Below are 72,089 nucleotides of genomic sequence, written 5' to 3' on the forward strand. Positions count from 1 at the left end.
TCTTGGATACAATGCATGTTCAATTAGAGAAACCTAGATCCAAGCATTAGGGTTTGTATGTGCACATAGGAATGTTCTTATGGCTCAAACCCATCAGTTCTTTACATCGACGTGTAGGTGAGAATATGCTCTACAACTCTCGTTTAGACTTCGTTGGCTAATTTTGAATTTATTTTTAATCTATTATAAATATATTACTTTTATATTATTTTTAGTAGTCGGGACAGGAAAACTCCGTTATAAATTAATAACTCCTTCATCTGACGTCCATTTCCGCCTATCTTTTTATCGTTTCACTACTATAGATGAGATCTTCGATTCTGATTTAGATTTTTCGGCTAAAAATCACTCAATCTCAAATCGAGCATTCGGGCTGCATACTGCTAAGTCGAAACTTCAGAAAAATCATAACTTCCTCATACGAAGTCAGATTTGGGCGTTCTTTTTATGCACGCTTTGGGTTTAATGTATTCTAAGACTTTTGTTTAGATCTCTAACGCTAAATATTTCTCTAGCGTAAATTCACTTTTTACGTCATTCAGCGTCGTGCCGGTTCTGTTGCGAAACCTCGACGGGTCATAACTTCTTCGTTATAACTCGGATTTCGGCGTTCTTTATATGCACGGAATCGTTGTAACATATACTAAAACTTAGTTAAGATTAATACTTCTAAATAATCTTCCATAAAAAAGTCATTTTTGACGCTTATTGTCTCTAAATTGACTAGCCTAGATCTACGGGCGTTAGAATTATCTCCCCCTTAGGATGATTAGGTCTCGGACTCATCAATGAAATAGGGCTTGTATAATGATTCCATACGTTATCTCTTCATCCTAGGTAATAACTGTAACTTCTATGTTTCCTCGAAAGAGTATCTAACTCTAGGGCTTCTCGACCGCAGACGATGCTCAATCATGTATCTGCTTTTTGTACTATGTTGGACTTTCAATCATAACCTTCGAGTTATCAAATAAGTCCTTATTGATGACTCCTTCTTCTTCTTAGGATAAGTACTTTCCTTTTATCTATTGTAACAGACCGATGGGTCATGTTATAATGACCTCTCATCGTATGATGCAATGCTTAGACTCAAGTCTCTTAGCGTCAAATTCCAGAATATAATATAGCTTCCTTCATATTCTAATGTGATATAATCACGTTTCAGTATGTAGCATTTCTATCTGCAAACTTCTTTTAACAACAAGCGCGATACCAATGATCGCATTGACTTCAATCTTCCAACTTACGTCAGATGTTACATCGAACTTGGTTCTCTGAACCCTGTAACATACTCACCGTAGTCGGACCCCAATTGGACATGACCACTAGGGTCAGAATAACAACCATCTTACTAGTCATTACCGAAAAAATGGTAATGACATACCAGAATAAAACGGAATCAATTACTAGCTTCTTGGGAACCTTGTGACTTTCCCCGATCCAAGTGTGAGTCCTGTGCTTCCGGTAGTATACGCATCTACTACCTTTCACACCTACTCATACTCATCCCAAGTATTGTCCCGCAGTCGACCAAGTCACCATACAAGAAAATCACACAATCATACAACACATCAGATAGCAAAACTAGGGTTTATATTATTTCTTGAAACGATTACACAAAGGTTCAAGTTCACCCTATACTACGCCTCTAATAGGCTACACTTCCTGATACATATTTTATATAGATATTTGAAGTCTTCATCCTTGGATCCTCGCGTTGTTTTTTGCTTCATTAAGGATCATGTGGAATGTCCTTGGCTTTGGCGGTGCTTCTAGCCTTGCTGCTTCATTTTTATGTGGGCTATCTCTAGACATGTTACCCTTGCCTCCGCATCCGTAGCACACCTTATCATTGTGTGTATAGTTCTTGGAATAGTGGCCGATCCTTCTACACTTGTAACAGGTTACCTCTTCGTTGCATGTTCCAAAGTGCTTGTTCTTGCACTTTTCACACCACTTGGGTCCATACCTTTGGTCATCTAGGTTAGACTTTACGATTTTTCCTTTATTATCAGGTCTTGAGGATCCTTCAAGCTTCCTCTTTTCTCCAACTCCATCTTTTTCCAGACCCCGTTCCTTCTATTGGGTCTCTACATTCTTAGTTGCTCGAACAGCTGCTTTCAGAGTGGTTGCCATCTTGACTGTTGGGCCAAAGTCGGCTGGCAGTCTATTTGCGAACCTCTGAATCTTGGAGAGTTCAGTTGGCACTAGGTATGGAAATAACTTCATCTTTTCGGTAAATGCGGTAGCATAATCATCAATGTTCATTTTACCTTTCTTCAGGTTCTGGAATTCATTGCTCAGATCAATCAAATCTATCTCTAAGCAGTACTGCATCTTTAACTGCTCCAAGAATGATTCCCAAGACATCCTTAGTGCTTCCCCTCGAGGCATCGTATCTACTAGTAACTTCCACCAGCTCAAGACTCCAGTCTTCAGTTGTCTAACTGCAAAGACAGTCTTTTGTTTGTTGCTACAGTCGCAACTTTTAAACACCATCTCCATTTCGGAGATCCAGTCCATAATCTCTACAGGCTTTGGGCTCCTAGAAAGACTTGGCGGTTTGGCACACAAGAAATTCTTATACATACGCCCATCCCTATTTATTTCCTTTTCCGGGTCATTCTTTTCTGCCACTGGGGGTTCTGCTTGTCCAACAGTCCCACTGTAGTTGCCTCCCTCCGAATGCCCTCCATTCACTTCGGGCTCTTCCACTTGAAGTGACAGTTCCTCACGATTATGTTGGAGTAATCGCCTTGTCTCCTCCATTTGGCGATCCAACATCATCTGCATCATCGCTTGCACCCTAGCCATCGTCATTGGCTCTGGTGTTGCTGCAACAATAGGTGCTTTCTCAATCATAGGTGGTTGATTCATGTCTTCGTTCACGTTTCCAACTCCACTTCTGGTTCTTACCATTTTGGATCTACACACCAAATATGGTGAATTCAGATCCTCAATCACGATAGATAATTAAATCATCCTTATCACTCCGAAACGTTTACATTCTAGTTCTAATATCAGAGTCGTACGCTTAGAATCCTAAACACATAAGGTTTCCAGATCCGATCGGCAACAGACCATAGATCCAAACAAATAATAGCATCAATATAGCTATAACACAAAACATTTAGCACATAAAAGCATTTTAGGCATCATTCCTAAAATAAACTAGTGCTTGTGTCAATTTAGGTGTACTACCTAACATATTTTAGACACACTCCTCACAATCATTACTTAGCATTCTAAGTTTAAGTCTAGAAATTTCCTACAAATTCCTAGTTCGCTTAAACTAATGCTCTGATACCAACTGTGACATCCCCAATTTCACGGCCAGTAAAGACCGATTTGTTTATTCTTAGTTTTATAACTCAAAGTAATCGTTTAAAGAAAATGGTTGCGGAATTTGTTCCTAAAACAAAATATGATAAGAATTTATGAAAGCATTTCTTTAAAGAAAATGTATTTACATTAAATAACAAAATCTCGGGATGTCATGTTTCGATATAGACTAAAAGCATAAATAATATAAAATAGACCTTACAACAGATATTTATAACTACGGATCTATAATCCAAAATCTCTCGTCAAGTCCACCAACTTATACTCTTGTGGCATTACCTGTAATGCAAAGAAAACTGAGTGGGTCAGGCTTGGGAGCCTGGTGAGCATATAGGGTTTTCAACCCATAATATTATATCTTATATATATATATATATATATATATATATATATATATATATATTCAATCATCAAACGATCATTCCGATTACCCATCCAATTCTCTTCCTTACTCTTAAGGGCCTACCCTAAGAGTCATCTATTCATTCACTCCGTATTTGGCACTAAGACAATAGCTGCCAGGATTCTTTATTAGGCACTAAGACAATAGCTGCCATGGTTCTTTCGTAAAGCACTAATTCCATAGCTGCTATGGTTCATTCATCGGGTACTAAATCCATAGCTACCAGTGTAGGTACTAAATCCATAGCTTCCAACGTTTATCTAACAGGTACTAAGTCCATAGCTATCATTATCCATCTGACAGTACTAAATCCATAGCTACCAAGGTTCATCTATATACAGTACTAAATCCATAGCTACCGAGGCTTATCTTTACAGTACTAAATCCATAGTTACCGAGGTTTATCTTTCGTCTCATCCTCAAACTCATCCTTCATCACACACCAACTATTTCGTCTACCCATTTTCTACCCAACATATTTGTAGAGATAAAATACATATACAGTTTAACTAATTTAAAACCTATATAAAACTTCAATTCCATGCCCATCTCAAGTAGACAAATAATATATAAACACATAACACGTATTTCATAGCAAATACTTCATATTTATGTGTTAGAAGAAAGTAACTACACACTCACCCAAACATATACTTAATACATTCAAACAATACTTATATTATACTCGTGTTTATGAAAAGGACTATACACCCACACATATAAACAACTTTATGTTATACACATAGCACATATTTCGTAGCAAACACTTAACATTTATGTGTTAGAAGAAAGTGACCACACACTCACTTAATCAGAAGATGATTGGACAGAACTACGGCTTGTAGAAGTAGTATTCTTCGGTAGATCTGGAAGATCTTCACAAAAACCGGGCTTCTCGCGGGCAGAGCTTCGGCTTGGAAACTCTTTTTTTCTCGGGATCTTCGGGCTTCGGGACTCGCTTAGGGTCTCAAGATGAACCCGGGGCTTCAGGGGTACTTCGGGATAGCTATAAAGGGTATCGGGAGTGAGAGAGAGGAGCTGGAGCAACCCAAACTCGGCTGGCCCTTCAAATATATTTATAAGGAAAAATTTGCCCTTGCCACGTCGTGGTGGCTGGGTCTTCACTGCATGCGTCATTGAAAGTGGGTCTGACAGACTCCAGAGCTCCTACCACGTCGTGGCACTTTCACCACGTCGTGGTGGCTGACAGTTTTGGGGTTTCGCGCCCGAAACTTCAGAAATTCATAACTTTCGCATACGAACTCTGTTTTCGACGTTCTTTAGATCGACGCATATGTAAGAATATGCTCTACAACTCTCGTTTAGACTCTGTTGTCTAATTTAGACTTTATTTTTAAAATATTATAAATATATTACTTTTATATTGTTTTTAGTAGGCCGGGACAGGAAAACTCCGTTATAAATTCATAACTTCTTCATCTGACGTCCGTTTCCGCCTATCTTTTTATCATTTCACTACTATAGATGAGATCTTTGATTCTCATTTAGATTGTTTCGGCTAAAAATCACTCGATCTCAAATCGAGGATTCAGGCTGCATACTGCTAAGTCGAAACTTCGAAAAAATCATAATTTCCTCATACGAAGTCAGATTTGGGCATTCTTTTAATGCACGATTTTGGTTTAACGTATTATATGACTTTTGTTTAGATCTCTAAGGCTAAATATTGCTCTAACGTAAATTCACTTTTTACGTTATTCAGCGTCGTGCGGTTCTGTCGCGAAACTTCGACGGGTCATAACTTCTTCGTTATAACTCGGATTTCGGCGTTCTTTATATGCATGGAATCTTTGTAACATATACTACAACTTAGTTAAGATTACACCTTCTAAATAATCTTCCATTAAAAAAATTCATTTTTGACGCTTATCGTCTCTAAATCGACTAGCCCGGATCTACGGGCGTTACACTATGGGTTATCAGCAACCTTGAGGACTATCAACAGTCCTAGTGGGCTAACATATTGCCCTATATATTAACAACACACCTCATAGATTATCAACAACCCTAGGTAATATCAGCAGTCACATGGACTCACAACATTGTAGGAGTTATCATTAGTTTGTTTCACATATAAAAGCTATCAACAAGTAAGACCCAACTAGTCAACATCCACATACTACCTCATAGGCAAGTACAATGAGAGGAATAAAAACTAACACACAACGGCTCACACACCGGGTATACATGTTCAATGAGACACCTAACATCAATAAAGAAGTACCCTCTTAGTTTACACCCTAAAACCCCAAAATGGACCAAGAGTCAACCATGGTCAACATCAATGGTCAAGGTCAAGGTCCACTTCATCATAGTCATACATCCCCTAGTCGCCATGTTATGGCCTCTATTTTCCATATCATGGGAATTGGGTATCAATAGCTTAATGCATTAAGTTGTTTTCCTTCAACCTCAAGAGCTCTAAAGCTCAGATCTAGTCCTTCACAAGGCCTTTATGGATAAAGTTTCCAACTTTACCCATTAAGACATCCCAATGAGTCTAGATCCCTAAAACTAGATCCTTAATGACAACTTAAAACATGGACTCAACGTTTTAAGCTCGTAATACATGGATCTCAAAACACAATCAAACTTCATATCCAGAAGATATAGTGACCAAGGGACCAATATAAGCTATAAAGTTGTAAACTTTATCTCTTCAAATCAACCAGAACTTGAACATGAACCAAGAAATAAATAAATCTTAGATCTATGAAGAGAGAACCAAAAAGGTAGAAGCTTTATACCTTCCAAAGCTCCACAAGATGCATGATATGCAAGATGTGAAGTGTTGCACTCTTCCCATTAACAAGCACACCACTCCATCTTCCAAAAATGCAAGTCAAAGCTTCAAACTTCAAGAATCACCACTAATACAATAAGATTCACTCCAAGGAGACTAAGGTTTTGTTTGAAAGGGTTGGAGGCTGAAAAGGATGCACTAATCCTTGAGATTTGGTGTTTAAATATGGAGAAAACCCAAAAACCCATAGAATTGGGCCACCACAGCTGCCACGTTGTGGCCTTCCGTGCCACGTCGTGACGACAAACTAAATACGCGATCATGCATAAGATGTTCCACATCGTGGTGCTCTAATAACCACGTCGTAACACCTAGTTTTCCCAAAAATCATATCTCTGATCCCACCAAGCCCTCTACTGATCCATTATGGTAACGGGTGTTATAGTTTACTTAACTTACGTTGACTTTCTTAAAATAGCAACGTACTTTCATCTCAACTTCATACCACTATAACTTCTAATATGAATTCCTTTTTCGACAAGCTTTATATCCACGCGTTCGTCTTTAAAAGATATATCTCTCAACTCCATTTTGCTAAACAAAAATATCCGATTTAAAACAACTTTATGCTTTATCTCACTTACTCATCTCACATGAGTTTACATCGTTCAAAATAATACATGTTACGAAAAACAGGTGTTACATCACTCTCCCTGTCTCTCCTTGGAATTGGCAAAACAATGTCGTGTGACGGTAGAAGGCATGTCTTTTGCTTATCCAAGAATCATCATAAGAATTTGTCTTTTGATTATCCAAGATGATCATTTAAGTGTATAAATGGATATATAAAAGAAGAAAAAACTTTCATTTTTACTCTACTATTTTCTTCATGGCCGAAAACACACATAAACGTTCACTTATGTTCACTCTAAATTAGTTAGAGTAAAATATCAATCTCCACCTACCTCTCTTGAACCACAAATCGGATTTTGTCTTTAAGTTTAAGGTTCTTAAACAAAAGATTGTACTAGAATACATTGGTGTTGGAAGCTTGTTGCACTAGTAGAAACCTGACTTTCAGCAACGGAATCAGCGGCGGAACTTTTCCGTAGCTAATTAGCTAAGGTTTTCCGAGGGATCAGCTACAGATTTCACAAATACCTCAACCAAATTAATTTCAGAATTTTAGTGAGGGGTTACCGAGGGCTTAGCGACAGATTGGTCTTTTTTTTCCTGCAAAAGGAATCCCTTGCTAATTTGTAGCAAATTTAAAGATCTTTAGCTAGGGAACAGCGACAGATTTCTTAGAAACAGAGGATTTTTTTCTTGGACATCGCCAATCAGTCGCTGAAAGGCCCACTCCTTTTTTTCATTCTGCGCTATTTTTTTCTTTGTTCCCTCGTTTTATTTTCATCCTCTCTAAATTTCCCCCCAAAAGCCCTAAACGCGATTTCCTCCCAAAACCCTAAACCATAGTAGTCGACTCAATTCCCTCCTCCCCTAGAAATAACCTCCACCACCATCCACCTGCATCGCCTCTCTTACGTGTATCTCCCCTCTTTGAAGTTTACTTGAAGCAACGCCAAGGAACATTATCGTTGGATTTCCTCTTGGTTCGTCTCCTTTCCTCGTCCACTCGATGTTTCCTGCCAACATAGTTCGATCTATTGGTTGCTTAAAAACTATGGTGGTTATCCCTTCCAAGATCTTGTTCTTACAAATTTGATTAACTTAGAAGGTAATTTTGAACCTTATGGATGATATGCATAATTTTAGGCCAATGTTATGTGTTAGATGATCGTACTAGCTGCAAATTGATGTTACAATTGATGAATAGTGTGTACGTAAAAGAAAACAACTAGCAATTTACTGTTTGTTGAACATAGTTGTTGAAAAGAAAAGTGGCATGTGGCTCTTTAGCAACGAACTCTGCATCATTTTTTAGCAAAGCATACTCTGCATACTTCAAAACAATAGATAAATAAATACAAAGACTTTGTTGCATGGTTGCAAATTCAAGATAGAAAGATGTAACTGGTATGTATTGTCACATGTTTCTATCCACTTATATAGTAGTCTTTTCAGGATATGGTCATCTGATCATCAGGAGGTCATTTTACCTCTGTTAATTTATTATTTGTTACAGGTAGATGCTGCTCTTATTGCAACTGGAAGAGCTCCATTCACAGAAGGGCTTGGTCTTGAGAGTGTAAGTGAACTCATCAATACATCTACAAAGATGCATTTCTTAGGGTTTAGGGTTTTAGGATATTTTTGATGATGAAAATACAGAGGGCATTATCGTCTTTTTTGATTTTTATAGGTGAATGTTCAAACACAATGTGGTTTTATTCCTGTTGATGAACGCATGAGAGTGATTGACTCAAAGGGAGAACTGGTATTGACTCAAAATTGACATCAAAATTTTAATTGGATTTTTTTAAGTTTATTTCTTTAAACATAAACTGATAAAATATTGGTCTTTTTGGGTCACTCACTTGTATTGCATTGGTGATGCTAATGGAAAGATGATGCTTGCTCATGCAGCAAGTGCCCAGGGTATTTCATTTCAGGTATCTTAATCATTACTATAGGGAAAATGACATTGTGAATTCCCTTTAATACCCTTATATATAATTGTTTTTTATTAATATAGTTGCTGAACAAGTTTCTGGAAAAGATCAGCACTTACTGACATTTATAACCAACAGGTTGTTGATTTTCTAAGATAATCATTTAGAAAAAGAAAATTTTAATTATTGTAAATCTTTTTTTGTTTCTTTTGCAGAGAGGCATTGTGAACTAGTTAAGTGGTTAGTATCTTATCTAATAAGATGCAATAAACATTAACTTGGTGATTGAATTTTGAAATATGTTTTATTTATTTATGTGATTAGTTGGGACTTTAGGCTATGAGTACAGGGTATGGAAATCCTCAGTTAGAATGTAGTGCAGCTGATGAATGTTCCAAGCTATTGGCTTATGAAGTTATTGGATTAGAAGAGAAGGTATAAATTTACTTAACTAAGTTAAAAATACAATGTCATATCTTTTTTAGATAGTATATTCATAAACAGGTGTCTTTTGTAGGCACTCAGATTGAGGTCAAATGAGCTAAAATTTGAGAGGCAACTGGAGAACATTATCTTATCTTATTCTCTTTTCTCTTAGGTTGATCAACCTTGTCACATGAAACGGGTTTGTTCTAGGGCTCTTATCTTTATTGGCGGTCAATATTTGAAGGTAATTTAAGTTTTAACATATCTTCATTGCTGATCGATATTTGAAAGTATTTTAAGTTTTAGCTTACCTAAATGATTCATATGAGAGTTCATTTCGTTCCTATAAGTTCAACTTGAACACTAAACTGTACAATATTGAGAAAGGGATCTCATCCATGGGGATCTATTTGTTTTAGGTCAAGTAAGTTTCATGTTTTGGATCCAAAGTTAATTGAATATGGTGTTAGATAATAATTATCCATAAAACTAAAGGAAACCGTTTAAACAAATAGATGGATAATGACTTGTAGGGATTGGAGTTGATTCTAGATGCAGTTAATTATAATCTTTATCATGTTGACAATAAATAGATATGGTACTAGTGGTGGTTATCCTTCTCAACAAGGAATCATTAGGGATGCTCAGGTTTCATTCTAGCCATAATCCATTAAAATGATTTTCTTTTTCTTTTTTCTTTTTTTTATTTAATTTATTCGAACTCAATCACATACATTTCAACTAGGCTTCTCCAGATCATCTCAGCCAGAGGATAGACATTGACACTTCTCAACTAGTTGCCTTTGGAAGGTCTCTTGGTGGAGCAGTTGGTGTTGTAGTTACCAAAAATAACCTTGACAAGGTATCTTATCTCCATTATAAATTTATCATTTTCATCTATTATTTTTCATATTGAGAAAAATCCAAATGCTTTTTTACATGAACTTTCACTATATCACAGGTTGCTGCATCAATACTAGAGAACACTCTTACATTATTCTTGAAACTACTAAGACCTTTAATTTACACAAAGCGTTGGATTACATGTGAATGTTGTTTATTGACTTAAGTAGTTAATTTAATGATACACATACTTAATATTACTAATAATTCTGCTCTTTTTTCTTATTAGTTCTCATGAAACGTGAGTCAAACCTGTGGGATAATTGATGAAGAAAGGAAGGGAGAGGTATATGTTGAGTTAGTATTCGCTTAATTTTCATTTTGCAAAACAGGTCATTTTTTAATTTTTTTAGAAGCTTATTCTTCCTGTGTGTAATGGTGATAGCTACAACTTTCATGCTACTGGGAGAGAAGATATAGATGTACGTATATTTTTTAGACTTTTTTTGTCAACTAGAAGGTGATCTGTTACATAAGCACTAAAATCTGTCCCACTTTACTACCCGAGTTGATCAATTTGCATCAACTCTTTTTCATTGATGCTTAAATTATGTTTAGGTAGAGGGAACCTTTCCTAATGGAACAAAGTTAATTACTGTAGATGATCCAGTATCTTGTGAAAATGGAAATCTTGAAATAGCTTTACATGGATATTTTCTTCCACTTCAGCAATCTGTACTTTCATCTTTTCAGATCCATTTTACTTATCTTGGGTGCCAAATTTGACGGATATTTGTAGAAAGTTGTAAGATTCATGGAGAACTAACCTTCGGACATAGATATATAATGCTTAATTCTGGAAGGGAAGCAGTAGTCCTTAAAGTAACTAACAATGGAGATAGACCAATACAGGTGGCTTCCTACTTTCCTTTTCACATTTTAATATTTTTCTCTTATATAATTACTTAAATAAATACTATTTTTACAGGTTGGAAGCCATTACCATTTTATCGAGGTCAATCCAAGTTTAATTTTTGATCAAAGAAAAGCATATGGCATGAGACTAAATATACCCACAAGAACAACTACTAGATTTGAGGTCAAATACTTCACCTTAAGGCACTATATGTTATGTAAATTAAAAATAAATATGCACTTAAGTTTACTTTTCCAGCCAGGGGATGCAAAATCTGTCACTCTTGTAAAAATTGGTGGCATGCAAGTAATGGAATCAATACATGCAATTGCAGACAGCCCTGTCACTGATTCCAATGTCAAAACAGTAATGGAATCAATACGTGCAAGAGGATTCGGCAATTCCAAAGATACTAGTACCAAGTTAAGATATCAAAAGTTGTTTCTTTTGGTATTTCTGTATAAACAATAATTGTGTGTGTTATTTAATTTGCAGTAATGGTATCATTATAGAAGGATCTCCACTAGCATATAAAATTTTGGTTTTGAATGTTTTTTGAATGATACTTTGGTGAACTTTGATTGTTTTGGTATTGTAATGTTTGGTTGTGTCATTATTGATGTTTTTTTGTATAATAATTTGATGATTGTAATATTTTTTTTTTTGTTTAGAATCATAATAAAAAATGATATTACATGTTTGCAACAGATCAGTGAATTAAAAAAAAAAATTAATGTATGAATTTTGCGAGGGATTAGCTATGGAAAAAAAATCATGTCTAAAGTTTGCGTCGGATCAGCGACGGAAAAAAAAATAATTATATGAATTTTGCAAGGGATTAGCTACGGAAAAAAAAAAAAAAAAACTGATCACAGAAATTTGCGACAGAATAGCGACGGAATGACTTTATCAAAATTTGTCGCCAATGTCCTGAGTAAATGTATTGAGTGACATTTAGCGACGGATATTCTGTCGCTACATTTGTCGCAAGGAAAAACCGATCTGTCGCTAAAACCCTCGCTGGGAAATTAGCCACATTTAAATTACCTATGGAGTGAATCCGTCGCTGATCCATCGCAAACAACATTTAGCGACAGAATAGCGATGGATTCGTCGTCTCTAAAACCCATGTTTCTAGTAGTGTTGGTGTACTTCTCTAAAGGACCTCTCGTTTGAGCTCTTGCCATCATCAAATGCGATTTCTAGGAGTTTTTCAAAAAACTACAAAGGTTTCTATTTCATTAAATCTCATATAGATGTTTTTATTCATAACATGTTCATGCAATTCGATCCTTGGTGAGTTTTATGTGTTATACATGTTTATTTTGTTCCGTCTCCTATCCTTTAAAGTTTTGAAAACTGTTTACAACAAGACCTAACACATAACAAATGAAGTTTTAGATCTTATAGCCAAATATGGCTGCTTATAAAGTGTCCTACACACCAATTGAAGTTTGTGGTCTTATAGCCAAATGTGGCTTTTTATGATATAATTTGAATAACCATAATATTAATACCAAAGGACAAATATACGAGGTACATTCCAAGTCCCGGTGAATTGTTTACCACTAGCTAGGACGATCCTATATATGGTCCTACTGTTGGCATTATTATCGGTGAAAATGACATCCGAGATAGGGTGTGTAAATACTTCAAATCATAGGGGTATAGGAAGAATTTTCAAAAAAAAAAAATCATTATTTATTGGTGTATAAATATATAACAGCAAGAAGAGAACTAAAGTCGGAACCTTTTAGTGGGAATAGTAGCTAGGTGTAGCCATGGGAAGGCCACCCTGCTGTGACAAGGTTGGCGTCAAGAAAGGCCCATGGACCCCTGAAGAAGACATCATTTTGGTCTCTTACATCCAAGAACATGGTCCTGGAAACTGGAGATCAGTGCCAACAAACACTGGTAAATTAATCATACGTTCTATTATACCCTTTTAGTTTTCATCACAACCATGCAACTTTGAAATGCCAATCTTTCAAACCAAATCACTTCAATATGCATGAAATGCCTCTAGAACTATCAATTTTTCTTTTTACCAAAACATTTTCAGATCTGTTACATGGAGTTTTCTAACATGGGTTCTTGGTTAATACCAAAAATTCAAAAACCTTCATGTACCTTATATATAATTAAATTTTTGTTTTTTTAAATTTTATATACTTAAATGTTAGACGATTTTGGGTTCAAAATTATTAGTTGTGTTTTACTAGCTTTAGTGGAAAAAGTGAAATGTTGCAACTAAATGTTTGATCTTGAATCAATATACAAGGTCTTTTAAGATGCAGCAAGAGTTGCAGACTAAGATGGACTAATTATCTAAGGCCTGGTATTAGAAGGGGCAATTTCACTCCACATGAAGAAGGAATGATAGTGCACCTCCAAGCATTATTGGGTAACAAGTAAGTTTACTCATCACGGGTGATGTTTCTTGCCAAAATAAGTAATAAGTTTGTTAACTTTGTCATTTGATCAACCTAGTATTAGTTGACTCTCATCAACTAAATGCTGACATGGTTTTATGTTTTTTCCTTAATATTTCAAAGAAAAAGTTCAAAAACATGCTAGTTCTTTTCATAAACCTTGCATGGCGTTTGGAATATGCAGATGGGCTGCCATAGCTTCGTATCTTCCCCAAAGAACAGATAACGATATTAAGAATTACTGGAACACTCACTTGAAAAAGAAGATCAAGAGTTTGCAAACATCCTTCGATTCTCAAATGTCGCCATCTGATACGACCACATGCACTACTGTATCTATTCCCAAGGTATCTACAGGCAAAAGCCACCAGAACACGACAATCACAAGCACCAAAAACCCTCATCAATATCCCGACATCTATGCGTCGAGCACACAAAACATCTCAAGATTGTTAGAAGGTTGGATGAGATCATCTTCATCATCGACATTAGAGGAGAAAATTGCAAAGCAAGAAAGGGGGAAAGAATGCTTCGATGGTCTAGGGGAAAGTGTCGACTTTGAATTCGAATCTGTTCTTTCATTCGATAATGGATGCTGGGATAAAATGATGGGTGGTGATTATTACCAGAAGGTTGGGCATGGCTACGACGACAAGGCTGCATGTGTTTTGCATGAGAGGAAGCTTCAGAAACAAGAAAGCTTGAGCAATCCCCCTTTGAATTTCTTTGAAAGATGGCTACTGGATGAAACCGCAAATCAACTTGAAGGAGCCCTAGAGCAGCAAGTAAACTAAGGCTTCTTTTTAGTGTTTTTAATTTTTCTTTCATATTTTTGTTGCTAAATGCTATTCACTCGTTGGTTAGTTTTTATTTTCTTTAATTCTCCTATCCAACTGTACTTAGGTGGTAGAAGAACAAATCTGCCTTAATAAACTCTTTAACTTCAAGTGCTCGTAATAAGATACTTTCAATCTAAAATCTGATATCCATATATGTTTATGTGCACACTTTGTTGAATGTTTAATATCATTTTATCAGTAATTGTGTTTTACTGAAACCCCATAAACGTTAATATACGCATGGTTTTAGTTTGATGCAACCATTATAATTTCCTATTCTAGAATTCAAGTATGATGAGTATGTTCATTGAAATGATTTAATATGAAATGAAGAGAAAGGAGGAAAATATCATATACAAATTAATGAACTATGTGGAATTTAATGTAAATGTATGTAACCGTGAAATGTTGATCACAAGTAAAGTTTAAGAAAAGGTTGGTACACGAGATTGGAGTTGAAGTGTAGGCATGTGACTCTGTGGTACCAAAGAAGCAATTAGTCACAGGTAAAGGTGAAAGCGTTATTCATGTTCTTATATAGCTTTAAATGCTTTCAAATTAATGGTAGATCCCTTTTTAGTTTTAGTTATTAGGGTGCAGGAGTGGTCACCACCAACCCACCAAAAACAGTGTTACTTCTACGCCATATCAGCTTCACACCCAACTCATTACCAACCACATAGAAAATGGTCACCACTTCAAAATATTTATCTTTTTTTTAACATTAAATTAAATAAAAAACAGAATTAATATGAACTTAGAAAATAATAATAATAATAATACAAAAGTATAGAGTGGAATTTGTACATTTTATAAACCAATTTTGAGGAAGAAAATTAGAAAAGAGGTTGTTTCTGCTTTTGACCAAAACTCAAGGGACTAAATCTGACAATTGTTGAAAATGTGTCTCCTTCCTGATCTAAAGGACGTCTCCATTCTTCCATTTCAATAAATGCAACTGTGATTTTTTTAAGGCTGTGGGGGAGAGAATGAATTTTTTTTATTTTTTTTAAAATTTATTAAGGAAAGTGATTCGTACACAACAGTTTTTTGTCATACAGAACAATTTATGCATTATAGAGTTTTACAATACAATACTTTAATGTATAAATTGTTGTGTACGGAGAAAAAGTGTTATATACGAATCAATTCTCATTTATTAACTGTAAAATGGTGCCCCAAAACGGATGAAATCAATTTCAACCAATTAAAGTCTTCGTCTTCTTCCGACTCCTCACTTACGCCGCAGCCAAAGCACCGGCCTTTAGGGCGGTGTTCACGCGTCTTGGGACCGCTAAATCAGCATTCACGCGTTTTGAGAAAGCCCCATACCGGGTAGCCTTATGATACTAGATGAGATGTGAAACCCGTGTATTACACGGGGGGATTAAAAAAGTTAAATATAAGGTGTAGACATTAACTATTTTGTAAAATAAAATTTTGAGAAATATAAATGAAATCATGAATAAGTAACTTAATTTATACTAATAAAAAATTATTATCATGTTTTAAAAAATCAGGCTAAAGATGAATATGTAAAAATTAAGTATTTTTTAAAGTAAACTTTCGAAATAAATACAATACATAAAATAAACAACAACCACCATTTATGTAATTTGTCTTAATTAATTTATACTAATAAAACTAATTAATATAAATTCATAAATGAAATTCATTAATATATTAATAGAAATAAGAATTCACAAATTGAAGGTTTACTATATAAATTAATTCATATTAATTATTACGAGGTAGCATTTAATATGTGGAAATTGTATAAAAATGAAAAAAAAATACAAAAATGAAAAGTGGAAAAAAAATGTAATTCTAAGAAAATAACATGTGTCAAATTGAATAAGAAGTTGGCATTTGGCAAAATTATATTTATTTATAGGGTAGATAATGGTTGATTAAAAAAATTTTAAATATACGGTGTAAATATTAAATATTTTTTAAAGTAAAACTTTCAATAAATACAAATGAAATGATGAATAATTAAATAATTAAATTCATGCTAATAAAAGAACCATTTACATTTTTTAAATAATTGTGTTGAATCTATATATTATAAAGAAATGATTGACATAAATAATGGTTATAAATCATAAATTTCCAAATACTTCTTATATTGTTAAGTTTACCGTCATTAGCTAAAATTAGTATTTTTAATTCATCTATGTTTTTAGCTTTGGACAATGTAACATATGAGTAAACATTAGTTGTCTAAAAAATAACCCTCACATTCGATAACGACTGTCTTTGATTGTTGTTTATTTTCATCATAAAACATACAGTCAGTGGAAATTGTCTTTTTGAAATGTGAAAAAAAAAATCCTTTTATCCGAAGGCATCAAAAATATTATTGGAATAAACGTATGGCTTCCTATCTTACTTCCGAAAATTATCTTTGCTTCTATAGCATGTTTACCCAATAGCTATAACTCATAGCCTCGTTATTTGTTGTTCATGCTTCTATTTTATGTTTCGACGTAACTTTTATCAATACAATTGTCAATATGTCGAAACATAAAAAAAATAAGAACATACATAAAAATAAGCATGAACACATAAAAAAAATTACGTCGAAACGTATACGAACTCAAATTTCTGTCCATATGTACATAAAAAAATTATAATATTAATAAACGAAAGTTCTAAATTTGCATCGAAACGTTAGCCACTTTCAGTTATACCGATGCATACATAAAGATGAACACATAAAAAATATTTTTTTTATAAACAAACAAAAAGTTATTATATGCGATGCAATTCCTACGAGGGAAGCGTATACAAAATTAAGCATAAAACATAAAAAAAAAATTATATATTGAAACCAAGACAAAGTAAAATGTAATACATTTTTTAAGTTAACAAATTAAATTTATTATATGTAATTATATTTATACGTAGAAAACGTATATAAAATTAAACATAAAAATGTAAAAAAAATTATATTGAAACATAGACAAACTTGAATATAAACCGACATCTACATAAATAAAAAACAAATAAGTTTTTTAAAGTTAATGAACGAAAGTTCTAAATTCATATCAAAACATTGATCACTTTGAATGTATACCGACACATATACAAAAATAACCACATAATAAATAGTTTTTTGGTTAACGAACGAAAATTATTAAAGAAAATCAAATTATATATATATATATATATATATATATATATATATATATATATATATATATATATATATATATATATATATATATATATATCATTGATTTTAAAAACAAAAGTTTAGAAAATAAAGGGTAAAAATAATATTTTACAAATGTCAAAATGAAAAGGTTAAAGTTCCATTTAAATAAGTAAATAGAAGTAAATAGGTAGAAAAGCCACATACTCATAAAAATAATATATAAAAGATTGCATAAATGGTCTCTATTGTTTACTTATGGTCAGAAACTCAGTCCCCTACCTAAAAACACCAAAAGTAACGGTGTAAGTAAAATTTATAAATCACAAGGACCATGCATGTTAAGATAAGTACCAATGACTGAGTTTTATGAATTTTGGTAAACTACAATGACCATTTATGTAATGTTATCTTAATTAATCTATACTAATAAAATTAATTAATATAATTTTACAAATGAAAACCTATCTATATAAATATACCTTAACTAATATATTAATACAAATAGGAATTTAAAAATGGAAGGTTACTATACATACTAATACACATTAATTAATATATTAATAAAATTAATTAACATGAAGTGACATTTAATAGATAGAATTTAAATAAAAAAGAAAATATATACAAAAATGACAAGTGGAAAAAAATATAAAACTTAAAAACTTACATGTATCAAATTCAATGACAAGTTGACATTTGACAAAAAATAAGTTTATTTATTAGGATAGATTATTATTATTATTATTATTATTATTATTATTATTATTATTATTATTATTATTTTGAACGGTTAACACACACTCAAAATCATATTCATGAAGATCACTTTTTAGTTATGCTCACATTTTCTTATACAATTGGCCTTTGGATGATATAAAGAGAACTTTACATCAACTATTGTATAATATTGTTATGATCATTGTTGCGGGGTATGACATAGTACACATTTCCTTTACAATATACCAAATATTATACAATTAACGGGCCTAGCCCAACAGTTATGTTTCACTCACGCAGGCCCAACCCGGAGGGTCTAACCCAAAGGGCCTAGCCCAACTAGCACATAAGCATACAAGCAATAGTAACGAACGCAACAAGCATAAAATGACACCTAGTCTCCTACAGTATAGTAAGATGACTCATCGGAATCAAAAAGCTAAAACAAAAATCCTCACAGACACGTAGAATCAGCTACACATGCTACCTAATGCAAACAAAGGTCAAACCTCAGTGTATTACACAAACTCCCAATATTAACTAAAAGTCAAACAAGTCAAAAAGTCAACGGTTAACCAACACCGATGACCATGCCGCGACCAACCCCTGGCTGCGTCATGGTCACTAAATGACAAAATACGACTGGGTCTTGAACCCTAACACCAAAAGGGACTAACTCGAGCAAATCTTGAACCCTAACACCAAAAGGGACCTAAATCTTGAACCCTAACACCAAAAGGGACTAAAATGTCCTAAAAGTCTTTGAATACTTTGAGTTGAGTGCAATCTATCAACTTTATGGGACCATCAGGTCAAGAAATCTTTCTTAACTCGAGCAAAGGTTCTGGAGTTGCTCAACACTCAAAGAATTGTAACATTTGTATTTCAGGTATTGTATTACATGTTTATTGAATTAAAAGAGCTGAGTCTTTTGCCTTTCTACGACATGGAGCATTATTTACCACGACGTGGTGTATTGATTTCCACGTCATGGAACCACCGTGTGCATAAAACCCTCTGTTTCGGGATTTGGGCCCTATATAAGGAATATCAGGGTAGGGTTTTGACCACCCTCAGCCTCCTCCCACATTACTCACTCTTTCACCAAGAAGCAAACTCATTTCTCTCTCTAAACTCGAAATTGAAGGCTATTCTTGAGCATTCTCCTCCAATTTTGGTATGTAACTTCATCCTACACATGATTATCTTACATCCTTTCACTCAAATCATGGATTCCTTACACAAATATCATTATATTTGTTCATAGAATCTTCAAAATCTTCAAGTATCTCCCAAGTGTTCTTGACTTGGAAACTTCTTCTCTTCATCATCAATCCTAAGAGATCACTCAAGGTGAGTTCATACCCTCACATTTTCATGTTTTCTTCAAGTTTTAGTGGGAGAATACAAGTTAAATTATCAAAAACTCAACAAAACTCAAACATCAGCTTTCCACAGAAAAATTGAGTTCCATTCACAGACTGTTTTGACCAAATTGAAATTAAAATATTTCAAAACTGTTTAATATGAAAATAGTTCAGGTTCATACCTTTAAAATGACTATTTGCACATATTCACATGATTTTTTCTACAATTTATGGCGATTTTTACAAAACTGTCTATCACTGTAGCTATGAATTCAGACCAGTCTGTGAAAATGAAAGTTTCACACCATTTAGAGATTTCTAAGAATCATAATAAAATTTATGAAGAAACCAGGCACATTTCTAAAACTCTCAGAGTTTATGGATTCAGTTTTCGACTTCGTATGATTTTTCTGTGATTTTTCCAAAACAGTGCAGAAATGGTAAAAACGAATTAACAGCTTACAACTTTCATAACACTTTTTAACATGTTGAGCAAAGTGTTAATATTTGATGACTTCATATTTTGCATGTGTTTTCTGTTGTGATACAATTATATAATAGAAAATATTCACTGAATTGTAAGAGTCCGCTATTATCACAAATATTACAAGATGAGGCATAATAGACATAGTTATGTTTTTGCTATACATTCTACTTACATGGAAAAGGTTTACTATACGTTACAAACATTTTGATAAACTATAATAGGTGTAGTTTATGTTTCATATACATTACAAACAATCATGATAAACTACTATAGGTATAGTTTATGTTTCATGTACATTATAAACAATTATGATAAACTATAGTAAGTATAGTTTATGTTTCATATACATTACAAACAATTATGTTAAACTATAATAGGTATAGTTTATGTTTCATTTACATCACACCACGAAAGGGTTCATTCCTACAAAAAGGGGTTTTCAGTTCACTTCACGTAAATCTGTTAATGAAATAAATTTGTGAGAAATTCGCTTCGCATTACTTCTAAAGTAGCGCATTAAAATTATTGTAATTGTAACCAGAGTCTCTTGTAGGGAGAGCATGATAGTTGTGTATAGATCTATATTGGGTCTGACAAACCCGCACCCAAGCTGCTTGGAACTGCTCGGCCGGCAAGCCAGGGGTGACAAGTGTCATTAACATTGTGACGCCTGAAGAATGTCGTATACAACGCCGACTGGGTCATAGCATGGTTATTATAACTCACATGGGGTATTAACAAAACATAAGATTTACGGGATTTTCTTTCAATTATATAAGTTTATGTCGATTTAAACTTGCATGAATTACTTTACATATGGAAAATACATGTACATTTTTTGTCTTGGCATTTAAGACTACGATACATTTTAAAAATGAAAATATTGGATTTTTCTGGATTAAACAATACTTTTACAAATAAAGGATTTCAACATTTCATTCAAAAGCTTATGAACTCACCAACTTAATTGTTGACACTCTTTCAAAACTACTTGTATTCTCAGGAAACCAGTAAAACAAGAAATCAGTGGCTTTTGAGGATAGGACGCTAAGGCGTCAAACATTTCATTTTTGTCAACATAATGTAATTGATTTACAAACATGTAAACTTATACTATGGTGTAACTTTTTCAATTATATTTATGTTGTTTGTGTTTGCTATGGTCACTATTATACTCGTTGTTATGATACTGTACATGACGTTCTCCACCCCCCGACGTTTCCGCCATCATTAGTTTGGGGGTCTGACAGATTGGTATCAAAGCATTGTTTATAGTGAACTTAGTATATCAAACCATATAAGATATACAAACTATAAACACAATGGGACTAAGACTCTCTGACTAAACCATTTCCATACAATTATAGTTTTTAAAAATAAAATATTTTTTATAAAAAGTATAAGTACATGCATGCATATCGGTATAGTGGCACACCTAGGTAAAATTCACGAAAAATAAAAATGGATGAGTTGTACACTAACATTATGCCTTGGGATAGGTAATCAAGTCTAGGAGGAATATAGACTGATTAACTATATTCGTCCAATAAGTGACTAGCATATGTCGGGGGATAGTTGTAGTGGACAACAAGTCTATTAACCAACCAACACTCATACAGGAACTTCAACTAGAGTCAAACAAAATGTTTAAAATACTAAAGGAATATTTTATGTTACTAAAAGTACAATATATCTAAATTCATTATGTGCCTCTTACACCCCTATTCTCGTATAGACGACATGGCGGAATTCCATCTACCTGGAGACCCTTACTTCCCCAATGAGGGAAACGCCAGATGGATCGAGGCAGAACCCGAAGAAATGATCGAAGAGCATCCTGAGGAAGACCCTGAAGAGGATCCAGAAGATGAAGAGGAAGAAGAAGAAGAAGAAGAAGAGGAGGAAGACGAAGAATAGGATCCTGAGGTATATGACCTACTCCCTGCATATGCTCCTACACGAGACTACCCGGGACCGACACCCTAATAGGGGACGAACTTGAGGTTGTAGAGCCAGGAACAAGGCCAACCCCACCCATACAGCAATGACAGAGGTTTCTATAACCTCGACAGGGGAGGCTCGGCCGACCGGGCCCTCCCTGTCATTATTCACCGCATCGCTCGCCATGATCAGCAGACTCGGGCATCCGCCAACCAAATTTTGGAGGTTGGTGCAACTGAGGAGGTCACTGCAGTCCGCCTTCAACGCTTGGACTAGGATCACGAACACACTAGGAATCACACTGAGGTCCTGCAGTGGAAAGTTTCCATCGCCTGGATCGAAGCTCGAGAGTATCAGGAGCGGCAGGCTGCAATGGAGAGGCGAAAGCTGGAAATGGTGTGCCAGGCAGCCGAGGATAAGGAGGAGATCAGGGAAATGCAGACACATTTAGCAACCTTGCAGGGACCACCGGATGCCACCCGCCTCGAGTAGTGCTTACACTACTCACATTTTTTTATAAACTAGGTTTACGAGTATGCGTTAGTGCTACTCTTTCCTGCAAGTAGGTTCGACCCTACGTCTAAGTGATTACATTATTCAAGGGGTCGTTATGCTGTCAAAAATTTTCCTCTACATTGATGTAATGTAGAACTCCTATGAGGTCAAATTTTCCTAAACAATATGTACTAAATTTATATCAATGAAATTGACATGCATTTTATTTCGTTGGATGTTTGGAAATAGATCTCATAACTTGATATTACAAACAATTTGCAAATGATAAATCTAAAATTCTTAAGGTGTACCTTGAAGTTATGTGTAATTAAGGGGTGATCGACTTAGAAATGGTGATTCTGCCTTTGGACTTGTTCCTTGTTTGGTTGTGGACTTAGGACAGACTCATTAGGTTCAACAGTTTATCAAAACTCGATTACATGCAACTGGCATACGTCGAGTGAATTTTAGGAATGGATCAGGCACGGAGCAAAACACAAGTTTTCGGTTGAGTCACTACTACTAAATTCATAAGTTTATTTGTATATACTTTATTTATGAATTGCTTGCAAATACGATAAAGTCAGAGCATAATATTGTTAATGTAGTTCAAATAGAACCCGACTTATTCTCACAATTGAAGACTCACCGACTTTTCGTCTATAAAACTTATGACATAACTATGCCGCCAAGGAAAAATCCCAAACCTTCTGGCAGCGCAGCACCACCACCTCATCCGCCACCGCCTCCACAGTTTGATTCTGCGATGTTCCAAGCTACAGTAACAGCAGCCGTGGCGGCCGCAATGTCGCAAATGGGTACAAAAGGTGTTGATGGTTCTGGATCTGGTGCTATACACTCTAACCATGGGGACAGTATGGGGCGTAAAAAATAATGTTCTTACAAAGACTACGCTAATGGAAAGCCCGATTCTTTCAATGGAAGCGGGGGCGTCATCACACTGATGCAATGGTTCAAGAGAACCGAAGCAGTCTTCGAAGTTTGTGCTTGTCCTAAAACGAGAATAATAAGACACCAAAAATGAATAATCAAAATAGAGACGATTCTTGAAAGTGCTCCGTCTTCTCAAAACCTGTCACCTGTACCTGTCTACTGGTCACCTGAGAATACAAGTTATTTTGAAAGAGATGATCAACATTTAAGTTGGTGAGTTCATAATATTTAGTGTCGAAGTTGTATATGTTTGAAGAAAAGTGTTTGTAAATGTTGTAAAATGTATGTAAATGTTTGTAATGAAAGTTTGTTATAAATGTTTATATGTGTTTGTTTTGTATCTCCTAGAAAATCCTATATTTTCTACTAGAAATGTAGCCTTCTACCAAGACCCAAAAGTTTTGCATGTTGTTTGTTTGTAAAAGTGAATGTTTTTCCCAAGTATGACTATCATTAACAAAATATAGTTTTACATTACCGTTTATGTGAGAAGATCACAATGTGAATGCAATGGGAAAAATAATAAAGTATTGTAGTATTGTATATAGTAACTATTGTTGTACTAACTATCTTAAACCATTTGTTAATTAAGGTATAATGTTATATGATTGTTACCATACTTGATCAACTAGTAGAAAACATGACGCTCAAAGACGTCGAAATGTTATGACATTTGTCACCTATAGACCTGCAGGTCCCATTGTAGCTAGCAACAAGGTTTAGGATGGTCAATCCAGTATAGATCTATACACAAATTCACGCTCTCCCTTCAGGAGACTCAGGTTACAAAACGAGACACAACACTATGATGCCATGCCATGAAGTAGTGGCTCACATTTATGTTATAGTATTCTTGTATTTGTATAGTATACTCTATCTGTTCTAGTGTATTGCATTTTCTCTTTGTATAGTATGTAGTATGTTCCTCCTTGTTTCTCGTTATAGTATGTTCTTTCTGTTTCTCATTATGGTATGTTTGAACTCACTCTTGTATGTTTCATTGTACTAGAAATAGTGAGTAGTAATCTCCTAAACTATACCTATTATAGTTTATTAGTAATATCGTTTGAAAGACTGAGTATGTTTGTACACCTTTGTTATCCAAAAGCATTGAACTAATGTAACAACTTTTATATCTATACATATATACATAATATATAACTAAGATTCAAATGACATTAAGACAAACAACCGATACCCTAAGTCCACAACGAAACAAGGAACATGAAATAAAGCGAGTTATCAGTGCTAAGTCCTTTCAACTTCATTTATATAACTATATCTGATTAGACATGATTTTGACAATATATAAGTTTAAAAGAGTTTGATAAAGAGTTTTAGCATATAAAAGAATTTGATAAAATGTTTTGAAATAGTTGTTTGATAACATAGTTTTGAAGTATAAGAAATCCATTTGTTTAATAGTTATTAATCACATGTGATTGATATAATAACTATAATGTTTCAACTTGTATAGAATGTTAGCTAGGGTTATGAACTCACCTGTAGCGAGTGATTCTGGTATAAGATTGATTGTATCAAGTGAAGTCTTGAGCACAAACGGATCCTAATAAGCATATAATGACACATATATGTATATAATTAGTGTATAAACAACTAATCATGCAAGGAAACCACCTTAGGGACTAGGAAACACTTAAATTTAAGTGTTACAATCACAAATGATTGTCTTAGGAGATTTTACGGCCACACAAAGGTGTGTACGGCCAGTATGTGTATGGTCTGAGTGTATACGACCAAGGGTTATATGGTCCTAGTGTGTACAGTTAAGGAGTTTACGGCCGTACACTCATGGAAGTACTTGCCAACAAGATGTTTTCATGGCCTTAACAAGCATTCCCTCAGTGCTCTCAGTGCTAGGTTTGGTCTTGAAGGAGTTTGAAGCGAAAACATACACCAACACAAGAGTTTACGGCCATGCAAGGGGTTATGGTCGTAAACTCTTGATGTTCATGTATTATATGATGATCCAAGGCTAGAAATCAATAGTTTAACAAGTCTAACTAGGAGATAGAAGATATACTCACGTTTTTAAAGCTTAGGAGGGGATTCACGGTCCAAGAACTAGTGTGTTCTTGGTGAAAGATGAAGATCTTGAAGATCTAATCAACATAAAGATAATTTCATGGATCCTTACTAGGTTAAGCAATGTATCAACAAAGCAAAGGAAGGAATACTTACTCTTTTGAAGATCAAGGTGAACACTTGATGAATGTTGGGATTAAAATCTGAGTTCTTGAGTTACAAGTGTGAAAAGTGGTGAAGGAAGAAGGAATATTATATTTAAGAGGGGTGAGTTCATGGCCAAGAAGGTGTTTACAGCCGTAAACTCTAGTCAAATGCCTTTTCATTGTCCGCCGGAACATTGTGTGACAACCTGAAATTTCTATCTTGTAACACTTTGATTGAGTTGAATGGTTTTTACAAGATAGAAATTTCGGGTTGTCACACAATGATCCGGCGGAAAATGAGCTAATCAACAAGCATCAGAAGAAGCATGCCTCAGGTCCTCGTCAAATGCCTGAATATTTAAGAAGGGCACTTGATGAAGGAAACATGCCCAAAAAGGGAGGAAAGCAAAAAGGGAGATTCGGACCTTCTGAGCCATCTCAAACTCCGAAAAAGAAGATTAAGAAGGTTGCTCGCAAACCAAGATCTCCTTCTCCTATCGCTCAAGAGGATTCAGATTCTCACACTGTTTCGGAGATTTGGAGGACTAAACAAGTTCAGAAGGAGACTCAAGATACTGCAGCGACTTCGCAACCCATGGTCTCGGAGCCCATTCCTTCTCATTCTACTACGAAGGTATCATCTCCAATTTCCACTTCAATTCCCTTGACAGATGATTACTTTCACGTTCCTTTTCCTCTACCTTCTCCTCATACTACTTCTACACCTATCTCTACACCCAGCACCATAGCTCCTTTTCTAAATGTATTTGTTGGCGTTTTGCAACCAAAGAAATTTGTTGCCCAAACAACTCCACTATACACCGATTCTACCACAACCACCACTATCAGTTCATCTCAAGTGACTATTAACGTATCTGATATGGGGGGAGGTGCTTTTGTTGTTACAGTTGGTTCGTGTTTCACCCTAGTCTCGCCTTTAAGGGATGATGATCCATATACGATTTTTGGTGATGATCGAGATGATTTTCAAGACTTCCATTACAGCACATTCAATGTTCATCAGTCTAGTGATGATGATAACGCCGCTATGACGAAAGGGCAGTTCAAGGTTTTAAATGACAAATTGGATACTCTGCTCGAGTCCTGAAAATCTTTGTCTAACAGTGAATATTCTTTTTGAGTCTCACAAAGCCCTGAGTGAGACTTTAACAAAAGAGCATGCCAAGAATCTTGCTAATTCAACCACATTTGTTTAAAATTCTAAGAAGACACAGTTCGTGAAATGACCGAGAAGGTCGAAAAACTACATCCTGATGTGACACAATTTATGGCAGAATTCCAAGAATCTTCGGACCAAAATACTACATCTGTTAATAAAGTTATCACTAGTTTCGGAGCCACTCTTCAAACGGAGAAAGAAGCTTTATCTAAGGTTCGTTTAGAACTAAGTGTGGATGATACAGAGATGAGTACCTCTATCATTTCAAACATTGAGAAGCTACAGGAGGATCTGGCAATAGAAAATAAAATCATTGATAAGCTAGTGGTCAAAACTGAGAAAATGAAAGTTCTTTCTATGAAGTTGTCTCACGCCAACAAACAAATCGATGATCTTAACTTCGAGAAGGCTATTCTCAAAAGTTGTTTTGCAGATGTCAACCTTTACTTGCAGAATCTTGTAGAGACTCATCATTCATTACTCACGATCTCGGTACGACAACATCTTGCGGAAAACTCAAGCCATTATTCTCCATGGTTAATCGAATCGAAGGTGTGTCAGAATCTGATTCTCTTTAGAAACAAGGGGGGAATCTAGGAAGACATCTGGTGAAGAACCCAAGGAAACAGCTGGTGATTCTGGTGAGTACGAACACAAACCGCAGCCGACAAAAAAAGATCAGAAGGATAATGAAGCTTCTGGATCTAAAGTCAAAGGTAAAATAGTTGATGAAGATGATGAAGAAGAATAAGATTTATTAGAAGTGGCTAAGCTCAAAAGAATGAAACGTGACAAAGAGCTTGATGATATTGAGCATGTTAGCAAAGAAGCTGAAGCTTGTGAAAAGGAGGCTTGTGATGCACAAGTCACACTTAAAACTCATAAGGCCCTCTTCCCTCCTTGGTCCATAGAGCAAATTCTGAACATCTCCATTGACAATCCGACTGTTTTCTGGTTGGAGCCAATTGTCTGATTTGACTTGGATAACATTTCAGAATCTCAACTTGATTTTCCGATCACTCAGAAGGCCTTTCTATTCCATTGTTTTGAGGAGATTGAAAAAGCTCATTATTCGGATAACGATGTCAACATATGCTTTTATCCTTTTATCTTAAGCATGGAAAGCTCCAATATCATACATGGAGTTCAAAAGAGTAGCTGTAGTGAAAGTTTTTTGGCTGGTTGAAAAAGAAAACTTCATCAATGTTCGATTCAAAGTTGTCCGAGGAGCAGGAAGTTCGCTCTTTGAATTCACTCTCGCTGACTTGCCATGTCTAAATCCATACGATTAGATTTCTTTTTTCGCTCTTCTGTCAAAAGATGAACAAAGGGTCAAACCAATAGTGGCACATCTGAAAAGAATGTTAGTCTCCCACATTGAAGAAATCGGCAAAATGGATGTGAAGGTCGTTGTTGTGCTCAGAAAGAAATCGATTGTGCAATCTAAAGAAGCTTTGAAGGATATTGGCAAGATGAGGCTAGGAAAAATCCAAAAGGATAACTGGAGCATGGCATTTCAACAAGGTAAAGGCGAGAAAGTTCAAAAGTGCTTTTTTTTTCCTAATCAGACAAGCATATTTATTCTACATCATATCTGAACTACGTTTTGGCGATAACAGAACAATTCAAATCGAATGATGTTGCGGATAAGAAATGTTTTGGATATATGATCAAATGGTATATCGTGATTTGTAACACTTTGCTTGGATTAATGTCGAAGTTGTTCAAAGTTCAGAAACATCAGCCGCACTGAAGAATCTACCTTCTTTAATTGACACAAAGGGGGAGATTGTTGGGATAAATAATGTTGTGTCAAGTGTTTGTACTAGAATAGTCCATATTTTAATGGTTTGGGACTGTCCACCCGAGTTTTAATAGTATTAGCATGTACCGTTTTAGGGTTAACAAGTGGGATTGCCCAATGTACTCTTTATAGAGAAGTTCTTGTTGAACTCTTCTAAGGCTATTGAATCTAATCATTCGACACTATTTTGATCTTCATTGTTCTTATTGTTGTATTGATTGTACTTTTTAGACACAACGCTTATTCTTAAAGCATATTTTGTCGAGCGATGCTTGTGGAACATCAGTGTTCAATTGCTTATTATTATTTTGCTGAAGTGGCCCATTATATTTGCTAAGATGGTCCGTAAAAAACTTAGGTATAGCCTATGTTAAGAAATGCTAGCCTATATGTGATAAAAGGAGCCCAAATTTATTATTTGAGAAGCCCAAAGAAAGGTTAGATGGAGCCTATCTGTAAACATCAGTCCAATCTAATTTCTTCTTCTTCTTTTTTATGTGACCTAATTGTAAATCATGGTCCCACTTTCTTCTTCATCAGATTTGGGTGAAGCTTTTCCAGCCGCATGTCGCTTTCTCAATCTGTCGTAAAGAAGACGCCAAAGAAGAAGCATCGGCGACTGGCAGTGACTTGGGGGTGTATGGCTTAGTTTTTCATAGCCCAAAAGTCCTTTTTGGAAAAGTTACAAAAAGTCAGGTTTTCGGGACTTTTCCAAAAAGTTCCTTTTCCTTGTATCAAAACTCCAGAAGTAGCTTTTAAAACTACATTTGCCAAACATCTTTTGCTTTTTTTTTCTTTTCCAAAAAGGACTTTTGGCTGTGAAAAGCTAAGCGAAACACCCCCTTGGAATGGGTTTCCAGCGTCGAACAACTAACATAGAGTCGGCGATGAAGTTGTGGCTTTCGAGATTAGCTACTATTGACGAGGGTATATTGGGGTTTTCCATCTACAGAAGGATACCGTAGTGGTGATCTTCCTGGTGGCATTACTCTCTTGCATGGCTGGTGTTGTAGGCGGCTCCACAAAGGCGTTGGTCAATCGGCGAAGCTTTAACTCCGGTTGGTTATAAAAGATCGAGAGGACAGAAGCCAACGATTTTTGTCGGTGGGGTACTATGGTTTCGGCTCGCTGTTTTTGATTTGGGAAACATGGAAGTCATCGTTTCTGGTGGCGGGGGCGAGAGCAACTTCCGGAGGCTTTTATGCGGAGTTAGAAGTGACCTATGGTATTCGGATTCGGCTCGTCGGCCAAAGATGTCTCATCGGAAACCCGTTGTACGTGGTCAGTTATCCTTCATCATTGGATCCATTCTGTCCTGTCACCAATGATGACGATGGCGACGGGATCAATGTGCACCGATAGCTAGCCGGAGAATATCAACGATGCCCATGTCCCAGTTTTCTGGCGGTACTAACTTGTTGATGTCGGCGACGGGATGGGGTCGAGATTCTACAACGTCAAGCATGTAGAAATGGACCAGGTGGGACCCACCTTTGATATTGTCTTTTTTAAATCTGTGGGGCCTACTAGATTTGGCATTTCATGTGTTGACCGTATGTGAACAAGGTCCTAACTACTTCTTTTCTTTTTTTCTTTTTTATTTGTAGAGGGGTGATAACAACTCCCATTTTGTAATGGGTTGGCTAAAAACACACCCCAATTTGTGAAACTAGCTGTGTTTTTTCTTTTTTATCTGTAGAGGGGTGATAACAACTCCCATTTTGTAATGGGTTGGCTAAAAAGACACTCCAATTTGTGCAACTAGCTGTGTACCTGGTTGGGTAGGTGTAATATTCTTGTACATTTTACTACCTCTTGTAGAACTATGAGTTGTAAAATTGTCCAACTTTTAAGGTTGGGTTTGATCTAATAGGTGTTTTGTCTTGTAGTTGATATTGTGCAACATACTTGGAGGGACAAAGCAGTCTTTTTCTTTTCTTCTTTTTTGTTGTTGGCTCAAATGGAGAACTAGTGCGCCAAAATTTGCATCTTTTTACACAATTTGTACAACTATCAGTCGTAACTTGTAATGTTGGAGGTTTATTTCTTTTTGAGAAATGAGATGTATTTTGGTGAGAGTGGTAAATATGAATATGGTTCTTAGGGTTTTGCTAAGTATGATGTACAACCTTTGCAGTTATGTGTACAAAAAACAACTTCAAAGTATGAAGTTTTGCCCAGAAAATCACCAACCAAAAGGGATTTTCTTGTGATATGAATTGTTAAGAGTTTAAGAACTCATACAACTTTCTTTCTTCCCCATTTCTCTTAATAAATCAAGAAAATTAACTGATAAAATAGATGAAAATTTATTTTCTCCTCAAGTTTCTGAATAAGTCACCCATATATGGCGAAAATTGATCTGAAAAACTTTTCTTATGCTTGAAAAACGTTTTAATGAGCTAAAAAGGAATTATGTTGGTCATATGAACTGCAAATGGTGTAAGAACTTACTTTTCTCTTTGACATTTTTGATAAAACACCAAAATGTGAACAAAGATGGGTAAAAGCTCATAGAAACTTATTTTCTTCCCAACTTTCTAATGAAACCACCAAAGCATAAACGAATATAAGATATAAGAAAATCTTTTCAAGCTTGGAAAATGTTCCAATGAGCAAGACATGGAGCAAATCTAGAGATCTGAGGGAAGAAAAGAAGCAGATCTAGCTATCTGAACATTTGGGAAGCAGATTTGAACATATCTTAGCGATAGTCAAACAGATTTGAATAAATAATGGTTCAAACGAACGGGTCTGAGCGAATCTAAGGCGAAGAACAACATATCTGAATAAATCAAAGGCAAAATTTAGATTGAGACCAAGATACGATAACTATTCGTTCTTGGTCCCACAGATGGCGCCAAATGTTGTGACATGTGCTCAGGCTGTCGGGTCTTCTGTGTTGGAACCAAATCAGAGATCTGGAGGTGGTGACGTTAACGGGTTTCCGACGAGATACCTAATCTACATTCATAACAAAGTCTTTAGAGTTTTCCCATGGAGTGTGCCTCAGGAGCAAGCTCTGACCATCAAGCTAGATCTGTTGGTAGAGATGAGATGATTCTCTTAGTTGGAGAGGATCATCTTTGTGTGTTGGGTGAGAGTTTGGGATCATGGAGGTTGACACCTCTATCATTAAGGTCCCAGGAAAGGTCTAAGGGAAACTCCATCTCTATGGCGGAGATTATGTTCTATTTATGGAGGACAATTAGATTAAGGGAGAGTTAGGTTAGGCCTTGGGCCAGCCAAACTCAGGCCCAGCTAACAAGGAACTGGGTAAGGCTTCCTAAGGTCACCAGGTGAGCGCCAGGAGTGGGTGCTAGGGTGAGATCAAAACGCAAGTGCTAGACAAGTCTGGGAGGCAAGCACCAGGCAAGGCTGACATGCCAATTCTTGATGTGCAGGCCATGCTAATGCAACATACATTAACAATAATTAAGGCAACATAGATGTTAGATTGTACACCCCAATTCAACGATCTCGTAATGTTATGTCCGGGTTTTGTAACCATGGAGAACAAAGAGATCGATAGGTATATAAAAGATCTAACCCCACCAATATGAGTGATGGTTGCATCTCTCCAACCCAGCACCGACTAAAGCAAACTAGAGTACGAGTGCTGGAACAATCACTGGTAGAAGAAAATCTTGTTATGGATGTGGTGAAAGCGAGCATTTTGAGAGGAACTGTCTAAGGATAAAGAACCAAGATGTAAAACTCGAGTCCGAGAAATCATGATTGGAACAAGGAATGAAATCCCGGAACCGTTAGTAGTAACTGGTATGTTTCTCATTAACCACTTGTAAGTTGAAGTACTTATTATTCATATATACATAGAAATCTTCATGAACCATAAACTTAAACATAAACATATACTATGTCATGAATCCATTAGATTGGAGGAAAGCTATAGAATAGATACAACTAGTGAAAAGTTGAAAATAAACTTTCATAAATTTGACAAATTTCATCCTAACACTTAATAAATCACATTTTCATATCAATCTTGTGTGTATGTCCACTGAAAGTCCAATATCATTGCCTATATGTAACATTTTTTCCGGGTCATGCTGAATTGTTGTGCGAAAAAAACATTGAATGACCCCCGTTACTAATAAGTAACCTTGAACGATCTATCTATCCCCATAGGTCTCAGGCCAATTCCAAACGAAAGCTTTTACATTATTATATGTATGAGTCAACTACCTCTCCATAATGTAAAGATCTTATGCTAAAAGAAAGCAGTGAGACTAAACCTACCCAACGAGGAAATGATGGTCATTTATGATTATAAGTCGAAGAAAAAAAACTTAAAGCTTCCTTCTTACACTAAAACTCAGAGATACCCACACAAGAAGTGTTACGCCTTCTTAGCTATCCTTGTAGATAAGAGAAACGAAATCTCAAACTCATCACTTACATAAAGGCTCCAAAGTACCTACACACGAAGCACTACACTCACTTGACTCGTGTGGTAGATAAAAAAGCAAGGAAATCAAAGTCATGCTTTAGTAGGATATATCAAAAATTCAAGAACTATCTAATGAGGTGCAAGATTTGTATTGAAAAGGACTTTATTAGAACTAGTTTCTCACCTATGAGAGCAACAGTTATGTCTGTCAAAAGAATGGATCATTTAGAATCTATGTCAGTTACTGAAAATAGATCAAATTAATGAGCAAGTACTAATACCCCCCCTACGGGAATCAAAATGATGGACAGGTGTGAACTATTCTACTCACTTCGATTTACACAATCTTATGAAGGAATTGATCCAATGCAAAGGATTTGATCGAATGTGGAAGATTAAGAGAAGGCTTCTTCCTGAGAAATGGACGCTGGAGTTTTAACAACAAAGGAATTCATGTGGAACCCATGAAAAATGAAGAAAATCAAAGAGTCAAGAAGCACCATGAACGCTAACAGAAGTGCACCAATTCCTAGACCATGCTAGCTATTTATGGAGATTCCTCGAGAACTACTCCATGATAGCTAAACCTCTTCACAATGGTAACATAGGAAAGTGTGAAGTTTAGTTGGGAAGACAAGTAGGAAGTTGCTAACTAGAAGTTAAGACATGTGTTGTATAGTTTATCAATCTTGTCCTTTTTTTAAGGAACCGAAGGCCTTTTCATATACTACGACACGTCATCTCATTAATTAGAGTTCTTATAAATGCAACAGGACAAAGTTATTACCTATATTTTCCACGAACAATGAAGTTGCATAAAAAACGACTACACTATCCATGACCATGAGTTGGGAGTTATGGTTTTGCCTTGAAAAATTAGAGACTTTTCCTGAACAGTACCAAGTATGCCATCTTTAGAGATCAGAAATATCTCCAACACTTCTTAAAAAAACAAAATCAAAATGATGTAGAAATGATGAGTTGAGTTGGTTAAATGACATAAGTGAAAATTTTGTTATCATCGTGACGAGTGAGATTTGTTAAAATCATGATGAAACTAACATAGTAGCAAATGTCTTGAGCATAAAAGAACACATTGAACGCCGCTAACAATTCAAACTTAGGGATGACACGACATGACACTTTATAAACCAAATTTGGATGCCTAAGTGCAGTAATCACGGGATAATACACTTGGATAAAACTCATAGATTAAAATATTCCATCCATCCAGGCTCTCACTAAATGTGTTTATATTTGAAGAAATAAAAATGGTGAACATTCATGAAAGAGTAGATTTTCATTTGAGCGGGCAAATATCAAACCTATACTAAAGGCATAATATTAGAAATACCCAAGTGAAAGTGGGAATTAATGTCATTGAACTTCATATCAAAACTACCCAATAAACCTAGTGGTGTCGATACTATTCGAGTACTAGTCAACAATTGACTAAGTTTTCCCACTTCGTGCTAACCAAAGAACTTGATAAAATGGAAAAGGATGACCACGACTTATACCAAGGAAATCATTAGACTGCACGAGGTGCTGATTTCTATTATCTTTCACAGCTATAATAGATTCACATAGCAATTTTAACAATTGTCATAGTCCTTTGGGACACACTTGAACATAAACATAGCTTACAATTCCTGATGGTCAGAACAAAATGATCATCCTAGCTTGGATAATATGCTCTGGACTAGCTTGATAGAGTTTGGATATATGTGGAATTCTCGTTACTGTTGACTCAATCTTACTACAACATTAGTTATCACGTCGGCATCAATACCATACTGTTAGAGGATTTATAAGTATAAAAGCGCCAATCATCAATATGCTAAAAAAATGGTTGCACATACCAATGATGCACTGCATTCTAATCTGAGGATCACTCATGAGATTATATAAAAGATTGTGTGAACTTAAGAACGACTACAGACTGTACACGAATGACAATAGAGTTATGTTAACAAAATATGTAAACATCCTGACTTCCAACTCGGAGACTATGTAACTCTAAACGCCTCCCCTTTGGAGGAATGACACGTTAAGAGAAATGAGTCAAGTTAAACCTACGACACGAATGACGTATTAAAATTCCTACGAGATTTTCTCCTGTTGCGTATCAACTCAAACTGTCTCGAGTACTAAATAATATGCATGACAACTTTCATGCACCAAATCTCAAGGACAATCTATCTGATGACACACATGATATCTCTCTTGATAAAGTGGAATAAGAAACAATGTTAGTATTTTGTGATTGATAAGTGCGTATGTTAGAGTTGTATATAGGAGTCGATGGCCCAGGAATGATTTGTTGATAACTTATTCCATGCTCCTTGTTTGGTTGTGGGCTCAGGGTAAAATCATCCATTCGATCAACAATCCAATCTTGAATTATATACTATTTAAAAAAAACTATAAAAGGATCACGTGATGATCAAATGAAACAACAATACCCACAACGTCTCAAAGATACCCCGACTATAAGCTGAATTTCAGGAAAAAATTCCTTTACCTGGGGAGAATGTGATAGTTGGTAAAAACAGGCCAGAATTCACTGGTCAAACCACCAAGAACCCCTATGTATTAGGACAATTGTGATATGTATTCGAACAAAACATTGTCTATTGTTATTTCACCTGAGTTAAGCCTGGGAATCACAGTAAAGAAAGAGCCAACGTTAGTCGTCGTTAGGGAGGGGGTCCCGGAAGGAGACTACGACAGTCTAGTCAGTAATTGTATGAGAGAATTAGGGTTTAATTTGAGATAGTGATGGTGGCGATTCCTTCTTTAGAGAAGATTAGTCCTTTTATACTTGTTGTTCAGGGATCATATCCCTGATAGGACCTTTTGTCTCGTTTGGACCATTAGGGCGTGGAGGTGTCTTATTGGTGGGTCGTGCTCCACCAGTGGTTATCTGCTATTGGTGTAGAGTCACTAGGAAGCAACATTTTGAGCGCTAAAATTATCATTCTTGGGAGCAATTGGAACTATATTGGCCAGTTATGGGCCTTGGCATTAGAATTTTGGGGCCTAAGTACGAGGCAACAAGGGTGCGGGTGAGGGCCTAGCACTTATGCCAAGTAATGACTATTAGCTTGGTTGTCCTTTAGATAATTGTCTTGTTGTCTTTGACGTATTCCTAGAGGGATACATTAATAAGTCCCCTAGGCTAGTAAACATCAACATTTGCCTTGGGTATCTGAGTTGTTCTAGCTTAGACCAAGACACGTATTCGGACAAGATGGTTTCAATGTCTATTGATGTGACGGGGTTGGCTACGCAGACATTTTCATCATTGCAACCTTTCGAGTTTCCCGCCTCTCTTTTAAAGCTCCCTTTATCGAAGAAAATTTATTTTCTTTGTTTTTTGTTCTTTAATTACTTCATCTTCTTCCTCGCTTATTTCTTTTTCTTTCTCACCGGTGGATAATGGCAGCTCTGGAAATTGGGATTGTGTCCTCTCCAAGCAAGTTTGCAAATTTACAGGAACGATTAGGTTTCCTTCTAGAGAATGGGGTGGAGTACCCTCAAAAGGGGGTTATTATAACTCGTCCATTAGAAGGAAAGGTCGGAGTACCCATACAAATCTTTGAAGTGGGGCTCCAGCTGCCAACAACCGATTTCTTCGATGACATCATGCGCCAGTATGGCTACTCCATCGACGATTTGACTCCCAACGCTATCAACAATGTTGGGTCGTGTTTTGTGTTATGTATTGCGTCTATTGGGCTCGTTAGTTAGTCTAATATGTGTCTCCGGTATGGGCCTGTCCATCCGTGAGTTTTGTAGGGTTTACTATATATAGGTGCTTGCATGCATCTTAGAAGAGAACGATTAGAGATTTATTATTCAGCAAGTTTATTATTATCGTTCTTGTAACCCTAGAATCCTCTACAGCGGAAGTTCTTAGTCGAGCTCTGCTGAGGATTGTTTGATCTAATCATTCGACACATCTTGATCCATACTTGTGTTATTTACTGTTTTTACATTCATTGCATTACCTGTTACGAAGATCTAATCGATCATTAAGTTTGTTAATAACTTATCAATTGGTATCAGAGCAGGAGGCTGTGTAATTCATACACATCTTTTCTGTGAAAAAGGTTGCGATTAGGGTTATTCCGCATTAACTAATATTTATTGAGTCGTCATCCCATAATTGACGTAACTTAGCATTTATTTGTTTTGCCCTAATTTTATTTATTACAAGTCTGATCTTTCAAACAGGTTATATGATCAAGCATGGACGAGTCACAATCAAATCCCATAAACATCTCAAACAGCATTGGATCAACGACGAAGATTCCCATCCTTTACACCCAGGATTACGAAGTCTGGGCACATCACTTTGAAGATTATGTCATTGGATCTGAAGACAATGGATATCTTATCTGGGAAGCAATCATGTCTGGACCATTCGCTCATTCAGCAACGTCAAGAATCATTAAAACTCAGAAAGAGTATAATGATCTGTTGAAGACGTAAAAGATATTGCTCAAGACGAAAAGGATAAGTTTCAGTGCAATATTAAGGCATTGAGACTAATCAGATTCTCTCTTCAATCTGATACTTTCAGGCTAGTGAGTTCATGCAGCACTGCTAAAGAAATATGGGATAGGCTACGAGAGCTATATTCCACAGATGAAGATCTGGAGCATTCCATTCAGACCTTACTTTTGTCTGAGTTCGGCAAATTTAAGCAGAATCCTGAGGAAACTGTTACTCAGATGTTCAATCGCTTCAATCATCTTCTTAGTAAGATAATCAAACACGATACAGAAAGGAAGTTGATTGAACAAAAAGTTACGTTTTTACTGGTCTTAGATCTGAGTGGAGAGCGGTTGTGTCCACTGTTAAAGCTCATGAGCAATTCAAATCTTATTCATTAGCTAAGCCGGTAGGGATTTTGAAATCCCAAGAAAAAATTGTCTTGCAGGAGAAAAATGTGGTTTCAAGCTTGGGTTCCTTGGCCCTTCTGTCTAAAAGCAAAAGTGTAGTAGAAGATGAAGATCTCAACTTAGAAGATTATGATCTTACCTCTGATGATTATGCAATGATGGTGTCTAATCCAAAAAGGTTCATTAAGAAAAGGTTCCCTACCAATAAGAACCGGAACTGGCAGGGAAGCTATAGTTCTGAAAAAGTGAGGGACGAATCGAAGGCAGAAGAACCAAAGAAAGAGCCGAAAGCTGAAGGAGATTCTAGCGTGAACTGCTACTACTGTGGAGGAAAGAACCACTATGCCAAAGACTATGTCCTAAAGAAAATGGCAGAAAAGGATGAAGAGAAAGATGAAGAAGTTGTGTTGATGAAAAAGCTGGAAGAGATCAAGAGAAAGAAAACTACTGCTAACCCTTCTATGAATGCTTTAATTGTGCAGGGTTCGGTAGCGGATGATGAGTTCGGTGGCGTGGAGGTCTGGTCAACCAACTCTGAGGATGATGAAGTCAAGAAGCCATCTCATGGAAAGGCTTATGTTGCGAAAGGTGAAGGAAGCGGGGGAAAGTGTTTGATGGTGACGGATGTATCTCTAATGAGGGGATACAACACAGACGGTGGGAATGAAGACACGAAGGAGCGAGAGGACTTGTGCTTCACAGCAAAACCTCTCAGCGTGCAGTTTAATGAGCTTGATGAATTAATCAAGAAGGTACAATATATTTTTTTCATTCAAAGTCCCAGAAAATTCATATGAAAAAGAATTAAAAAGCATAAATTCGAGAATCTCATATCTAGACAGCAGTTTAACTCAAACACGGGTCACCAATTCTAACCTAACTGACCAAATAAGCAGGGTGTCTTCAAAGAGTGAGGAACGGAGGATGTGGATAGAGCTAAAGGAGTCGGAGTTGATCAAATCCAAGGACGAAAACATTTATTTACAAAGAGACAATTTAAAACTTTTGAAACAAAGAAATGTCTTTTGTTTAATTGCTAAGCGTCTTTAATCTAACATCACTCAACTTCATTTGACCTGTGAAATAGGGCAGAAAATTCATCGCATGATTTTGCCCTTCCTTGAGTTTAAGGAGGATGAAATTGACGCTGAAGCATATAATTGTGAAAGTGTAGTTTCATCTGATGATGTGAATCTGACTTATATGTACGATCTAGACAAAATCGAATCTTTTATAAAGTCCAAGGACCCTAAGGACACGCTGAAAAACCTTTTGGACGAAAATGATAAATTGAAACGAAGGACCGAAACCATACAAAAATTTGACTCTTTGAATGCCAACTTGAGCTCAGAAAACAAAATTGATGTGGTAAACGCATCTGAGCTTAATGAGGATGATGATATGAGTGAAATTTTTGTAGAGGATGAAGTTGATTGTTCTGAGTTTGTCAAGAGCGAACCCGAAAACCACAAAAATCTTATTTCAGAAAATTCTGTGGAGTTTGCTCGTCTGTCCCAACAAAAGTCCCCAATCCTTTAAGAAAAGGTTGTTGTATACCAAAAGGTAAGGACGACTCCAAATCAGGTGTATAAGGTCACAGGAGTAACCGAACATCAGACAGCCGAACTCACAGCCATTGTAAATGAAGATAATGTTGATGGTTGTGATGAGTTCTTCTGGTCTGCCCCTATAGACAAGGCTGATGAAACCGTTGGTCTGTCAGAACGGACGTCCTGGAAAACCAAAGGCAGATATGTTCCAGAGCCTTTGAACAAGCCTGATAACTTTGACGTGCCAAGTACTAGTGGTACAAAAGAAGTTCCCGAAGAAGAAGTCGCGCCTTCAAGCGAAACGTCATCTGTTAAAAGTGAACAGGCTTAAAAAGCCCATTTCTCTGAACGAAAACAGCAAAGGAATCGGAGATATAAGAAGAATCTCTCTGAACGAAAGCAGTTTTGGCGATCTCAAAATGCCCATTTCTCTTACCATAACAAAAACTCAAAGTCAGAGAAAAATGATGTTAGACCGCAAGAAAGTGATAACAACCGAAAGGACAGGTTCGGTTCTGAAAAGTATAACAACCGAAGGGAAAGGTTCGTTTCAGAGAACACCAGCTACCGAAAGCAAAGGTTCGATCCCACGGATGATCAAAAACAAAAGGGTCACTTAGAACCTCAAGTCAAGAAAACCTCTCAGTCTAAATTCTCTCGTTCTAATTCTTCTAATTCCTCTCAACCTCATTCTAAATCCAATTCTGTTCACACTCAAAATCCAAAATCTTCAACAGATTTGAAAGGAAAATCGAAGTTTTCCTCAGTCAAGACTGATCAAAATCATTCCAAAGTCCAAATGCCTAAACCTGAATCCAAACCGACTGTAACAAATCCCAATAAAATTAAGGTTTTCACCATTAAAAGGAAAGATGAAACAACTTTAATAAAAAGGACATATCTTGTTGACATCTCTCTTACTATTCCTGTTCCTGTGAAAGGCTCACGTGGACCCAAGAAACTTTGGGTTCCTAACTCTGCTTAATTTTTGCAGGTTATCAGTGACGAGCAGTTTGACGAAGAATGGTATATTGACAGTGGCTGCTCACATCACATGACAGGAAGGAAGGAAGAGCTGAGGGAAATTCGGTCTCTTTCAAATGGTGGAAATGTCAAGTTCGGGAACAACTCATTCGGCACGATAAAAGGTTATGGAATGATAACAAATGGAGATTTCACGATTAGAAAGGTTGCATACGTTGAAGGACTACAACACAACCTCATCAGTGTATCTCACCTTGTTGGAGGTACCGGTCTCAAGGTCTCATTCGATGATGAGGGCTCGGAGATAATAGAGAAGAAAACGAAAAGAGTAATTCTCAAATCTGAGCACAAAGGCGAAATGTTTCCCCTGAATCGCAAACCCATCAAAGGAAATCCAGCTATTTGTCTTTTATCCAAGGCACAATCTGACGAAAGCTGGTTGTGGCACCGAAGGCTCTCTCATCTCAACTTCAAGGATATCAACAAACTTGTCACCAGAGGTCATGTTAGAGGTCTTCCATTGCTCAAGTTCGATCGAGAACATTTATGTGCTGCGTGTGAAATGGGGAAGCAAAGTCATCAAAGTTACCCATCGATTGTAAACACTAAAGTTGTTGAACCACTAGAGTTAATTCACTTTGACTTGTGTGGTCCATCATCTATCGAAAGCATTGGCGGTAGCAAGTATATTCTTGTCATTGTTGATGACTTTTCGCGTTTTACATGGGTGTTCTTTCTGAAGCACAAATCTGAAGCAACTCTCAAGCTAAAGTTGTTCATCAAGCAAGTTGAAGTGCAACTGAGGAAAGTCGTTCGCAACATCAGGAGCGACAACGGGCTGGAGTTAAAAAATAAAGAATTCGAAGACTTCTTGGCCGAAAAAGGAACCAGTCACAACTTCTCAGCTCCCTACACCCCTCAACAAAACGGGATTGTCAAAAGACGAAACCGATCTTTGTGTGAGGCGGCCCGAACCATGCTAAGTTTTGCTTCTTTACCTTTATATTTTTGGGCTGATGCTATTGCTGCAGCATGTTTTACGCAGAATAGGTCCTATCTCAATAAGCGCTTTACTCTCACTCCTTATGAGATCATCAACAACAGGAAGCCAAATGTCAAATTCTTCCATGTATTCGGCTCATGGTGTTTCATCTTCAACTCTAAAGAACATCGTAACAAGTTCGACGTCAAAGCCGATGAAGGGATTTTCCTGGGATATTCTCTCACTTCGAAAGCCTATCGGGTATTAAACAAGCGTTCGAGGAAGATAGAAGAAACTTATTATGTGACTTTTGATGACAGCTATGTCAAAAAGCTGAAGGCCAGTGAAGACACAGGCGGAGAAATTTTTTCTCAAACAGGCCAAGTCACAGCCTCGATTGCAAATCTATTTGAAAATTTTGTTGAGTTATTCGATGAACCAGAGAAGGCTACTCTCTCGGAAGCTAGTGCAGCAGACAACAAAGTCGATCATCTGAAGCGACTCATCGAAGATGCTGCCAAGCAAATGAATGAAGGAGGATCAATTCCAAACGGACCTCCAAAGCAAGGTGCTTCAGTTGAGGGGGAGGATCCATCTTCTTCAACACAGCCAGACTCACATGTTGAGGGAGAGAACTGTTCTCCAGCTGCACCCGAAAGCCCAGCTTCTCCCGAAAGTCCTGTGGTACCCGAAAGCTCAAAAACACCCGAAGGTACTGCAACACTCGAAAGCTCAACACCACCCGAAACTCCTGTAGCTCCGAAAAGTCAAGATTTACCTGGAAGCTCATCAGCCGATATATTTTATGACGATGATAGTCAATCTGAACTAGAAGAGATGGTAAATGCTGAATTGGATCCATCCTATGATCCAAATTACCCTCCACTTGTCAAATGGACCAGAGATCATCCTGTTTCACAGGTTGTCGGTAATGTCTCTGAAAAGGTCCTGACCCAATCTCAACTGAAGGCAAAGCAAACTTCTCTATTCTCAAAAGTAGAGTTTTGCATGTTTAATTCTTTCGTCTCAAAAGTTGAACCTAAGACAGTTAACACTGCTCTTGATCACTCCGATTGGGTTCAAGCTATGCAAGACGAACTTAATGAGTTCGAAAGAAATAAAGTTTGGCGCCTCATTCCAACTCCTCAAGATGCCTCGGTTGTTGGTCTCAAATGGGTCTTTAGGAACAAAATGGACAAGGAAGGCAATGTGATAAGAAATAGAGCTCGTCTAGTGGTGAAAGGATACTGCCAGGAGGAAGGAATCGACTATGAGGAAACTGTTGCTTCTGTAGCTAGGCTCGAATCCGTTAGAATATTTCTTGCCTATGCTGCACACAAGAACTTTGAGGTCTACCAAATGGACGTAAAGTGCGCATTTCTAAATGGAGAACTCGAAGAAACGGTGTACGTGGAGCAACCTCCAGGATTTGTCAATGAAAAATATCCCAATCACTGCTATATTCTGGACAAAGCGGTTTATGGACTGAAACAAGCGCCTAGGGCCTGGTATGAAACGCTAACCAAGTTTTTAAAGATGTCCAAATTCAAACAAGGTTCGGTTGACCCAACCTTCTTTCGTAAGAAGGAAGGTAACCACCTTATGATTGTTCAAATCTATGTCGATGATATCATCTTTGGCTCAACGAATCCTAGCTTAACGGCTGAATTCAGAAAGCTGATGGAGACTAAATTTGAAATGAGCTCAATGGGTCCGATTAACTTTTTTCTTGGTTTAAATATTAGACAGGGACCCGAAGGCATCTTTATTAATCAGGAAGCCTACACCAAGACTCTCCTTGCAAAATTCGGCATGATGGGAGACTCAAAGGTTAAAGTTCCAATGGCGTTCGGCACCAAGCTCACTCCATCCTTGGATAAGCCAGCAGTCGATATTATGCAATATCGCCAGATGATCAGCTCTCTAATGTACCTTACTGCTAGCAGGCCTGATATAATGTTTTTTGTTTGTTACTGTGCTAGATTTCAGGCGAATCCTCGTGAACCTCATATGCTTGCAGTGAAGAACATACTTCGGTATCTCAAGCGAACTTCCTCTCTAGGTTTATGGTATCCATCCAACTCAGGCTTCTTCGTTCAAGCCTACTCAGATGCAGACCTTGGAGGTTGTGGACTAGATAGGAAAAGCACCACTGGAGGCTGCCAATTCCTTGACGGGAAGTTGGTTAGTTGGCAATCAAAGAAACAGACCTGTGTATCTCTGTCTACCGCTGAAGCAGAATACATCGCAACTGCCTCTTGTACATCTCAAGTGATTTAGATCTAAAGCCAGCTTCGGGACTATGGACTCAATATGAAAAAGATCCCACTATATTGCGACTCTGAAAGTGCAATTAGGATCTGTCATAACCCAGTGCAACACTCCAAGACTAAGCACATAGCACTGAGGTATCACTTCATTAAGGACCATGTGGAAGATGGGAACGTCGAAATACACTTTGTTCGAACCACTGATCAACTGGCCGACATCTTCACTAAAGCTCTTCCTGAAGCATCTTTCAACAAAATTCTACAAGGGCTAGGTATGATGGAATCGGAGTCAGTACCAAAGATTACCTCTCAAGACTAAAAGTTAGAAGCGAACTAGACCGAACGTTCGGGTTCGGGTCTCTTGTATGCCGAAATAGATCGAACGCCCGGGTTCGGGTCTTGTTCTGGTGAACCGAAATGAACCGAACGCTCGGGTTCGGTTGCATAATCTGATTTTTGCTTATCACTCAAAGGTAGTTTCTTTGGTTGTAGATCTTATGTATAATTTTTCCAAATTCATTTATCTTACTGTCAAAGTTATTCTCTTTTTTAAACCTATTTTCTTTGGCAACCGAAATAGACCGAACGTTCGGGTTCGGTTCCAAAATTCTTCTTACCCGAAATAAACCGAACGCTCGGGTTCGGTTCCAAAGTTTTTCTTAACTGAAATAGACCGAGCGCTCGGGTTCGGTTCCAAAAATTTTCTCAACCGAAATAAACCGAACGCTCGGGTTCGATTCCAACATTTATTTGTATTCATTTTTTTTATGTCTTAATTTTTTTTTCTTATTATCAAAATTTCCAAAAATATTTTTTTTCGTAAAATCAAAAACTCCAAAAATATTTTATTTTTTATTTTTTATTTATTATTTTTTTTTTGTTTTGGCTTTTATTATTTTATGTCTGCTTATGGGTAAATTATTTCACTAGCTAAGTGTCCCTAGAAGCATGCTGCTGTATGTGTCCAAAGCCTCACCTGATTCTGAATAATAGCCTTACTGACTTGGTATAAACAAACCTTGTCTTCCCAATTAGGCTCTCATATTTATTCTCATCATGAGCTACCTAACTCTCTTCTCACATGAGATAAGAGTTTTCTGCTTGGTCCTCATCTTCACAACAGAGGTACTTTGGTTTCTTTACACCATCTACACTACATTTCTCCATTACATTCGCTTCACAAACGTAACCCTTGAGACTCTCAGACATTTCCACTGAGGTTTATGGTTACACAATTTCTGTGTTTATGATCTTAGTTTCGTGCCACTACGAGCTAAGTGAAACCCAAAATCCAGTACCCAATACGAATTGACGGTGAACAATTAATTTGCTCTAGTTTTCACTAATGAATTGACGGACGTACCTTCTTGAAATCTCTATTTTTCTTTTGAGTGATTCCTATGAAATTGTTAAAACCAATAACATTTCTTCCCTTGGGATCCAGTTTTAATTTTTGTTGAGATTTTATACATTTCCTAGCCAAATTAAAATTATCTCCAACCTACTTGTTCAACAGACTACACCGGTCTCACAAGTACTTCGTTCGATTTCTGTCTTATATCAAGATTAGGAATTTTGAATCGAAGCGAAAGCCACCCTCATAAGCCTAAATTAAAAGAAGCCTTTCAACACTTCTTAATAAGTGTCTGGTCGTTATTCAACGGGAAACCACACAAACACTTTAAAGTCTCTCTTGACTTTGAAGGAAGAGATTCGTGTCCGGGATCCTTTGTTTCGTGTCATTATTGACATCACAAAATCCCTCAAAAAGTGTTGTTTTATTTCTTCTTATTTCTTACACACTCAGCACGAAAATCTTTTTGATTTTCCAAAATTATGGTTTCATTAATTTTAAGGAGTTTTAATTGGCTTGGTTGTTATAAAAGTTTGTGGTGAATTTTAATCCACGTGGGAGAATTTTTAAAGATGCCGTTACAATTTAAAGGGATAAGATGAGGACATGATGACTCAGGCGGGAGTCCAATCGATTTGATTTCAAACGGCGCAAGAGGGAAAAACATGTGAATTGTCGCTGGTGCTCCAATGTCTTCGATTGGTACTTTTCATACCACGAAGATCATTGTCTCGGATGCTTCCAAGTTTCCCTTCAACGGGTCTATCTCGGAAACGATGTATGGGGATGTTCCTGGTGATAGCCGGATTATCAGGACGTACAAGGAGTTCAAGCATTCTGGTCCGAGGGATCTTACTCCGGAGATGCTGAAATCAATTCATGACGCCGACAAACCTGCTCCAAGAGGCAAGAAGGCTGATAAGGGAAAACAGGTGGCCAAGGGGGCAAAAGGCCCATCTCCCAAGAAGAGGAAACCCACCAGGGCTGCTAAGTCTCCACAACAGGAGAGGAGAAAAACTCAACCAAGGCGAAATCTGGTTATTGCTTCCTCCTCGAGCGAATTGGAGGAAGAGGGTTCAGATTCTAATGGATCTCAACGTGGTAACACTCCACCACGTTCACCTACCCCATAAATTCAAATTTCTACTTCTCCACTTCCATCTCCACAACCTACAATCCCTACTTCTATTCCTCCCATAACTTCCACTACCGAAATACCACCCACTTCCATCCCAGTACCACCCCCCATATTTACCGAAGCAACCACAACAACAACTGCATAAGTGCGAACCAACGTATCTGATACGGGGGTTCATACTGCCGCACCCGAAACCACCCCAGCACCCGAACCCACACCCACACCCGAACAAACAACCCAACCCGAACCTACCCATACTACCGAACCACCAGCTTCACCACCACCATCTTCTCCTGGTCATGAATCAGAAGGTGAAGAACCACTCCTTGGCGGGGAAAATATGACTTTTGATTCGGTCTACTATAGTCCGTTTCAAGTGCAAGGTGATGACGATGACGACGCTCCTGTCACCTAAAGGCATCTCTAGGAGCTCCATGACAAAATTGACTCGCTCATCGCCTCCTCTTCCACTTCTCAGTCATCCCTATCTGAAGTTGCAGTTCAGAAAATTGTTGACGCTTTCTCCAAAGCTCAGCAAGCTTCCCTTGCTTCAACCACCACCGCCATAGATGCCTCCACCAAAGCCTGTCAGGCTGCGACCGAAAAAGTCGATAAACTATTTACTGATGCCTCTTCCCTGTTGAAGTCTTTACAGGAGAGTGCCAACGCCGCCAAGACTATGCTGGAACCTATTGTCCACCAGCTGGCAACATCAGTCGCAACTGAGTTGAAGTCCTTCGCTTCTCTTCGTCAAACAATTTCTGACGACAACTCAGCTTTCCGAACAACCATCGAAGAGCGTCTCTCCAAGCTTCAAGAAGATTTGGCTGCCGAGAAAACTGTCATGGATGTTCTTGCGAGGAAGACTACCGCTCTGAAGGTCAAGAGCATTCAACTCTCCAACTCTCAACAGGAGATTGAATCTCTTCGATCTGAAAGAGAGGTGATAAAATCGTGTGTTTCGGATGTCCACTCTGCTATCTCAAACATCCTTGAAGCACATGATCCAATTTTCAACTACACTGTGAGGCGTGACCTTGCAGAGAAGCTTGCTCCCGCCCTCGCCCTACTCAGCAAAATCGAAGGGCTCCTTGATTTCGTGTCCATTCCGAAACAAGGGGGAGAAAAAGATCAAGTGTCTCAACCACCTCCTACTTCAACAGTAACACACACAACCGAACCTCCTCCAGTAGGCCAAGCCTCCGGTTCCGGTGTGAAAGACAAAGGCAAAAAGATTGCTGAGGAGAGTGAAGATGATGATAAAGAGACAATTGCCGACATTCTAAAGCGGCAAGGTCGAGACAAAGAGGCTGACATCAGTGCTCGTGTGGCAAGAGAGGCTGAAGAAGCCGAACGTAAACAGAAGGAAGCCCACGACCTTCTTGAGAGCAGGAAAACTCTGTTTCCTTCCTGGACTCTTGAGAGGATGATTAAAGAAGCCATCGACACACCGAGTATCTTGTGGCTAGAACCTGTGATCTCTTTAGATCGTTCCAACACTGTCGACTCACAGTTCGACATGCCACTGAGCCGAAAGGCGTTTATCTTTCATGCCTTTTCCAACGTTGCAGAGTTCCCTCATCCTCATCCACAGGTTGATCGGGACTTAATTAATTTCTATCTGAAGGCTGCTCAACCCCAATATCAGACTTGGAGGGCTCAGAAAATTGTCAACGATCGGGTCTTGAAGCCGTACAGTGAAGGCAACTTCATCAACGTTCGGTTCAAGGTACTTCGGGGATCTGCCGAAACCGAACATGCTATTTCCCTTGCAGATCTTCCCAACCTTAATCCCCATGATTGGATTATCTTGCACAACATCCTCCTCACTAATGAAGTTGAATACGGTCCGATCATCAACCACTGCAAGAGGATGCTCGTGTGCTACATCATGGAAGTTGCTTTGATGGATCAGGAGATTGTGAGCGTATTTAAGAAGAAACCTACAATATCTCCTGTTGGCTCTGCCAGTGATCTCAACTTGATGCAGATGGGGAAGATTGACCTGAAGAGGAACTCGGTCATGTTTACTAGGAACGAAGGACAAAAATGTCTTTTCGCCTTCGCAGACAAACATCTCTACACCACTGCCTGTTTGGAACACATTTTGGGGATCATCCATCGATGCAAGAAGAACACGGCGAATGATGTTAAGTACTTTGATGATATGATTCAATGGTACATTCAGTTCAGACAGACTATCCTGGCGCTGATCTCACGTTTGTTTGATACAACGAAGAAAGTTCCCGCTGCTGGCCCAAGCAAGAAGAAGAAGTAGTCTCGCTCCAATTTGACGCAAAGGGGGAGATTGTTGGGTCGTGTTTTGTGTTATGTATTGTGTCTATTGGGCTCGTTAGTTAGTCTAATATGTATCTCCGGTATGGGCCTGTCCATCCGTGAGTTTTGTAGGGTTTAGTATATATAGGTGCTTGCATGCATCTTAGAAGAGAACGATTAGAGATTTATTATTCAACAAGTTTATTATTATCATTCTTGTAACCCTAGAATCCTCTACAGCGGAAGTTCTTAGTCGAGCTCTGTTGAGGATTGTTTGATCTAATCATTTGACACATCTTGATCCATACTTGTGTTATTTACTGTTTTTACATTCATTGCATTACCTGTTACGAAGATCTAATCGATCATTAAGTTTGTTAATAACTTATCAAACAAGATAGTCGGTTTTGAGATGGCATGTCGCACCTTGGGTGTGTTTCCCTATTCCTGGGCTATTAAGTATTTCTTCAACTCATCAACCCCATTTGGCGTGCATACATTTTCTTAACGGCGGGGCTTCCACGCATTCATCATAATTCAAAAGGACCCCAAAAGGAATTGGCAAGATAAATGGTTATGGGTGAATCGTGATTTGGTTGGCTATGATTATCACCCTAAGATCAACTTTACTAATCAAATACATGCCCTCTGGAGAGCCAACCCAATTTTAGCCAACGCACTTAAGACCATTTCTTTTAATAGGGAGGATTGGGAAGATTGTATGCTCATTGCCGTTGGTATGAGTTCCACCTAGAGGGCACATGGAGCAATCCCTTAGTTCTTCGTTGGGAAGGATGAGAGTGGATATCCTCCCCTTCTTTTGGTTTCTTTTATATGTATTTCTTTATGTATTTATGTTGATGATTTTTCCAATTTCCCAACTTATGTTATTTTGTGACTCGATTGCAGGTCGCGAGAGGTACTTCCTCAACCGGTCAGCGCTAATCATATTGTGGCCCTTGGTGGGAATGCTCCTATGCAAGGGTCCAGTTCCAAGGCCAGCCAAATGTTGTTTGACGTTCCTATTGGCAGACCTTCTCGTGTTGATCTTTTTCCTTTCGATCATGAAGACGGTCCATCAACTGAGTTGGTGACTAGAGAGGGCCATTCAACCTCTAAGCGATGGTTATCCTAGCTGGGCTCCCTGCTTTTGGAAGGCGTTGGTTCTAGCTCCATTACCTAACGCCTCCGCTAGAGGTGAAGCATGGAATACCTGTTATGGGAGATTCTCTTAGTATTGAATGTTCCCGATGATGACCCATCAAAACTGTCGGAGGGAACAAATGAAGAGGCAACAAGATAGCCTTGTTAACCCAAGAAGGAGCCCGAATACATTGGTACTCCCGAAGGGGGCATCTTTAGGCTTGTTATCGATGATATCTCTCAAGTTTCTCCTGATCCAGCTTCCCTTTTGATGAAGGATGGTGCTGGTGTCCGTTCTTTCTCCACTCCTTTAGCGATCCCTGGTATTTACATGCCAGAATGGGTTCTAATTTGTACCTCCCTACTTACACAACAATTTTTTGCTTATGATTGGGGTTTCCATGCCTTTCCCCCACTACTTTTGAGGCTTTGGATCTTCTTTCCAATTCTTATATGTCTAACATCCTTCAATATGAGGCAACTTAAGTCACCCCTATATGGTTGCTGCTACTCGACACTTATGCCAAGTTAGTTCAGATTCTGGTGAACTTTCCTCTGTTAGGCCTGAGCGAGATGATTTGAGGGTGAATCTGTTGGAGTTGGAGGGAGAAAACGTGTATTCTTGGAGCATTATGATCTACTGGCCAGGGAGAGAGTGTCTTTTTAAGAGCACGTGGCAACTTTGGATGAGGTAGTGGATCGTTTTTCGAAGCGGATCGAGACATTAGTGGAAAATAAGAAGGCATTGGAGACTCAGGTGGAGATAGGGTGGAGCCAGATAGAGGCGGAGGAAATGAGGAGGGAAGCGGTGGAGAAGGATGTGTTGTGGCTCCTTCAGAAGGGCATTGTTCGTATGTGGATATAGTAGTTGAGAGTACCACATTGTCTTTGGGCGTTAGGTGTATGAAGGCAGCGTGCATGGTTGTTGTGGTGGAGGGAGGGAAAGGTGATTAGGGAGCAGATTTCCACTGGAAAGTTCATGGATGGTGAATCGTATGCCCTTCTAGAACACATACAGGTGATGCACGCTGAGGTGAAGTCTTTAATTGAAACAAATTTTGCCTCATACCTCCGCCTTAGTGAGGTCGACATGACCCTAATGTTGAAGAAAGACGTCCTAAGGGTAGCACTTTCAAGGATGGGCCTTCCTCCATTCCTTTTGGTATGTAATTCATGCTCTCTTCCTTGCTTCTCAACATTTGGCACGATGTTTGTACTACTTTGGTGTTTATGGAAAAATCTATAACTATGAATTCTGAATTTTTATGTGCCCCTGTGTGGCGTTCTTTTCAAGTCCAGCGTTTGTCCGACAGACGATATACTTTTTTGTGTTGTTTGTTCTCTCTCTCTCTCTCTCTCTTTCTCTTTTTCTCTCTCTCATGATATGCATGCATTGGGCCATTTTTTATGCCTTTTCTTGTTATCCTAAGTGGTTTGTATTGGCCATTGTGGTGCTTGTACCTCTACTCTCCCTTCCTGGGATGATTCTTCCCCAGGCTCACTTTGGGTACAAGGGTTGGCCTGCAATAGGTATACCTTGCATTGTAGAGGGTTAGGCTATATTTCCTAATGGTCGTTTGTCTATTTAGTAGCTTGGTCACATTTGTTTCATTTGTCCCACTCATAATAGTTTCACTCAAATGACGTTGATGATCAATCCTTGCTGTCATCTGGTAAACATGTACAACCACTTATGTGAATGGTATCAAGCTTGAATACCAAGAAACATTCTAATAGGGTTTTTTATAGTCAACTTTCTTCAGTTCATTGATAGTGTTTTGGAAATAGCTACATTGTTTTGCGAATAAAGAAAGAGGGATGATTACATCATAAATTAACTTAGTCTTAGCTTTTGGGTTGGCTCGTTGGATCTGATTATCTGTTTGGAGTTTGATCACATTGCTAATGGCCAGGACGTGCTTAGTCTGGGCTTCTCCCCTCGTGCTAAGGGTGGTGGTGCTAATTACGTGTTCCCTAGGTGGTGGGAGTGTGTAATTGGGCTCTAGGCGCGTGAATTACCACTTGATGTGTGTCTTCAATGCTGCATGTACACTCCTTGGCATAATTTTTCTTTTTGAGCCAGCTTATGTTTGAATGTTGCTTCATCTTGTTGGTGTTATTGCCAGATTTTGATGTTTGTAACCACCTGCTTGCAATCCCAAGTGGTGACATTGTTGTTGTATCACTTCTCAAGTTGTAAGGCCATTCTCCGATGAGGTGGTCCTATGGCATCTGTGCTTTGGTACCCTGGATATTCCTCGAGCATGCTTCCTCAGGATTCAATCGTGTTCCTGTGCATGCTGGGGCTTAGCATTCCTAGCTGAGTTGCCTTTCTGAAGACAATTCTCAGATTCCTTCACGCTTCAGTTCTGTATGTTTGGTTCCTCTCCGGAGGCGAGTTTTTTTCTCTTCCGAACTAAATTCACCTTATCACAACTCTCAAGCCTCCCCAACGACCCATATGGATGGTGATTTGAGCACTAAATGAACCCGTCGAAGGTTTCTATGGCCTCGGCAATTTGTTTTTGGTTGGCCTCTTTGTCGAATGCTGTTGTTTTGGCGTTCACGGTTTCCTCTTGGGGTGCTCGCTCGACCTTGGGATCCCTGTACATGTGTGTCACTCTTTTCTCTGTGTCTCGGTGTCTCCAGACCTTTTGGAATTTAGGTTTTGCGGGTGATAGGAGACTTGCTGGTGGTCGGCAGGCGTGTTACCCTGTTTTCCTATTTTTTGCACGGGTCCATCTTAAGCTTTTCTTCGTTTATTGTGTTACCCTTTGGGTGTGGTTCTTCGACTAGAAATGTTTTTGTTAAATTCTGGGGGGTCTGTTTTTGTTGTGGGATGTGGCATCCTCACTCAGGATGTAATGGTCGATACATTCCTGCTGCCAGCTATGGTGGTTTCTTATTGTCAGATGATTTTAAGTAAGCTTAATGAATTCAAGCCCCAATGAGTGTTCATGCCAACTGCCTTCGCATCCCCTGACGTAGTTGTGTTGCTACTACTGTGCCCTCCTACCCCCCCCCCCCATATGTCTTTATCCAAGGCGTTCATCCGCCTTCCGTCTTGGTGTTGTGTGATAATCACTGTGATCGGATGCTTCTTCGTAGGGTGATGTGTTCTTTGTTTCTTTGGCACGTGTGTTGTTTCTAATGTAGCGATGGCTTGTTGGCACTGTGTACACGGGTTAAAGGTGATGATTGTGGCTGACCATGTTCTTGTACTAAACTTCACTGTTTCGTGGATTGTCGATGGTAAGGACCGGAGTTGGAAGAGTGTTGGCCATCCGAGGAACATGTCATCATCGGCTGGGAGATGTACTACCGAGAGCTCTACTACCCTTCTGGTTGTTTCTTTTCTATCATGGTTGACTAAGGTAAGTGGGAGGTTTACGGTGCCTAGCGACCATAACTGATGTCTTGTGATACCAATGAGTGGACCCCTAGTTGATGGTTTTCTACCTTCTTTCCATGGGCTGGGAGTTGGCAGAAACAATGTTCGTAAAGAATGTCGGTTCTACTTTTGTTATCGATTAGCACTTAATGAATTTGCTTTTGATGCACGTACGCCATTTTCATAGATGGATCCCTGGGGTTCCAGCTGGGCATTCGTGGGTGTTTTAATGAGAAGTTGATATTGAGGATGTTTTTAGGTAGTACCGCGATGGTAAGAATCTCCTCCTTAACTTGGAACTTGCCCCCATCTTTTTAATATCAGGTATTCCTCTAGTCAGCATCTAACTTGGACCTCAAGTCCTTTTCAATTGTCGCGAAGTTACCTGTTAGGTGTTTTTCATCCATGTCCTTCTTCAGAACCATTCACACACCAGTTTTGTGGGTTTTGCTCTTGTGGTACTCACAGTATTTCTTTTTCTCTTTATCCACCTTTGGAGGTGTTTTCTCAACTGCATGCACCTCAACCTGGTGGCTCCGGAGCTTGTCTTTGCCGAAAGGGCGAAATATGTGTGGTGGGTGCCATGAGTACCGATCGTGCTTGTTATGGTTTCTGTCATGGTGATCTTGGGGATTGGGGTTTGCATGGGAGTTTGATCATTCTTTATTTAGATAATCGTCTCTCACTTGTGGTACCGCCCCTACCATTTATTTTTACAAAGGCCTGAGGAGTAGACCTTGGGTAAAAGCACTAGTTATACCGAACTCTTCGTGACTCGGGACGTTGAGTGTCGCCAGCGTGAATCTATCGTAGTATGCTCGTATAGACACTCATTATTTTCTTGCATTCCTTTATGGAGTTTGCATCTCCTTTCCCCTTCCCCAGTTGCATGAATTTATTGAGGAAAATGTATCTCAACTATTCGAAACTCGCGATGCCTCCCGGTCGCAGGGCCTTGAACCATTTTCTGGCGTTTCTAGATAACGTAACAGGGAAATACGTACACATGAACCACTTCTCCAACCTTAGTAAAATAATCTTCAACTCATAGGTTTCGATGTACTTGTCGGGGTTAGTTGTTCCGTCGTACTTGAGGATATTTGGTATCATTGCCGAATGCATGATCTCATAATGTAAGAGCTCCTAGCAGAAGATAGAACTTGTGCTCCTTACCGGGTTTTCCATGAGAGTGTATGGAAAATGTGACATCCCTAATTTTACGGCCGGAAAAGACGATTTGTTTATGCTTATTAAATATGAGTATTCTTTTCAAAAGAGTAATAGTGCGGAATTTGTTCCTAATAATATGACACTATCATTATCAAATCATTTTTGAGGAAATGTATTTCATTTATATTTGAAAAGTGTGACATCCCAATGATGAGGTATTTTCAATTTTAGCCTTGAGTATGAAAGAACAATGCATTTTGAACTTTCGGTTTCAAAATATTGCCAAAATGGCCTATATAAGCATTTGGTAATTTTAGCTAGGAGGTAGTATGTCGAGCGTACGTTGTGTATACTAGGCGTACTAGGGTGGACCCTAGTATGTTGGGCATACACCGCATGTGTAGGGCATACATGATGGAACTTTAAACCCTAATTTGTGCCCATATTTAAGAATCATTATCTCTCATTTCTCATTCCCTCACCAGCCTCCATTTGAGAAAAACGACTCCCAAGCTAGCCCTAAGTGAGAGAAGTCCATCTTAAGCTTATCCTTGTGTTTTGTGACATTCTTGAAGAAGAAGAAGAAGAAGGTGGTGAGAAGAACTTGAAGCTTGGAAGCAACTAGGACCTGAGATTATCACCTTACTAGTAACCTCTAGGAGGTAAAAAGTTCAGAACTTGATCACTCTATCTTATAGATAAAGTTATTTCTTCATTTAAGGCACTTTTGGTCCTAAATATGGTGATTTTGGAGCATGGCATGATCTTAACCAAATCAGTCATACTTTCAGACCTTGTGGGGGGTCTCGAGTCATACAAATATGGTCTTGATGCTTAGTTTTACTCCATGCATGCCATAAAAGGTCATAAGGCATTAAGATGTTGAGATTTTATGTATTAACCACTTAATGGACATGCAAATTCATAAAGTTGGAAACGTTATGATTCGTGGTGATATTTTAGCCTTGGATCTGTGTTTGGATGTGTTAAGTTAGGAGAAATAAGCTTTTAATATATTAAAAAGGGGAATATTGTGTACGCTAAGCATATCCAAGGGTACAATACACGTACGCAGATTTGGCTCCAATGCCTTGGACAACCAATATGCCCCACACACACTGGGCTGAGTTAACTCAGTTGGGTGGATTTAGATGACTTGGTGATTTTGACCAATTTTGACCAAAGGTATTTTGGGAACATGTTATTAATTCAGAATGGGTAATGTGTTGATCTTTTAGGATTTGTGTGAGCCGGTATTTAGGAGCAGAGTATTAATCAGTTATTCGTCAGACTGTACGGTGAGTTTCTTTATTGTTCTTGTGGGTCGAATGCACCAATGTCTCCCCCTTTGGTTATGTATCCTAGTATTTAGGATGTTGCTATACAGTAGTAATATGTAGATCTATCTGCTAGTCTGTTAACTGGTTATATGATTATCTGTTATTGGATATATGTTGTTTGTTATGTGCATGTAGACATGGTATGGTGGGGTTGAGATTGTACCACTTTGTGATGTAGGTCAACTGACTGGGGCATTCCAACCGAAAGGTTGTGGGTCAGGAGTAATCCAACCATTATGTATTGGGCATTCCAACTGTAAGCTTATGGTCTAGTGCATTCTAACTGTAAGGTTGTAGGCCACGGGTAATCCAACCAGGAGTTTGTTGACCCATTATCTATCTGATTATATTTTTGTGTGTTGGTACTTTCAGGGAACTCGCTAAGCTTTGGCTTATAATTTTAGTTTATGGTTTTAGGTACTTGTGAGGATCGTGGGAAGTCGAAGGCGTTATCATACACCGCTTCCTGGTTTGTCACTAGATCTTAGGGAAAAACTGAGAATTGATAAAATCTTTTGAAAACAATGATTGTTTTGTATAAAATGTTGATGAATGGTTGAATTTCAAAAAATTTAAATTTTTTGTGATTTTTGAGTGTTACAAAAACCTTGGGAAGTCATGGTCAATACAACAACATAAGCATAAACATAATATTACAGGCCTTACAATATTTTAATGTTCTAATGGCCTATTCTCCTTTAGATCACACTCCATATTTAAACTCATCACATATCTGCTCTTACGCCGCTACCTGTGATACAAAGAAACTGAGTGGGCCAGGCTTGGGAAAGTCTGGTGAGCACATAGAGTTTTCAACCCACAATAATATAATTAATTTGTTTTAATTATACGTTTTACTATAAACAAATAACACAGTTACCCATTCCCGTTACTCTTACTCTCCGGTTCTATAATTATGATCTCAAAAGACCACATGTGAGAAATGATATACATCGTTTCCTATAGGATTCCTTAGCGATATATGTCAATATGGAAACCATGGGGGGATAGAGTACAACGAATGAAAACAATATTCATTAACACCTACATGTTGTGATCCTGCTAGTGTTCACATTGAACTGCCTAGAATAGTCTATGGTCATCATCTATACTTTGCTAGATGACAATTCACCATTGGTACAATAGTACCTGAACGCCCTTACCCTTTTATTATTTTAGTTTTTACAAACCATCACTACCCAATATGTTTAAGATATGATAAAATAAATAATTTAGTATTTTATCAAAAATCGAGTTCAACCAAGTAAGTCAAGTAGAACACAAGTATTGTAAATACAACAAAAAAGTAGATATAGCATTTAACTAGTTAAATACTTATATCTATGTGTAAGTTGAAAGTAACTATGCACTCACTTGGCTAGTTAGTAGAGACTAACTATTATTGTGGCTTCAAGCTCAACACTGCTATTTATAATCAAAATACTTATATTTATACTCAAAACACTTATATTTTTAATCAAAACACTTATATTTATACTATGAACATATGCGGATACTATAAATATTTTCCTAACAACTTTATCATAACCCAAACATGTGTAAATCTAATAGTTACCCAAAAATGACTAAGACAATTAAGAATTAGACATGTATCATGCTTTATCAAGCTTTGTACATGTTTTATTTATATAATAAATATATCCTTCATTTGGCCTTCAGTTTTACTTTTAATATGTATATTTAATTTTCTCACCATGTTATTGTATGGTTTGATAATTACGTATATACACATATTTTGATTTCTTACAAAAATCACAAACCCCAAACTTATATATATATATATATATATATATATATATATATATATATATATATATATATATATAGGGAGTGGTTCAAATGAGAACCAAAAAATGTTAACAACCGTAAGAACCTCTAACTTTAGATGTTTATAAAGGGTAGGGTAACACTAAACCCTAAACCCTAAACCCTAACCCCTAACCCCTAAACTCTAAACCCTTTATAAACATCTTAAACCCTAAACCTTAAACCCTTTATAAACATCTAAAATTAGAGGTTTTTAACCTTTTTTGGTTCTCATTTGAACTTTTACCTCTCTCTCTCTCTCTCTCTCTCTATATATATATATATATATATATATATATATATATATATATATATATATATATGAATGAGTTCTATGGAAAACAAATAACTAGGGCAACATCTACTGGAACCAATAATCAAATGACATGTGTCCATTTCTTTCCTCACAAGTAATGTATTGTGGAAGTTATTGTGGAAGTGATGTGTTGTCATGTTTGCATTGGTTCAAATATGTGTTGCCCTAATGTATTGTGGAAGTTATTGTGGAAGTGATGTCCCTCTTTCATTGGTTCAAATATGTGTTGTCCTAATGTATTGTGGAAGTTATTGTGGAAGTAATGTATTGTGGAAGTGATGTCCCTCGTGTACTTGCCAGAAAGCGTGTTTAGTCCCTAATTTCAAAAATTAACTCGGACCGTCCCTTGTTTGTTTAACACTTGCACGCTTCATCCCCTGATATGCAATTTTATTGAGAATTTAGTCCATGTCAAATCTAAAATGACCATAATGCCCTTTTTTATTTAATTTCTAATTATTTTTGATTTTTTATTGATATTAATTATATATTAATATTTAGAAAAAAGGTATATCCCCTTATTTATTTCTAAAACCTCACCCTCACAAAAAATCACAAACACCACCATTTTCTTTCCGGGCGGACATCGTCAGACCACCGACCACCACCATCGCCGGAAAACCGTCCGCCACCGTTGTTGGAGCACCACTCACCACCATTATTATTGTTTACAGAACCATGACATCTCTCTCCTCCTTGTTTTGCTATCAGATATCCCTTATTCTCCGCTCACAATCTTGTAATCTTCTCCACCATTCAACCATCCTCTTCATCGTGACCCACCTTTCGCCAAGCACAACTCTTGTCTCATCGACGACCTTCAACAACCAAGAGTATAATTCAGGGTTTCGAATCGCCACCTAGGGTTTTGAGATTGAAGATCTCCTTCTTCACCTGAGCGCCATCACCTGTACAACATCTCTCCCATCCTCTTTTTCCGATTGACGATCTCCTTCTTCACCTGTGTGTCTAGGGTTTCATATTTATATACGGGGAAATCTGTGGTTTCAGATTGAGAACTTTGGGCATTTCATGACAGATTTCATTTTGGGGGTTTCAGATTGAGCATCACCACTACAAATAATCTCTTCTTCTAGATTGTGTCGTAACCACGGTTAGAGTTTGACTGGTGGATTCAGGAGGTTGTTAGATGGTGGGAAGGAGGTTCTACATGGTGTGTGAGACCGATTTTGAGTCGAGTAAAGAGGAGGAGAATAGGTGGTGAGACGATTTTGGAACCAAAATGAAGTGGTTGTGGAAAATACGTCGGTGATTGATTCATCTGATGATTTTGATCGGAGATAGGGAGGTTTCTATTAAGAGGAAAGGACGGTGGGAAAGGGAAGAGGGAGGGTGGGTACATGATATAATTTTTTCTTTTTTTTTTAAATAAAAATGATAAAGAATTAAAAGAAAATTAAAAATGAATTTTTTTAAGGGCAAAATAGTCTTTTTATGTCCAGAGGGATGAAATGTGCAAGTTTTAAACAAACGAGGGACGGTCCGAGTTAATTTTTGAAAATAGGGACTAAACACGCTTTTTGGCATGTGCACGAGGGACAATTGGTGTAATTTACCCTTTAATAAAAGAAGCTGTATGAAACTTAAATAATAAATTTAAATTTATTTTATTATAAACCATGCACGACTATTTATTTTTATATCGTATTCAATAAATTTTGAATCGGTATGATATATGAATATGAAATATTACTACTGCCATATTGGTTTATTAATCAAAATAATATAAGTTGTAACTTAAAAATATAAATATAACATCCTAAAATTCAAGACCAAAAATTTTATTTTTAATTAAGTTATTATAAAACCAATTCGTATAAAAGCATCCAAAATAACATCGCATGTCAAAACCAAAGTAGAAACAATTAGAACACGTTATCATAAAACAATATCAGAGTATGATCCCCAAGATCTCATGTGCGGAAATATAGTGTGATGCGTTGCAATCGAGCCCTCTTCTTTCCTTTGAAAGCGAAGTACCTGAAACCGAAACTAAAAACTGTAAGAACAAAGTTTAGTGAGTGATAGCTTGATTATTAGTATAAATTTTAGCAATAGTTTTCTTTTACTTTTAGCATTTTTAATATTCGATTTGCATTAAATCGTTAGATTTATTGTTTTGAATATTTTTACTCGGTTAAACTATTTTTGTGCAGAATTCTAACCGAACACAACCCATGCGAAAATACAATTCTGTTGAACATCCAATGACCAACAACTTATGCATCTAACACCCGCAACTGACACTACCCTCTTCATGCTACCAATCTTGTCCTAGCAGCGGTACTGCATTGAACTCCGAAGTTCATCCATAGACAATTGTCGACCATACCTAAACCATGATAGAACCACTGAATGCTGACTTCACTAAAGAAATATCGCTCTAACCCTGACCGACTATCCTCTAAATAATACTCCTGTACAGATCCCAACAAAGATCCGGAATGATAACGGTACACGCAAAACCCACACCGCAAGATATGTCCCTCTGCAGGCTCATCAAGGACTTTTCGACATGCATAATGGCATATAACAATCCTTGATAACCCAGACAATGGTAGAGAATCGACTTGAGATCTAACTTGTCCAAACTAAATCAAAATTATAGAGCGATACAGATTCCCAACATCCACCTAGTAGCAGTAGAAGATGACATACCCGCAACATATGGAGGAATACTGATCACCTTCAACTGACATGATCAACCCTGCCACACCTATGGCAGCCTAAACACTTAGAGCGACAAACTACCTTGTGCCCTTTCCCGTACATGTTGCATTGACTCCGACCCGACTCGCCTTTCACCCCATGATCAGAAGTCATGGGTCTCTTCTTAGGACCCTCTACTATATGCACCTGACACGGCCCTCTATTCTAAAAGTGTTGCAAATCGATCTTGCATTCTCGGACTTAAGAGTCATATCTTCCAAGGTCTGATACCCTTTCACGCTCACTAGCTCACTTGCTAATCGCTAGGCTGCAACAACTGGAACATCCTCTATCCCCAAACTGGGTCACAAACTCCTCCCTGAAGCTTCTCGGATTCTCCAGGACTCTCACCGATTTCAGTATGGATCCTGTGCTTTCAGTATTATGGGCCCAATACTACCTTCCACACCTATCCATACTTTCCTCGACAATCTTCCTGAATCCTCCGAGTCACTTCCTCAAACTGGTACACCCAAGTCTCACTGAACCTCAATACTAACCCAATAAAACATATCCTAGGCTTTCCTAGGTTCCCGAACTCACCCAGTCCTTAGCTGCTGAAAGATTCCCTGTAATGTCAACTAGCTACCTCATTAATATAGCCACATGCAACAGAGATCAGATAATCCTTTGACTAAAAGACTCATCCCTAGAACGGTTAGACTCAAACGAGAGCTACGCAATAGGGTCAAGTCCATCACTCTGATATCATTCGGCCTGTGTCCCATGTGACTTAGCATATTCACATAGTAGCTAACTTACATCACTAAGAGTCCCACAAAGCACAAAACAAACAATATTCAGACAATGGAAAATCTAACCATCATAATCTAATCAAACTGTTCTTTCCTCTAATCAGGAATCTATACATGCAATTCAAAGGCTCATACAATCAGACATAACCTAAACAGGCCATCCTATCACTGACTGATCAGTACTAGCATGCAAGTCTACAACCACATACAATAGGCAAATAAGGCATCCTTCCTAGATCCTTATCCCTAATCTAGCATGCAGTTTTCATAATCATATCATAACATGTATGGGTATCTTAGGGAAAAATTACTTGAGCTCGGATGATTACACGCATCACACACCTTGTTCTTTTCAAAGCTCTTTTCTCTTTTCAAACTACTTTTTATAAAATGATTTAACTTTTGAAAAATTTTCATACCAAGTCTGTAGTTTGAGTCCAGACACACCCGGAAGTATGTCCGAATCCCTCAAACTAAGGCTCTGATACCAACTTGTAGCATCCAAAAATTCAAGACCAAAAATTACATTTTTAATTATGTTATTATAAAACCAATTCGTATAAAAGCATCCATAATAACATCCCATGTCAAAACCAAAGTAGAAATAATTAGAACATGTTATCATAAAACAATATCAGAGTGTAATCCCCAAGATCTCATGTGTGGAAATATAGTGTGATGCGCTGTGATCGAGCCAACTTCTTTCCTTTGAAAACGAAGTACCTGAAACCAAAACTGAAAACTGTGAGCACAAAGCTTAATGACTTCCCCCATCATACCACACATCATACAATAACATACTGTCAGACAATTTTGGGGTACTTGACCTACCCATTTCAAGCCATTCTGGGGTGCTTAAATTACCCAAGTCAAGACATTCTAGGGTGCTTGACTTACCCATGTCAAGCCATTCTGGGGTGCTTGACTTACCAAAGTCAAGAAGTTCTGGGGAGCTGACCTACCCTCCGGTTTATCCTAACCGGCTTTGGGGACTACTTCACACCTACTACTACCACACAAAACATAGCATAAACATACTGTCAGGCATATTTAGGCTGCCCGACCTACCCTTCGGTCCTAATAACCGAACTTGGGGACTATTCCCCTCCTACTACCACTATCACATATAACATATCATGCTAGCACATAAACATATCAGGTAGTAGCAAACCAAACAATTATCACGAAGATATTTGTCTCAACTATAATCAACTACTAGTGGGACGACATTGGTGCCTTCGACCCATTTCTAATGGAAGGTAACTCACCTCACACTGCTGAAGTCATGCGGACGAAACCCTGGCTGTTGGATGACAACTTCCTGAACTGTCAATATCAAAACAACACCCAATTAATAATCACGTTCCAATACAAAAATCATAAGTCCATGCTCTGGGTAAAAGTGTGCTTTACCCCTATCTTAGCTTGATTCAACTCAAGGCCCAATCTAAAGGCCGAAAAGTTAAACTATGAATCAAAGCCCTATATATGGCCCAAATTTTCAAATTGGTCCCAAACCTCTACATGGTCTACCCCAAAGGTCCAACCATTTATTCTGGCCCAAACATTTGGCATTTTTAATGGCCCAATATCCCATAATCATGAAGGCCCAGTTATGGCCCATCTATGGCCTAATTTTCCAAATTGTGCCCAACACCTCATATGGGCCTTACCCTAAATCCCATCCAATTATTCTAGTCCATATGATGGTTCTTGAATGGCCTATTATTGGCCCGATCACCAAAGCCCAATGGAAAGGCAAACTTAAGGCCTAAGTGAAATTAGGATTTTCATATAAAATGACGATTAGGGTTAAGTGTTTCTCACTGAATCCACTAAGTCTACTATTGCCTTAGATTAATTGCAAATGATTGTTAATTAATAATTTTAAGTTAGGCAAATAATTCCAGTGCGGGTCCCGATAATCCCCAAAATTAGGGTTTCATGACATTAGGGTTTTCCAAACCCTAATTAAGGTTTCTAACCCAAATACTAGCCCATTAGTAACATGGTTAAGCTTTTAGATCACTTTGGGCTTTATTAGGCCGATTAGGGTTTCATTAGGCCCACTAGGGTTTCATTAGTTGGGCACCACCCACTACCACCTCAAGTAGCGGTGGTCAATGGCGGCTCACAACGGCAACCTCCACCTCACGGTGGTGGTTAGGGTTCTAGTCCAATTGATTCCAAGCATCCCAAAAGTAATCTAGACATATGCAAAGCACACCGCCACACGGCGGCCGGTGGCGGTAGGAGGCGGCAGCCACCACACTACGGTGGTAGTTTTGAGTTTTCTCTTCATTATTCCAACACTATTATAGTTTTACAATGCAATGTCTCAAATAAACAAACACACATGGTGGTACATGGTGGCAGCCACCACCTCACTGTGGTGGTGGTGGTTCTTCTTAATTTTCCGGCCAAAAGAAATCACACACAACATACACTAAAACTGGAAACACACACACACGTGTTTTTTCTTGCAAACCGAACCCAACACCCACCTATGGTTGGCGGCGACGGCAACATCGTCGTACAGTGGCGGTTGCATAGACACGAATTGCGGAAACAGCGGTTATCGGTGGTGTTTGACGGCAGTAGCCACCATGGCCAATGGCCATTGTGGTTCTTCACGACCCTACTCGACAGAAAACCTACTCACACGAATCACGGGGGCGATAAACGATGACTAGAGCAGTAGCACTACACCGGCACGTATCACTGGAACAGAAACAGGGAAGATGGGAGAGGTTCGCTATTCATTAATGATGAACGAAGCAACGACAACCACCATTCATTGCCATCGGCAATGGAACAGCAATAGCAGTCGCACCATTAACCGGAGATAGCGGCGGCAGCATGTTCGTGGTGACGGCTTTGGTGGTTGGCGATCTCCACGGTAGTGGTGGTGGTGCGCTGGAAGTCAAGAAGGGAAGGTGGCGGCTGCTTATCAATTAGGATTAGGGTTTAGTATGGCATGGGATAAATATGGAGGTTGCATTTGAGGGTGACGGTTTATCCCGTGTCCATATTCAACTTTGCACATTTAACAAGTCTAGTCCCCCCCCCCCCAATGGATCTTTATCTTATTAAGCCTATAATTTATAAGGCAGCCCCCAAAATTCAAGATACTTAACAATTCAAGTCCCAGAAGTTACCATTTAACCCCCAACATTTCAAAATTCTTTTCAATCCAAGTCCAGTAATTACCAAACACCCCGTGGCTTCTGAAAATCTTTACAAAACCAATCTGAAGCTTACACTTTAACCCTCGAAAGTCTAAAATGGTAACCTTTGGCTCCCGAAAGCCAACACCCTACTAAAAATTATTGATTGTAAGATTACTATTCATTTACAAATATCTTCATCTATTTATTTATTTAATAAACGGGGTATTACAATAAAAATGTAGTCTAATATTTGGAAACGATATATATATATATATATATATATATATATATATATATATATATATATATATATATCTGCTTAGGTTATTTTGTTTTTACCAACTATTGTGTGCCAGAATACACAGATCTGGACCACCGGATGAGTAGAATCAACAGTCAAGATCTGAGGATCTATGATATTACCATAAGATAGCATGTATCATATAATCATACAAATTTCAGCAAAAGGGTATTTTGGTCAATTAACATATTTTAGAAATTTTCGGATTTTAAGGGATCGTTAATTCCCTTATCTTTTTAAAATCTGAATTTTTTTAAAGTAATTCTAATTAAATTTTAATATTATTTTTAATAATAACCGATTTTATTATGTCAGAATGACAAAAAGTCAACCATAAACTAGTAATATATGTTTGCAGTTTTATTCTTGCAGAATATTGTTTCATTCAAGATTCCTTTTATATTAAACATGCTTAAAGAATTATACAACATATTATCAAGAATAACATTTTCTAAAGAATACGGATTAAATTTATTCTTAAAGATTAAAACTAAAAATGGTTAAAAAAAGAAAAATAACATCAAAATCTAACAAAAATACTAATCCATTCCAAAAGAAATGGCAGTCTCTTCAAAACCTAATTCCACAAATAAAAAAAACAGAATCAACTTTCAAAAATTAAAAAATTTGGAGAATTCTAAAAGAATAACAACTATAAATTCTGATGCATTGTAGTAGACATCAAACAATTGTAATTTATTCTATCAACATGCATTACTAGTTATTATGCTAGAACATACTATCGCTATTCTATTAACATGCATTACTAATAATTCTGCTAGATTGCATTACCAGTTAAACAAATATACTTGTTGTTAACAAAACTTTTTTAAAGACATTTTGACATAATGCATTTATATAAATAACTTCTGAAAGAATACACACAAATTTTAACTTATATTCTAATAGAATTTACAACATCTTTTTTTATAAAATAAAAACACCAAAATAACATAACTACACATATTAACATCAATTCTAAAAGAATATTTCATTTCTATTTGTTGCTTAAACTTCATTTCCTTAAAAATTCTAACAAATATTATCGACTTTACTTCTAACAGAATATTTCAACACAAGTATAAACATGTTACCTTAACATATTTAGAAAAAATCTTCACAATAAGTCCAACATATCAAACTTGCCTCTTTTACACAAAAATTTTCTCTTTTTTACATTATATCAAACACTTGGAAGGCATGTTTTATTATCAACATTCAAAAAAACACAACAATACAAGCAACATTCAAAAAAATTGATAACAAAAAATTTTGATTCTTGATTCTGATTCACTTCCAAAATCATAAGTAGTAGATAGAAAATTTGAGTGCAATATTTCAATATTTTCTTAGGATTCAAGCCCTAAACATAATAAGATAGGTCTAATTCCATTATTGAAATCTCAGATTGGAATTTTGTAATCATACAAACAAATTGCAAAATAAACCAAAAGTGAAAATAAAGGAAAGTAAAACCACACCTGGATTGAAGAAGGAACAAATTCATATTGGCTAAGTTATGCTCTGGTGATGGCGAAATAAACCACACTTGGATAAGGCGGATCCAATTCCATTATTGAATTCTCAATCAATGAAATCCAATTAATTTAATACAAAGACAAAAGAGAAATCAAACCAAAGGAGAATCGTACCTGACAACTTGAAGACGACTCTAAAAAAAACTAAACCTGATTATCGTGGAAGAAATTAGTAGTTGGAGGTGGTATTAGGTGGCAACAGTGGTCAGCAATTGGGAAGGAGGCGTTGAAGATGGAGATTGCAGTACGAGATGATGATGAGGTGCCCTTCGACCTTTGTCAATAATGATGGAGTCTGACGGTGAAGAGGGAGGAAGAAGAACAAAAAATGGTGATATGTTGTGAGGGATGATGATGAACGTGTCAGAGGGTTAATCAAAGGGAAGAAGGTTTCTAAGGACGAACGAATGGAAGAAATCTGAAGGTTTGATTATTAGGTCAACATATTTATTTTGGTGATTTTAAATCAAATCCCCCATTTATCTCAATTACCATAATTTTAGAGTCATGATTTACTAATTTACCCTTATTAATTTATTTATTTATTAAATAATTGCTAAATTCTCATTGGTCCATACATGCATACAATACTTGTAGGAAACATTTGAATCTAGCTCTGTGTGTGTGTGTGTGTGTGTGTGTGTGTGTATATATATATATATAAAGAAACCTTATTTTTTTGAGCACGTACGTCGCATGAACGGGTTTTAGAGAAAAGCAGCGCTTGAAAAGGGCCAAATGTCGCCCCATACGAAACGTTTCAAACATAGAGGTACATTTGTCCTCAACCAGCACTTCCTTTCTGGCTCTATTTCTCCAAAAACGAAACCCTTCATTGTACACGATTTTCCATCCTTACACCGCTTCCTTTCTGGATCCTTATATTATTTATTTCTTATACTTTTCTCATTCACCTTTTTTTCTCACACAAATAATTGACGACTGAAATTGGAAAGCTCCGTATCATTGTTCTCTCTCGCTCCTTTCATCTTCAATGCCTACTGCTCAATCGGGCTTTTATCCTTTTTAACATGTAGTGAGGCAGTGGTGAGGACCCTTTACATGTGGGAAATTTCAAGTTGAGGGAAAAGGCGGTTCTGTAAGGAAAAAGATGGTTGATGTTTTTGTTGCATTTCTTCTTTCGATTTATATAGTTATGCTTCTTTACTGTAATTGTAATCATTGAGTCCCGTGTCTTAATGATATCTGAAAGCATGCCAGTGATGTCTGCGATGTAGCTTTTCATAGCAGCTTTCTCAGATAACAAACCATTGACTTGTTTCTCAGCATTTTCAAGTTTGACTGTCAAGACTTTCACCTTTTCTGTCTTGACGGCAAGAACATCCATGACTTTTCTCTCTATAGCCAAATCATCTTGAATCTTAGAGATTTACGAGGAGATGGATGACTGGAACTTGTCATGGTCAGATTTAAGACAAGAGTGAACCTCTTGAAGTTTCGCCTTCTTAGTTTTAAGTGTTGAGCCGAGGCTAGAAATGACTTCATTAGCCTTCGCAATGTTGGACTCAAAGGATCTCTTGAACTACTCAATGAAAACCTGAGCATCAATTATTAGTTAATCGAATTTTTCGGTCGTGTTGTTGCAGACTATGGTAGAAGCATCTACCACCTTGCTCATCTTTTCAAGGTTGGCGGAGTACTCTTTAGTGAGGGTCTCAAGAATGGACTTTACAGTTGCTTGAGAATAATCATCAATGGATGATATCTTTGTAGCATGAAGCAGGAACTCCAGTTTTTCATGTATCTCCTTGAGTTGCCCTCTCGTGACAGGGGCTTCGTCATCGCTTTCAGTCCTGATGTTGAATGGACTGTAAGTAAATCCTGCGAAGTCATCATCATCAACGAAAATCATATTTGGGTCATTATGGCGAAGAAAGGAAATAGGTGGTGTGGAATGACCAGTTGTAAAGACTGATGCTCCTGCCCCCGCATCAGTTGCATTGACAGAAACAAGAGGCTCAATAGTTGTTGTTGATGTGGTGGTAGAATCAGTGAAAATGGGTGAAGGTCGTGAAACACCTATTGAGACAGGTGGGCATGGAGAAATAGAGATTGGTGTTGAAACGGTGGCAGTTGGAGAGGGAACAGAGACAGTCTTAATGAAATCAGTGGAAATAAGAACTGAGACAGGAATCTCAATAGTTGCCTGAGATTTGTGGAAATAGGTTACAAAACCTCTAGTTGTGAAGTTGTTACAGTGTCTTCGGTTTGGACAAGCACATCCTCTTCAACACAAACGTCTGATTGAGTGTTAGACTGCGAATGTTCGCTTTCACTGGGAGTTGGTGATTTGGTCTTACAAATTGCTTTCTTTATCTTGAGCTTCTTGGTTGGAGGAGGAGCTAGTGAAGAAGAGCCAGTTTGCACCTTTCATTTCTTGGTGGTTTTCACAGGCTCAGATGGACCCTTTTTAGCACTCTATTTCTTTTCATCTTTCTTGCATCCTTTCTGACCCACTTTCTTTGGTTTATCGGCTTCAGCAATGATCGATTGTATCACAGGAGTTAAGGGACGAAAGCCTGAAGCTGGAATTGATCGATAACCTTCAAGAATCTTGCTAGCAACTGGCACATCACGAAGCATGGCTTCAGGAATCGAACCCACAAATGCAAATTTAGAGTTTTCAGCAAGAATAATGTTTGTATGAAAGGTTCAATTAGTAGCCATCAATGAATCTTGCATAATAGGAATTTGAAGCTTATCGATTGCCCTTTGAACAATGACAATCCAGAAGCGCGCATAGGAAATTTCCCTAAGACGAGTAGTGGAAAGGGCACTTTGAATAACTTGTGCCCAGAGACCAGCACCAAAATCAATGTTGACCGTTGTGTAAATCCAATAGATGATCACATAAAAAGCTTGCTGGCACAATCCGATCCCATTACCCTTTCAAAGAAATCGTTGAATATTAGGGTAAAGAGCTCATTCCATTATGGCGGCAATTTAGGTTTTCTGAACTTAGAAATGGTGGTTAGGGTTTCCTTATACCCCATTTGATAGAACACCTCTAATAGGACGGAGTTAGTGACAGATTCAGGATTAATCATGTCATCTGTTTGAGCAAGCCGTAAGATTGAGCAACAGCGAGATTTGGTGATGGAGGTGGTTCTAATGTGAACTTCAAAAGTGATTCTCTGTTCTTCTTTGATATAACATGCAGAAGAGTAAGCCTTCGACAGAAGAGACATCGGAACACTTTTTGTCTTAGTCAGAGCAGTAATCAACGCAGAGTACTCCAGGCATTCAACAATAGGAAGAAGATAACTGTCATACTTGCAAGGATCAAGATTGATCACCAGGTTTTGATTTGGCTTGATGGCATGAAGCAATGACTGCCTTGTTTGTTCTTGAACAGAAGGAGTTTCATAGGATCCCGTCATTGATTATTTCTTGAAGAAGAAGATGATGAATAGTTGAGAGCCTTTTGATCACCGAAATTCTTTGAGAGAATTTGGGAGTGGTAAAGAGAGATGTAGCGCTAAAAACCCATATACCATTTATTTGGTGAGAAAAATCTGGAGAGAGATTGTATCAGGTACTGAAAAGTTTCCTGCAAAAGCGCGACTTGACAACTGTTACATCAGAAATGTGTGTCAAGCGGCGAAAAAGTAAACGTCCGTTCAAATTTTCACGCGCCCATTTGAATTACTATCCACGAGAAAATTCTGCTTCAGCTTCACCGTTTCGTACTTTAGGTTGCGTTCCACCTATCGTATATAGATACGAGCTTTTGCTTTTAAGTACACTTGGGTTGAACTGCGAAACTGAAAATAAATGTGAGTGCCATGAACCAGACTTTTGAAAATCACAAGGATCTTTGGGAGAGAGTGTGTCAATGATAAAGAAATAAAGTGATACAGATGTGTAGGATCTTAGTGATGTCTTGATTAAGAGACAAAACAGTGGATGTCGAGCAAATATCTTTTCCTTCGAAGTCAAGAGAGACTAAGAAGTGTCTGTGTGGTTCCCCATTGAATTACGATCACTTTTTTTATTAAGAAACAGTGAAATGCATCTTTTCTTTAGGCTTACAGGGTGTCTTTATCTTCAACCAAACTCAGAAACTTGATATAAGTACGAATGTTCGGATGAAGTACTCGTGTGACCAGTGTAGTCACTTGAACGAGTAGCTTTGGAATTATTTTAGTGACTTGGATGGTTGCAGAAATCTTAAGAAAAATAAACTGGATCTATTTGGAAGAAATGTCTAAGGTCTAGAGCATTTCATTAGGATCTCATAAAACAGAAAGAGATTTCTTGGTACGGTCGACGAAAGTGGATCTTAGTGAAAAAACTAGAACATTTAATTGTTCACCGTCAATTCATAAAAGTGTGTTGAATTTTGGGTTTCACTCAGTTCGTGGTTGAACGAAACTAAGATCATTAACACAGATGTTGTGTAACCGTAAACCTCAGTGGTGAGTTTTGAGAGTCTCAAGGGTTACGATCATAAATGCAAAAGTGATGGAGAAATGTGAGATGGTTCCAAAGAAACAAATGTACCTCTGCTATGCGAAAGTGACCAAGCAGACAACTCTTAACTCAAAGTAAGAAGAGTAAGGTAGCCCGTGACTTATGTGAATTTGTGGCCTGATTGGGAAGAAATGATTGGTAGAATTGATTCATTAGGCTTCAACATAGAGTCTTCGAGGCTTCAGACAACATGCAGCAGCATGCTTCTCGGGACACTTAGCTAGTACACACGTAAAGAGATTTATACCCACCATATCATATGAACTGAAAGTGATTACGAATATGTTCCTTCAAAAGATTCGCAAACATCTAATATATTTGATATTTTATATTTTTGTGAAAATAAAAGAAATAAAAATAAAAGAAAATATTTTTGTTTTTTTGTTTTTTCTAAAAAAAAACAGAAAGAAATAAACTATCTTCGACTTCTGGGTCTTTTTGTAAAAGAATTAAAACAGAAGTAAATCAAAAATGAAAATATGACAAAAGATAATATACATAATATACAAAAGGATATAGGAAGATCCGACCACGAATGAACAGTGGACTATAAGTCGCTGCGAGCGTTCACACTGATTCACAGTATCAAAGTAGACTGCAAACTACTGTGAGCGTTTGCACCGATTCTCAGCGGTAACTTTATGAATGTGAAAGTGGTTTCGGAACAGGTTCAGCTTCCATCATTCCTAGAACTTGAAGAATTCTATTGAGGGTTGTTTTAGGCAAGGCTTTTGTGAATATGTCAACTAACAGATCAACAAATCTCACAAAGTGTATTTCAACATTACCATTTTCCATATGATCCTTGATAAAATGATACATCAGTGCTATGTGTTTTATCTTTGAGTGTTGAACTAGATTGTGACAAATGTGAATGGCACTTTCGGAGTCATAATATAATGGTATTTGTTTCATATTCAGGTTAGAGTCACGAAGTTGGTTTTGAATCCAAGTGACCTATGAAGTGCATGAGGCAGCAGCTATGTACTCTGGTTCATCGGTTGAGAGGGATACACACGTTTTCTTTTTCGACTGCTAACTCACGAGCTTGCCATCTAAAAATTAGCATCCTCCCATTGTACTCTTTCTATCCAGGCTGCATCCTCCCAGATCAGCGTCTGAAAATGGTTGTATGAAGAAACCTGAGCTTGATGGATACCATATGCCTAGTGAGGATGTTCGTCTTAAGTACCTGAAAATGTT

At 37.6% G+C, this 72,089-nt stretch overlaps 2 protein-coding genes and 1 long non-coding RNA gene across 7 annotated transcripts; all 3 read left to right on the plus strand.

Annotated features, from left to right (window-relative positions):
* The first annotated feature begins 8,040 nt into the window (after window positions 1-8,040).
* LOC128132034 (uncharacterized) lies at window positions 8,041-9,072 on the plus strand. Its single transcript, XR_008229957.1, has 3 exons — window positions 8,041-8,247; window positions 8,656-8,718; window positions 8,833-9,072. It is a non-coding gene; the product is annotated as an uncharacterized LOC128132034 (long non-coding RNA).
* Window positions 9,073-9,163: 91 nt separating this feature from the next.
* LOC111900905 (uncharacterized) lies at window positions 9,164-11,847 on the plus strand. Of its 5 annotated transcripts, XR_008229959.1 has the most exons (10): window positions 9,164-9,220; window positions 9,298-9,322; window positions 9,407-9,517; window positions 9,600-9,752; window positions 10,102-10,156; window positions 10,254-10,370; window positions 10,641-10,697; window positions 10,797-11,263; window positions 11,340-11,450; window positions 11,526-11,753. XR_008229959.1 is itself a non-coding variant. In XM_052768077.1 (4 exons), the coding sequence occupies exons 1-4, from the start codon at window positions 11,198-11,200 to the stop codon at window positions 11,824-11,826; spliced, it is 405 nt and encodes a 134-aa protein (XP_052624037.1). In that variant the 5' UTR covers window positions 10,711-11,197; the 3' UTR covers window positions 11,827-11,847. The 5 variants fall into 5 exon arrangements, 1 of the variants encoding a protein (XP_052624037.1); XR_008229960.1 differs by lacking the exon at window positions 9,164-9,220 and having other exon boundaries at window positions 9,231-9,517; window positions 10,264-10,370; window positions 11,526-11,755; XR_008229958.1 differs by lacking the exon at window positions 9,164-9,220 and having other exon boundaries at window positions 9,234-9,517; window positions 11,526-11,751.
* A 1,152-nt stretch (window positions 11,848-12,999) lies between these two features.
* On the plus strand, window positions 13,000-14,666 carry LOC111900904 (transcription factor MYB60). The gene is made up of 3 exons (XM_023896773.3): window positions 13,000-13,181; window positions 13,549-13,678; window positions 13,884-14,666. Exons 1-3 carry the CDS (start codon window positions 13,049-13,051, stop codon window positions 14,491-14,493), a joined length of 873 nt encoding a protein of 290 aa, XP_023752541.1. The 5' UTR covers window positions 13,000-13,048; the 3' UTR covers window positions 14,494-14,666.
* Window positions 14,667-72,089: the final 57,423 nt, after the last annotated feature.

The sequence above is a fragment of the Lactuca sativa genome, chromosome 2 (genome assembly GCF_002870075.4).
Source record: "Lactuca sativa cultivar Salinas chromosome 2, Lsat_Salinas_v11, whole genome shotgun sequence".
NCBI lineage: Eukaryota > Viridiplantae > Streptophyta > Magnoliopsida > Asterales > Asteraceae > Lactuca > Lactuca sativa.

Excerpts from the sequence above, each read along its gene's own strand:
- LOC111900905 (XM_052768077.1), top strand. The coding sequence starts at position 11,198 with ATGCTTAATTCTGGAAGGGAAGCAGTAGTCCTTAAAGTAACTAACAAT. Across the intron at positions 11,264-11,339 it reads ATGGAGATAGACCAATACAG|GTTGGAAGCCATTACCATTT; the intron begins GTGGCTTCCTAC and ends CTATTTTTACAG. Across the intron at positions 11,451-11,525 it reads GAACAACTACTAGATTTGAG|CCAGGGGATGCAAAATCTGT; the intron begins GTCAAATACTTC and ends TTACTTTTCCAG.
- LOC111900904 (XM_023896773.3), top strand. The coding sequence starts at position 13,049 with ATGGGAAGGCCACCCTGCTGTGACAAGGTTGGCGTCAAGAAAGGCCCA. Across the intron at positions 13,182-13,548 it reads ATCAGTGCCAACAAACACTG|GTCTTTTAAGATGCAGCAAG; the intron begins GTAAATTAATCA and ends TCAATATACAAG. Across the intron at positions 13,679-13,883 it reads CAAGCATTATTGGGTAACAA|ATGGGCTGCCATAGCTTCGT; the intron begins GTAAGTTTACTC and ends TGGAATATGCAG.